The sequence below is a fragment of the Malania oleifera genome, chromosome 3, assembly GCF_029873635.1.
Source record: "Malania oleifera isolate guangnan ecotype guangnan chromosome 3, ASM2987363v1, whole genome shotgun sequence".
NCBI classification, from domain to species: Eukaryota; Viridiplantae; Streptophyta; class Magnoliopsida; order Santalales; family Ximeniaceae; genus Malania; species Malania oleifera.
Genome location: NC_080419.1, coordinates 61445118 through 61517206, shown reverse-complemented (window position 1 = coordinate 61517206; position 72089 = coordinate 61445118). Strand labels below are relative to the sequence as shown.

At 36.5% G+C, this 72089-nt stretch overlaps 1 protein-coding gene across 1 annotated transcript; it reads right to left on the bottom strand.

Annotated features, from left to right (window-relative positions):
- Nucleotides 1-21608: 21608 nt before the first annotated feature.
- LOC131150819 (clathrin interactor EPSIN 2) lies at nt 21609-39576 on the bottom strand. The gene is made up of 14 exons (XM_058101818.1): nt 39249-39576; nt 37674-37762; nt 37373-37424; nt 35322-35401; nt 35165-35243; nt 31250-31333; nt 30979-31124; nt 29542-29913; nt 28964-29005; nt 28762-28857; nt 28521-28678; nt 25717-25907; nt 22587-23490; nt 21609-22487 (listed from the first exon to the last, which is right to left on the bottom strand). The coding sequence occupies exons 2-14, from the start codon at nt 37706-37708 to the stop codon at nt 22009-22011; spliced, it is 2718 nt and encodes a 905-aa protein (XP_057957801.1). The 5' UTR covers nt 37709-37762; nt 39249-39576; the 3' UTR covers nt 21609-22008.
- Between the last annotated feature and the right edge of the window lie 32513 nt (nt 39577-72089).

Genomic DNA, 72089 nt, shown 5'->3' with positions numbered 1-72089 from the left:
AGGACAGTTTCAAGGCAAGCATAAGGGTCAGACATATATTGAACAAGCAAAGAGCAAATGACCATCAACAAAAGTCCACACATGGCACATCCGGAGCTCGACCACCCAAACAAAGCATAGAACTCCACATTAATTGTATATTTGTTGGGTTGTGTGTGTGAGAGGTAGGATGTATGTTACAACTCTTGTGAATATGGTGTGGTCAAGAGTCTCTTGCAAGAGACAAGTAAATTACATATGCATATAGTTCACAATAGGCTAAGATATGAAAACCGAGTTCACACATGCATATCGAGTCACTTAACTAGATAAGATGTCAAAATGGCTTTCAAACGTATTTAATCAAATCAAGACATCTTATAATTGGTAAAAATAATTTTGGACAAGATTGGTCTTTAACTTGAACAAAAGATCATTTTTGAACTTGTCCAAATTTGTTTAGGTCTCATTTTTTAAGTAAAGATAGAGTGATTCGTTGATGAGAGCATTGGACTCCTCGACGAAGAGATCCCGACACCACCTAAAAATCTCAAAAATGTCTCATCGACGATCACAAGGGATTCATTGATGAATGTATATGGGTGGCTTGTCAACGTATACAGGGAAATCATTGACAAAGAGAAACCGAGACCTATCTAAATTTAGCAGAGAATACTCATCGACAAACACAAGGGAATTAATAACGAAGAGAAATTGAGACCTATATGAATTCAGCAAAGAAGACTCATCGATGAACATAGGAGTTCATAGATGGATGCATGTGTAAGACTCGTCGATGAGGTCATGGAATTGTCGATGAGTGTCGGGCAGCAAAACACATTTAATGCGCAATAACGTCTAGTTTTCAAATTGTCTGTTCTCCATTAATGCCCAACGGCTCTCCAACGAGATGCTCGTCCTTTTGCCCTTTAATATGAGTCTAGTGCATTCATTTTAAGTTAGTTGAGCACTTGGTTATTAAGAACATTGATTGAGCATTCATTTCTAGGTTTTCATATTTGCTCATACTCTCTTGCTTTTTACTTATGTCTTACACATTATTTACAAAGAGAGTAGTCAGAGGTTTGATTTGTATACAAGGCTACAGTAAACTAGTTTGGAAGTAGCTTAATAACTACACTTTAAGTCCCCGAGGATCAACACCCAACTTCCCACTTTACTGAACTTGGGATTGTTAGGTAGTATAAATTTTATCTTTGGTAGTTAAGGACCCAAGCCTTGGCGAGCCTACCACTAGTCAGCCTATTCCTAACCCTAAGGGGTAGTACATGACTAAGGCATCTCCTTCTTCCTTACAGGAGCAAGGTCATGTCAAATCCATTATTACCCTTAGGAGCGAGAAGCACGTTTACAACCATGTACAGCTCCCTGATGATACTCCTGAAGAGGATGCACCTCATAGTGATATTCCACCTTCTACACAACCCCCTCAGGTTGAGACTCCACCTGTTAGAGATTTCACTCCAAGAGCTCCTTTTCCTTAGAGATTGAACTCAGCTAAAAAGAACAACTATGATGAGATAAGAGAAGTCTTTAAATATATGCGAATCAATCTTCCTTTTCTCGATGCCATACAACAGATACCTTCTTATACTAAGTTCCTGAAGGGCCTTTGTACAGTCAAGAGGCGTTTGAGTGTACAAAATAATTCCTTCCTAGCAAAACAAGCTAGTTCCATTGTGTAGCTCAAAACCCCTCCCAAGTACAAAAACCCCGGTTGTCCCACCATTTTTGTCATGATTGGGGACCATTTCATAAAGCAGACTTGGTAGACTTAGGCGAATGTGTAAACTTAATGCCCTATTCAATTACTTGCAATTGGGATTAGGTGAGTTGCGACCCATGCATATGACCCTTTAGTTTGCTGATTGTTCTTCAAAACCTCCTAGAGGGGTTGTGGAGGATGTTTTGGTCAAGGTTGAATCATTCTATTATCCTGTGGACTTTGTAGTCCTAGACACTCATCCTGACCATTCTCCTAGTGGGTCTATTCCTATTATCTTAGGGTGCCCTTTCTTGGCAACAGCTAATGCCTTAGTAAACTGCTAAAATGGGATTTTGAAAACTTCATTTGGTACCATGACTGTGGATTTAAATATTTTCAATATTTATAGTGGTGTCAAAGATTTGGATGATATGGGAGAGGTCCAACTCATTGATACATTGGTTCAGGACTACTTTTCTGAAACCTATGAGCATGACCCACTTGAGGTATGCCTAGCCCACATTAGGGCTGATCTTGACATTGATCATTCTTTTGAGAAAGTGAACTATATCCTAGAGTCCACACCCTTAATGAATGTTGAAAAATGGCAACCTAAAGCTCTCCCATTGACACTTTCACTGTCCCCACCTCATCCTTCTATCATGGAACCTCCTAAGTTAGAACTCAAGGAACTTCCTAAAAGTCTTTGATATGCTTATTTAGGTCCTAATGGCATGCTTCCAGTGATTATAGCTTCATACTTGACTGATTCACACACCACGCTTGTGATCAAAGTGCTTCAAGAACATATAAAAGCTATAGGGTGGTCCATCGCGGACATTTGAGGCCTTAGTCCTTTTGTTGTGATGCATAGGATTTACTTGGAGCTTGATGCTCACCTATCTCGTGAGCCACAATGAAGACTTAACCCTACCATTGAAGAGTTAGTGTGAGCAGAGATACTCAAACTATTATATGCTGGTGTCATTTATCCCATCTCTGATATTCGATGGGTTAACCCAGTGCAGGTTGTACCAAAAAGTAGTGGCATCATTGTAGTCCAGAATGATCATGATGAGCTTGTACTAACATGTACCCACATAGGTTGGCGAGTTCATATTGACTACAGAAAACTCAATGCAATGACAAGGAAGGAGCACTTCCTCTTGCCATTCATTGATCAAATGCTAAAGAGGTTGGCCGGACATGCTTACTATAGCTTTCTTGATGGGTATTCTAGTTACAATCAAATTTCCATAGCACCATAGGATCAGGAGAAGACCACCTTCACCTGTCCTTTTGGGACCTTCGCCTATCGCTACATGCCCTTTGGATTATGCAACGCCCCTACTACTTTCCAAAGGGCCATGGAGAACATATTTTCTAACATAGTTGAAAGGTTCTTAAAGGAGTTTATGGATGACTTCTTTGTCTATGGTTCCACATTTAATGAATGTCTTCACCACCTCACTCGGGTATTGGTAAGATGTAAGGAGAAAAACCTAGTACTGAACTTGGAGAAATGTCATTTCATGGCAAAAAGTGGCATTGTGTTAGGAAATGTGGTATCCCAAAAGGGGATTGAGGTTGACAAAGCCAAGATAGACATTATTTCAGATATTCTGCCACCACGGATTGTGAAGAAGATTAGATCTTTTCTTGGCCATTCCAGTTTCTATAGGAGATTCATCAAAAACTTTAGTAGAAGTTCTCGTCGCTTGTATAACTTGCTTGCCAAGGACACTCCAATTGTGTTTAATGATGAATGTCTCCATGCTTTTAATACATTGAAAACCGAGTTGACCTCTGCCCCTGTCATCCAACCAAATAATTGGACGCTACATTTCGAGACCGTGTGTGATGTGTCTAATTATGCAATTGGAGCTGTTTTAGACAGCATATAGAAAATTTATCTCATGTGATCTATTATACGAGCAAAACTTTGAAAGAAGCCCAACTCAACTATTTGACCACAAAGAAAGAGTTGTTGGCTATTATATTCACACTAGACGAGTTTAGATCCTATCTCCTAAGATCTAAAATCATTATATATTCTGATCATGCTGTTGAAGTACCTTCTATCTAAGAAAGAAACTAAACCATGATTGATTCGATGGATTCTCTTGTTGCAAGAGTTTGATATAGAGATTCGGGATAAGAAAGGTGATGAAAATGTAGTAGTTGACCACTTGTCTAGAATGATCATGGAGTATACGAGTTCAACATTGCCTATCTCTGAGTCATTTCCCGATGAGCAGCTCATGCTCATTAACTCCCAGTTTCCATGGATGCTGATATTGTTAACTTCCTTGTGACAAACCAAATGCCCCAGCACTGGTTGAAACAAAAGAGGTCCAAATTCCTTTCATAAGTAAATTATTTATATTGGGATGACCCTTATTTGTTCAAATATTGTCCTGATCAGTTGATTAGGAGGTGCATCCTAGAGGAAGAGCATAAAAGTGTTCTCTCATTTTTCCATGATCATGTTTGTGGAGGGGCACTTTAGTTCCAAAAAGATTGCTCGCAAGGTTCTTCAAGCCAATTTGTATTGGTCGTCACTCTTTAGAGATTCTCATACATATTGTCTTGATTGCTCTAGGTGCAAGAGGTTAGAGATTCTTTCTAGATTAGCTATAATGCCCTAACATCCCATCCTTATTGTTGAAATATTTTATGTTTGGGGCATCAACTTTATGGGTCCACCCTACTTCCTATGGTTACACCTATATCCTTGTTGTGATTGATTATGTTTCCAAGTGGGTGGAAGCCATTCCATGTAGATCAAATGATCACAAAGTTGTTATCAAATTTGTGAAAGAACGTATTTTCTCACATTTTGGCATCCCTCGCGCCATCATTAGTGATGGTGGGAAACATTTTTGTAATAAGGTTTTTTAGAAACTAATGAAAAAACATAGGGTTACACATAAAGTAGCTACACCTTACCATCCTTAAACAAGTGGTTAAGTAGAGATATCTAATAGGGAGATTAAAATAATCTTAGAAAAAATAGTGCATCCAAATAGAAAGGATTGGCCTTTAAGGCTAAATGATGCATTGTGGGCTTATAGGACCGCTTTTAAGACCCATATTGGTATGTCACCGTATGGACTTGTTTATGGAAAATACTGCCACCTACCGGTAGAGCTTGAGTATAGAGCATATTGGGTAATCAAGAACTTTAACTTTGAGCTCACACCTATAGGTGACATTAGGAAGCTCCAACTCAATGAGTTAAAGGAGATTAGAAATGATGCCTATGATTGTGCTAAAATTTACAAAGCAAGAATAAAACGAGTGCATAGAAAAACTTTTACCATAGGTCAGCGTGTTCTTCTCTATAATACTAGGCTTCATCTCTTTCCAAGCAAGCTTAGGTCTAAATGGTCAGGCCCTTATGTAGTGAAACATATTTTCCCCCATGGTGCAGTAGAGACTGAGAATTCTAAAGATGATTTAGTATTTAAAGAAAATGGTCACATATTGAAACCATTCTTGGAGCTAGAGACGAAGGAGGTTGGCCTCCTACTTCTCACTGATCTGATTTACTCGGATTGAGTGTCAAGTAGTGGGGATTTTGTGTATCAATTAGGTTCTCCTAGTTTTTCTTTTTTTTTCTTTTTTTAACCTTCACAAAAGTTGTAGACTATGTATGTAGTACTAGAGTCCATGAATGTTGAGGTGACGGATAAATCCATCAAATTCCGGTTAGTGTGTTCCGATATAAAGACGCAAGCAATTTGTGAAGAAAAACTTCACACTTTGTGGGACACTCTTGTGTATGACAGCTCCATAACTAAGGACAGCAATTGAAAAACTGTTGTACCCTTAGTCTAGATAGGTGGTATCCCCATCTGAAACTGTTCATAGCCCGAACGACACCAGTTGTACAACTTAGGTGAGGGTTGATTTTCTTAGTTTGTCTTCTTTTTTTTTATTTGTTTTATTTTATTATGTTTCATTTTTTTTATTATTCTTTTCTTCAATATTACACTTGTGTTTGGTAGTGTGTTTTTTATGTACAAGTTTCAAAGCAAGTTGGCAAGAGTTTGCTATTGGAATTTTTTTTTTTTTTTTTCAGAAATGTGTTCATTCATGGATATCAGGTGTGTTCATTCCCTTCTTTATTATAATTGTTTTGATATGCTTTAGCATTATTGAAGACAATAATATTGTTTTAAGTTAGGGGGTGAGGTTTGCACCTAAATTTTCGATTTTGGCCTATCTATTGCATACACACTAACAAATCAACACATAATTTTTCTTTTAATAAAAGCCTTTTTGGTTTGGTTTCCTAATGAAGAGTAATGAATTTCAAGACAAACCATAAGTTCTTTTATCATTGGAAGCTTTCTCTTCATAAGTGTAAAAATTGAAACCATATTATTAGTAGTTGATGATATGATGGATATTTTATTGTACTCATTGTTCTTTCATAGTCTAGTTGCCTTTTTCACATATGTTGTTTAGAGGATTTGATCACTTTATTACATGCTAGCATCCTTTTAAGTTGCAATGATAGGAATCTTGGTGTTAGTTTTGCATGTATTACTTGGATAGCCTTACCATTAATATTTTGAGCCTTTGATGTTTTTTTTAATATGAGTTCTATGAGTTTTAATATTGTTGTATGAACACTAGCATTAATCCTTATTGCAAGGCAATGTACATTTATTCAAATGACCAATTATAGATTATATATTTTCTTTAGTCACTAAGAACCATTGTGGAGATGATGATGAACCTCTTGTGAGATGCTTTTGAGCCTTTCTTGTTTTTTGGAGAGTTATATATATAAACTTCGAGTTGATGAAACTCAATCTTCATTTAAGCGTACCTGATGAGTCCCTAAAATGTATGATTTTAGACCCTCATTTACTTTTGTTTATCCTTGTTTTATTATGAAATTACTCAAGAGTTATCATTGTTCAATGTTATGCAAGGTTTGTTTGTGTTTTCAAGAAAAACAGGTTAAGACCGACGAATTAGGCATATGAGAAGCTAAAGAAGAATTTGGAGACACACAAAGCTCAAATTAGATACTCAACTAAACTCCTGAAGCTCCAAGTCATCAAGGGACAATAAGGTTTTGCTCGACGAAGTGGTGTGACCAACAGCATAAGGGGGCGACTAAGTCTTTACTCGCAGGATCCCAGGTTCAAACTAAGGAAGAATTGCTACAAATAGGCTTGGATCCTTTTTTAGACTAATCCACTCCATACAATTAGCACTTGTTCCTTACAATATGTGGGATGTTTGATCATGACACTCCTCCTCATATATGATTAGTGAACCGATCTTTTGAGTGTTTTTTAGAGTTTACCAATGAGGCTGGGTCAAGACGATTGTCCTATAGGTGTCCTTGGATATCCTAAGTGTAACAAGTCCTACACCTTACACATGCCTTGTAATCTCACATATTTATACTTGAATTTATATGGCTACATTAACCTTGAATTGTAATTTCTGGTTGGCTTTATGTGAGGATATTGTTCTTAATGACTATATAATGATGAGACTTGCATGAGTAAATTGCTTCGAAGTTAAGTGCATGACAGAGTTGTGAAGAAATGAGCTCGCATGTAATTAGGTGATATTCTTGTATGTGAAATGGTATACCTGTGTTGCATGTGCATTTTCATTCTATGTTCATTGAAACTAGTGTTTGTGGGTGTCACTCTGGAAACCCCCACAAGACTAAAACTCATCCACTAGGATCAAAATAGGGGTTTAAAGCCTTGTTGCATATGGTAAATGCAACCGTCTTTCCTATGAAAGAGGAGGTAGATAGGATTTGGTAATTTTCCTAGTTTTTGCTTTACTCGAGGACTAGCAAAGTGAAAGTTGGAGGTTGTGATGAGTCCCTAAAATGCATGATTTTAGACCCTCATTTACATTTGTTTATCCTTGTTTTATTATGAAATTACTCAAAATTATCATTGTTCAGAGTTATGCAATGTTTGTTAATCTTTTCAAGAAAAACAGGTTAAAACCGAGGAATTAAGCATACGAGAAGTTAAATGAGAATTTGGAGACACATAAAGCTCAAATTAGATACTCAGTCAAACTCCTAAAGCTCCAAGTCATCAAAGGACAATAAGGCTTTGCTTGACGAAGTGGTGTGACCAGTAGTATAAGGGGGTGACTAAGTCTTTACTCGCAGGTTCCCAAGTTTAGACTAAGGAAGAATTGCTGTAAAGATCAACCAAGTCCTTGACCAAGTGACTCTCCAGGGCGACCACGTTGAGATACTGAGCCAAAATTGAGATCAGAATTATCGAGAGCCTCGAAGAAGTGTTCGACCAGAGAGACCACGACTATGTCAAGTACTTGAGATTCCCTAAAGTTCGAGATCCTGCAAGCCTTAACCATCAACTCGACTATCAAGAACCCATGGCGCGACTGAGTTGACAATGCTGAAGATTCAAATCCTTGCTTTTCTAGGAGAATCGACCAAGGCACGCACAAGAGAAGCATGGGAGCGACTTGGTCAAGAGCGATGATCTTCTACACGAAATATGCTGCAAACTTTCCTAAACTGAAAATCAAATCTTGTAAACCCTAGACTATAAATAAACACTTCGAAGATGAGCTCTGAGTTCCTCTTTGGCCTCTCTTAGGTTAGTGACAGACTTAAGATGTCATTGAGAGCCATTGTAGATTAGTTAGATTATATTTCAATTATTGTTTCAGTTTGTGTGTGAAGGGTTCGACGGCCTGTGACAACCGGTGCCATTCATGTGCTCTCTGTGTATATTACATGATCACTCTCTTGTACCTTTTGGAGTTAGTTACAGATGTTCCGAATACTAAAGGGATTATCTTTTACATGCTTTCTCTTTACGGCTTTCATTTAGATGTTTTTTTTTACCACTTGGTTGTGATGAATGTCTGGTTGACAAGATAAGCACTTCTATAACTTCATTTAGGTACACGTATTGGGCTAAGTCTCCCACAGAGGTTCTCGTGATCATTGTGATAGAGTATACTCTGGTTCTTGACCGTGCTTTGGACAGTTGGTGCTTGCTACTCTAAGCCATTGAACAGCTCCTTGGATTGTTTATCCGGGTTCCAATTAGTTTAATGCGGTAAACTCATTGAACTTAGATTACACAAACAACATCCCAGGTGTTATTCATGATTAAGCATTGCTTTATAGGAGTAGAGTTAAGTTAGATTTACATGCTTTCATTTACATGCTTTCCAATGGGCGAAAGAAAATACCCTAAAAAGTTATCATCTTTTACTTTTCTTTAACATAAGGCTATAATAGATTAATTTGGAAGTGGTTTGATAACTGCGCTTTAAGTCCCTAAGGATCGACACTCGAATTCCCCACTGTAGACTAAAATTGAGATTAAGTTAGGTTTTATAAATATTATTTTTGGTAGTTAAGGACCCAAGCCTTGGCGAGCCTACTAGTACCATATAGTCTAGTCTCATGTATGCCTTTTTTCTAACCTAAAGGTGACAGCTAGTGGGGAAATATAAACCTCGGTCTTGCAGCCTATTCAAAATACAATCACTAGGGTGCGTCTAGAGATGACAATAAGTCAAAGTGATGCTAGAAAGAATGCTAAGGATGACTATGTAATTTATTTTTTTTATGGCTAAGAGTTGGTGCTATTTTATCTTTCATGGCCATGGGAAAATTATAATTAAAAAAATATATTGAAAAAAAAAGGAGATCAGCATTGTTTGAAAAAAGAAAATATGAAAATAAAAAAGAAAAATCTTGCTCATTGAATGGCCAAATTCGTCATGTAAAGCACCACCCTAGTTATGTCATTATGTGCATTGAAGACCCTTAGCATTTCTTTTCGTTAGAAGCATTTCATTTTTGTACCTTTGACTTACTTGATTTAGATGAGCCTTAATAGGATATGGAGAGTAGGTGAGAAGGCGCTAGGGTGAAATACCCGACACCTTAAATATGGTTGGATTCTTTCTCTTGAGACTAGCTTCACTCCATGCTTAATTTCATCTTTTGTTTTTTTATATGCGAGATGTTTGTTCGCATTCTTTCTCACATATGGAGGTAAATTGAACCAAATCTCATAAGTTATTTTGAGTGGATTGTTTGTAAGGTTGAGTCAAAATGATGGTTGTAGGTGATTTAAGAGGTATCTTAGCTATAAGCGGTCAATCATACACTTTGCCTTCCTACTTTATTCTTATGCTAGCTTTCATATGATGATGCTAATTCATATTATGGACTTATATTTGAATGACTAAAGGTTATTTATATTCTGCACAATTGTAAGGTTATTGTGGTATACATGTTTGGGCTACACTTGGTTAACTTTCATTGTATCTTATTTATTATTTTGAGCATGTTCTTTTGATGTTTTCTAGCCACTATTATGTGTGTGATTAGATATGTGTTAGGAACTTGAGTTGCACTTTATTGGTTGTCCATCATGGCAAGTGTTTGTAGGTATCACCCTAGAAGCCCTCACGAGACTATAACTCATCCACTAGGGCCACCTAGGGGTTTAAAGCCTTATTGCATATGGTAAGTGCAATCGTGTTTCCCACGGAAGTAGAAGTAGTTGAGATTTTTTTTTTCTTTTTTTCGTTTTGTTTTGCTCAGGGACTAGCAAAATGTAAGTTGGGGGGTGTGATGTGCGTCTAAATATGTATATTTAGGCCCGCTAATTTAGTTTGCTAGGATGAGCTTTTTGTCCTATTAATGCATATTAATTATATTTTTGAGTTACCTTTGTTTTATCTTATATTTCAAGTATTTTGGAGCTTAAACTAAAAAATTGGGTGTGAAAAAGTTGCTACGAAAATATTCAATATTGGGCTCGTTGGATAGTGCTTGTCAAGCTGGTTGCAATGGAATAAATAAATTAAAGAAATCATGGGATAAGGAGGAAACTTTACTTTTCAAATTCAAATTCCTTTCATCAGTAGTCCTTCTCAAACTCAAATTTCTCTCCCGAATTTCCTAAAACATCTTTCAGTATTTGGAGCATAACTTTTGCTACAAAACTCCAAAAAGGGCGATCTTGAAATCTATGGAAAGTTAAGAAAAAATACCATGACTTTTGTGTTGAATACTTTCAAATCCAAATAGAGAAAATCACACATTAAGGCAGCGGTAGAAAAGGAGGGGATTTAGATGATCTTGTTTTGGGGAGATGAGAAAGAGAGGAACAGTAGGGGGGCGCACCAAGCATTGCAAGGAATAGAGAGAGCTGCACATCGGCATTTTTTTCCCTTTTCTCAATGTTTTCCTTTCCCAAATATGTGATGTTTAATCTCATGATGAGTGGCTAATTTCATTGTACCCAGATCCGGATGAAGCCTAAACTGGTTCAATCCTAAATTGTGTCTCCATTCAATAAAAATTGATGTAGTTATTGTTTAAATTGAATGTCTTGGCATGACTTTAAGTTCTTGACTAATTGGGTTATTTTATTCTTTGTGTTTTCTAGAAGTTTAACAAAGAATCATTATGAACTAATTAGGTTGTTCTATTCTTTATATTTATCGAGAGGTCTAATAAAGAATTATTGCAATTCATAACATGATGCCTAGACATTCATGCTTTTAGTATCTTGAATGAACTTTGATGTCATATATTCCATAATACTGTATTAGCCTCTAGGTGTTATGTGTTAGATTATTAAATCGGTAAACTGTTGGGATTGACTAGTTAGGTGGATTCTAGGATTTGGGTGCACATTTATATATTGTTTGTTATTAATTCTACTTGCCTTCATAATTTACTGCTTACTTTAAATTCATCAAAATTCAAAATTCTTAGACTAGCATTAGGCAATTGGCCCATAAAAATTGTCCTCTTGAATTTTCTGTCAAGTCTCTATGGGATCGACCTCATAACCACTAGTCTATTCTAGACTTGCAAGTTAAAACACATTCAAAATTCAACAAGAGATTGGATCGGGTTTGGGGTTAGTCAACTCACCCCAAACTCAGTGAGTGACTTAGTGAGTCAACTCACTGAGTCTTGGTGGTCCGAATGGGCTTTATGGCTTTTGGGCTTCAAACATGTCAACTTTTTGTGGACTTAGTGGTTCCTAGGCCTCTGAGTTTTAAGCTTTAGGGACAAGGCCCACTATTTGAAAAATGGGTTTGGGTTAAAAATGAGAACTCATAGGGTTTTTCTATAGAAAAGGGCCGGGGTTTTAAATTTTGTGCCTAGGCCCATGGGTTTTAAAAAGTAGGCCAGTGTTTGTTTGTTTTGAAAAGGGGACTAAGGCCCTTTGGTTTAATGGGGGATTGGGTCCAAAGACCCAAGTCCAAATGAACCTAGGTCTTGAAGGTCTGGGTCAGGTCACAAGTCGAGTAACGGGTGATTACACGTCTAAATTGAGTAATTAGGTGTTTAAAATCATGCATTAAAGAATATATTTTTAATTAAATTCTTAATTATGTTCAATAATTTAACATTGAGCTCGAATTACAATATTTGGATCATTACTCGATAATTTATGAATTTTTGGTAACTTATGATTGCAGGATAATTTTTGGACATTAAAGTCGAGATTAAAAATGTACGTGCGTGTATGTGAGCTAGAATTCAAATCAAGTTCATGTGCATGAAACCAAATATTGAAGACCGGACCGTGAGTCACATGCTTGCAAATGACGAGCCATGCACACAGTTGTTTGAAGTCGTGTGCGTATGTAAAAATTGAAGAATTCATGCTATGCAATGTGATAATTTTTAAATTAAAGGAGACATAAAAGAGAACCGGGTTCCACTTCATGCACATGACTCCATGTGATGCAATGAAAAGTGGGCAACAATTGAAGTCTGAAATTCGCTAGGAGACAACCTGAACATATTTTAGTACTTTAATTATAACTCTTTCATCTGACATCGGATTGGTGTGATTAAAGTGGCATTGGAAATCTTACTAACATATCTACAATTAATTGTGAAATAGCCTTTTTCTAATGCGAACATTTACTGGGTCAAAATTGGGCTTAAAAGTGAAGTTTTTACGTTGGGCCGTGCGCAATGCTTAAGGAAAAAAGGAGTCTTTGACCACCAAAAAAATGGCCCATGCGCCTATCTCAGGAGGAGACACGGCTAGGGTAAAATATTAGAGGGGAAATAGAATATTTTATAAAAAAGGAGGGTTTATTGGGGAAAGGGAGCAGTGGGAGGCGGCGGTGCATAGGACAGCAGAAGACTTTTGGCCTCTCAGATTTTTGGCTATCTCTCTCTCTCTTCTCACTTCCCTCTTTTCTCTTATCCCTTACTCTCTCATCTCTCTCTTTCTTTGAACTCAATTTTGTTAAAATTAATTTTATTTTTAAGTTTTTAATTTATTCTAAGTTTGGATTAATTTTTGTTTAAAAATAGTTTGTTTAATTTAAGAACTTTTTTTTACTAGATAAATTTATGTTTAAATCTCTCTCTCTCTCTCTCTCTCTCTCTCTCTCTTGCATTTAAATTCTTGTTTGAGCATTATTATTGTTAATTTTAACTTTACTTCTCATTTAAAATTTTTATAGGGATTTAAATATTTTCTTTGGGTATTTTTATTATTAAAGTTGGTGTTTTTATTTAGAGTGTATTCTTGCATGGGTTTACGTTTAAAGTTAATATTTTTATTTAGTTAAATGATTGCAGGGTTTAGTTCTTTCATTATTTTGGCATTGAATCTGGTATTTATTTAAGTTATTTCATGCATATTTAATTTTTAGTTAGAATTTAAATTCTATTACAAAAACCTCAAAAATCTTGGGAAACTGAATCTAAACTATGTTTAGTAAATTTTTCTTTTCTTAATTTCTTTTGGAATTACACGAGTTTGGAATTAAAATGCATTTCCTGGGGAAACGATATGGCCTTTGGGCTAAGTATTACACGAGTGAACTCCTATACTTGGGATAGCTTCCGAACTGTTCATTTTTAGAGTGAATCAAGTTTTTGGCGTCGTTGCCGGAGAATGTCAATTTTAATTTCAAACTAGTGTTTTTCTTGTTATTTAATTTTTCTCATGAAAAAAAAAAAGAAAAAAAATTGAGTTTTGAAAAAAAAAAATATGGCTGCACTTGCACCACACACGCTTATGGACTTTTTGCAGCTTCAATACACCATCGCACCATCTTGCACTACTTTACCTAATGACAAGCTTAATTTCATGATGCAGCACGGGAGGAAATCGTTGTTACCTCAGCTCTACGGGACGGAATCTGAGTGCCCTTATCGGCACCTGATGGAGTTCGAGTTGACTTACAATATTTTTTTCTCTCGTGCTAGAATTAATGAATCTACTAAACCGTGTTTATTTCTTGCCTCTTTGAAGGATAGGGTGCAGATGTGGTTTAATTCTTTGAGATCTCACTCTATCTCTAATTGGGCTGATATGGAGCGTGAATTTCTGCATAAGTTTGGCCCTCACAGAGAACTCATTTTTTGCAAGAACAGATCATTCAGTTTATGTAGAAGGGTGACGAAACTTTTTGGGCTTGCTGGGAGAGATTCAAGGATCTGCTTAAGTACTTGTCTACATCACGGATTTGAATCATGGAGGTTAGTTAATTGTTTCTATACAGCTTTTACCCCTGATTGCAAGCACTTTTTCCAGAGCATGTGTAATGGAGAACTCTTCAGCATGGAACTGGATCAGGCACTATCATTCTTTGATTACCTAGTTGGAAATGTCCCACAATGGAATACATGATACAATCAGGCACCCATGATAGTATAGCCTATCAGCACAATCAGTGGTGGAGATAAATATGACCCAACATATTATCCAGGCACTCTTCCACCTCAATATCAGCCACAACAGATCTCTTAGAGCTGTGCACCATTAGGATTTCAATCTAATGCAGCACCTACTCCACTGGGGATGTCTCTTAAGGATGCCTTCCAACAGTTCATGCAAATTCAAATCAATCAGTACACTCAAGCCATAAATGATTTGTGGGACACCGCTAATGCGATGAGCACGCAGTTAGATATCTTAGAAAAAGGGAAATTTTTGGTGGAACCTTAGCCTAATCCTCAAGAATACTAGCAGGAACAAAAACAAATACATAACGTTTCTTTTGAGACAGTGGAGGCCGTCATTACTTCGAGAAGTGGGAAAGAAGTTTCCCAACCTGAGATGCTTATCGACAGACAACCAGCTATCCCAACACCTAAAGTTACAGCTAAGAAAGATGAAGTCAAAGAAAAATCAGAGGAAGCGGGCCTAGAATTGAAACAGTCAGTTAATGAGGAGGCTGATATTAATAAGGAGTACCAACCTATGGCACCTTGTCCTTAGAGCTTAGCAACCATGAAACCGTCACTCCCGACTGGAATAAATGTCAAGGAGTCCAATGCTGAAGCAAATCCCTGCAGTGGTAAGATGATTGGTACACCCGATAAAGAGGGTGAGCAGAATGGTGAATGTTTAACTTTCAAGGAACCAGATAAAACTTTTAATGCTAATGCTTATGAAGAACTAAAGGTAACTGTTCCAACAACTCTTCCTCAAAAATAAGTTCGTAAAGAAGTAAATTTCCTAGAAAATATGATGAATAAAGATCCTTTCTTGTTAAAATAATTAAGTCAATCTGCACATGCATTGTCTGGTATTTTGAAGAGTATTAATTCATTTGAGGCTAACTTTCGTATAGGTATGAAGACTGATTCATTGTGGAGACTCAAATTTGGAGACCCGCTAGTTCAATTTATAGACCTGCACCCACCAAACGAAATTCCCCCAGAGCCTCCGCCAAACAAACTGTGATGTTTTTATTTCCTTTATTTTTATTTTGTTTTACCTTATTTTATTTTTAGTTAATTTTCAGGTACATTTTCCTGTAGTTCAGTTTTCCTTTTCCATTACTTCTCTACCCAAGTATGCCCTACTTCTCCCGTGCACATTTTTCTATCTCCCCTATGCTTTCACATTGAGGACAATGTTCCACTTTAGTTGGGGGGTGATAATTTGCATGTGACACTATGCACTTCCACTTGCTGAGTTTTGTATTAATTAAAATAAAAAAAATAAAAAAATAAAAAAGAGTATTGAGGATAGATGATTATGTCATGATTAACACTGATGTATACCCTTCACATACTTGCATGTAACCTAAGAATTACACACTCGAGTCATTAATGTGTAGTTTCTCTTTATATGACTTTGTAACTCCATGAAGAATTAATTGATAGTTCATTCGTGTTAATTTGGCTATATAAACTCTTGTATTTATACGACATCTCATGAGCCTGAATAGACACATTCATGTGACTTGTAGAACTTAGGGTTCCTTGTGAGCATTGAGAGAGCACTCGTGACAACTATGACACCTTTGTGAGGTATTGTTGAGCCATTTATCATTCTTTTGAGTTTTTGGCGTTAGCTGGTTCATGAAACTCAACCTTTTTTTTTTTTTTTTTTTTTCTGAATACTCTTTGTACACTAGTCTCTATTTTTGACTTGCTAGCCTAGAGGTGACATCCAGTGGAGAGATAAAAACCTAGGTCTTGTAGCCTACTCAAGATGTGAAGGCCAAACCACCCCTAGAAATAAACTTTGTTCATGGAATACTGTTCGAGCTTAATTCACATGAGTAGTATGAAGACAACAAAAGAAGTGTAATGATTGTCCTAATTGACCAAGAAAAGACAAAAATTGAAGAATGAGAAGAAGAGAGAATAAGAAAAATAGAATTGCACATGAATGAAGTGGAAGGTTAATACATGCTCCACATAAATACCACAAAGAGTCAGGGACATGACACATGTTCTCCACATATGAAGACTCTTCAACCGCTTAATGCCTCAGATGTATTCACACCTGGTTGTGAATAAGTTAATCTAGGGTGGTCTTGGTTGGATATGGCGAGTAGGTGAGAAGATGCTAGGATGAAGGACCTGACACCTCACAAATAGGTTGGATCTTTTTCAAACTAGTCAACTCCATACATTTAGCATTTTTTCCTCACAATATGTGGTATGTTTGATCGCGACACTCCTCACATATGACGAATGAACCCATTTTTTAGAATATTTTTTAGGGTATACCAGTTAGACCGAGTCAAAACGACCGTATTGTTGGTGTCCACTGGTATCCTGGGTATAACGAGTCATACACTTTACACATACCTCAAGATTTCACTTGTTTATACTCGGATTTATATGACTACATTAACTCTGAATTGTATTGCTGGTTAACTTCATTTGAGTATATTGTTCTTAACGGCTATATAATGATGAGACTTGCATGAATGACTTACTTCAGAGTTGCGTGCATTATATATGATGAGCTAGTGTGAAATTTGATTATACTCCTTTATGTGAAGCGGTATGATTGTTTCGTATGTGCAGTCGTTTCATGCTTGTTAGAATTAGTATTTGTGGATACTGCCCTGAATTTCATTCACGTTATTTGCTAGAGACTAGCAAAACGTTAGTTGGGGGGTGTGATTACATGTCTAAATTGAGTAATTAGGTGTTTAAAATTGTGCATTAAAGATTATATTTTTAATTAAATGCTTAATTATGTTCAATAATTTAAAATTAAGCTCGAATTACAATATTTGGATCATTACTCGATAATTTACGAATTTTTGGTAACTTATTATTGCAGGATAATTTTTGGACATTAAAGCCGAGATTAAAAATGTACGTGTGTGTACATGAGTTAGAGTTCAAATCAAGGTCATGTGCATGAAGCCAAATATCGAAGACCGGACCGTAAGCCACATGCCTGCAAATGATGAGTCATGCACGCAGATGTTTGAAGTCGTGTGCGTGTGTAAAAATTGAAGAATTCGTGTTATGCAATGTGATAATTTTCAAAATTAAAGGATACATAAAAGAGAACCGATTGTTGTGTGAGAATACTACGTGGGCTTCATGTACATGAATCCGTATAATGCAATGAAAAGTGGGCAACAATCTAAGTCCGAAATTTGCTAAGAGACAGCCTGAATGTATTTTGGTATTTTAATCATAACTCTTTCATCTGACATTGGATTGGTGTGATTCAAGTGGAATTGGAAATATTACTAACATATCTACAATTCATTGTGAAATAGCCTTTTTCAAATTCGAATGTTTACTAGGTCAACATTGGGCTTGAAAGTGAAGTTACTATGCTGGGTCGTGTGCAGTGCTTAAGGAAAAAAGGAGTCTTAGGCCACCAAAAAAATGACCCATGCACCTATCTCAGGAGGAGACACGGCTAGGGTAAAATATTAGAGGGCAAATAGGATATTTTATGGAGGAGAAAGGTTTATTGAGGAAAGGGAGCAGCGGGAGGCGGCGGTGCACAGGACAACAGAAGACTCTCGGCCTCTCTCAGATTTTCGGCTATCTCTCTCTCTCTTCTCTCTTCTCTCTTCTCTCTTATCCCTTACTCTTTCATCTCTCTCTTTCTTTGAACTCAATTTTGTTAAAATTAATTTTATTGTTAAGTTTTTAATTTATTCAAAGTTTGGATTAATTTTTGTTTAAAAATAGTTTGTTTAATTTAAGAACATTCTTTTTACTAGATAAGTTTCTATTTAAATCTCTCTCTCTCTCTCTCTCTCTCTCTCTCTCTCTCTCTCTCTCTCTCTCTCTCTCTCTCTCTCTCTCTCTCTCTTTTACATTTAAATTCTTGTTTGAGCATTATTATTGTTAATTTCAATTTGTCTTCTTATTTAAAATTTTTATAGGGATTTAAATATTTTATTTGGGTATTTTTATTATTAAAGTTGGTGTTTTTATTTAGAGTGTATTCTTGCTTGAGTTTACGTTTAAAGTTAATATTTTTATTTAGTTGAATGATTGCAGGGTTTAGTTCTTTCATTATTTTGGCATTGAATCTGGTATTTATTTAAATTATTTCATACATATTTAATTTTTAGTTAGAATTTAAATTCTATTGCAAAAACCTCAAAAATCTCAGGAAACTGAATCTGAACTATGTTCAGTAAATTTTTCTTTTCTTAATTTCTTTTGGAATTACCCGAGTTTGGAATTAAAATGCATTTCCTTAGGAGACGATTTGGCCTTTGGGCTAAGTATTACATGACTAAATTCCTATACTTGGGATAGCTTCCGAACTGCTCAAATTTAGAGTGAGTCAATGGGTTTAGTTCAAGTTATGGGTTAGTCAACGGGTCATGAGTCAAATCCATGAATCGGATCTGATTTGGATTAGGTCGCTGAATCGGGTCACTAGATCAACTCCTATATGAAAAACATCATATACAAAGCTAAATACATAACACCCCAATAAACAACTAAACTCCGGGCTTCAAACTCCTTTACCTTTGAGTCCTCTTTTCTTTCAGCTGCTGTTCTTCTATCCTTCTATGAGAATGTTGTGGTGTGATTGAATGTTTTTGCCTAACTATCTCTATGGATTCCTCCTTTTGAATGCCTATCACACTATGTGAATGTATGTAATTCACACACTGTTTGTATGTGGATCTCTCTGTAATTCTCACTGTAATTCTCACACTTTCATGAATCTAGCCTTTGTCACTCTCACACTATGAATTTTTCACACACTGTATTTGTATCCTCCGTTGTGTGAATATTCCTCCTTTACGAATGCTCCCCCTATTCATAGGGTTGGGGCCTCAGTCATCGTAGGAAACAATTAATTTGTCAATCTTGCAGATTTTTCAATTAATTCATCAATTTTACAAATTTTTTTTTTCAATTAATTCATCAATCTCACAGATTATAAAATCATTCTAATTTTCTTCCTTTTATTGTCTTATTTCCTTCTAATTTTGGATGTAGGTATCCACGGAGATGCTTGGGATATTCTCTGTAGCTACTGCAATACTTTTTCCCATCTATTGTGTATTTTAGTATTTCCATGTATACTCTACTCTAATGTATTTCCATGTATTGATGTATTTCCCATGTATATTAATAAAATTTTGTTATATTTAAGGTCCGGTTAAAATTAGGTGTCTACATCCTTCATAGTGAAAGCTTTCTCCAAAGATTCTCCAAAGATTGTGGTTGAATGACAACATGTGAGGTTGTAACCTGTACGACAATATCACAAAACAAGCTCCTACACCCTTCTACTACTCTTTTGTTCTCTAGCGTCCCCACCCCCCCCCCCCCCCCCCCCCGCCCCCGCCCCCACTTCGTCCTCCTCCTTTTTCTCCAAGTGTAGAGAACATCACTTGAAAATCAAACTTCCCCATCCTTGCACGCCAACTGATTGAAGCCAAAAATCGTACCATGATTTTTGAGTCCACTATCACGATAGTCATATCAATCAAGAGAAAAATAAAGAACTTAGGAGACCCCAAATGGACTATAAGGGCCTTCTCTAGCACTCTAGTATTAGGATATATATGTAGTCATAGAATTTTTTGAATGTTCTTACCTCAACCAAGATACATCCTTCTAGGCTTGATGCCTCGTGCCTTTAATTTGGAGGAGGTTATAAGGCTTTGATTTTAGGGATTACAACACTTCATTTTCCCCCCTAATTTCCCATAATTTAAGGATTTCACTCCATTTTTCTCAACAATTATCTTTCAGTGAGAACAAAGCTTCACTTTGATAGATCTTTGGGCAAACATTATTTTTATCCCATCAAATGGCAATAATATAAAATTTGACATATATTATAGTTTCCAAATCCTTTGGTGGTATTCACAGAATTGGATATGGAATATTTTGAAGGTCAATAAGGAACCAAAGAAGCATTATATCCATATCAATAATAGGCATTAGGTGCATTCTTCTCAAATTCATACATAGACTTAGCAAAATAATGATGATGATGATGACGATGATGATAAACTACCCAAAAATTTATGTTTCATCGTGCTCATTTTTTTGATAGATAACTATCCGCTAAAAAAATAAAAAAACAAACAAACAAACAAAATAAATAAATAAATAAATAAAGAATTTGGGGATTGCATTGCTCTATGCATAATTTAGAAGAATAAAATACAATAAAAGAAATTTAAGGGGGGAAAAACTATCTAGGGGTATGACCCGAGAACCCTTACTATGTTGCTATTCAGTTATAGTGGAGATTATAGTAAAGAGAGTTTTAAAATTTTTCAAAAAATATTATCAGTTTAAGATATATCTTTTCCACAAAATAGCATTTGCATTCTAATACATTGGTTTCCTCCAAAAAATTAACCGGTATTAATTTTCAAAACTATGGGGAAAGTCAAGTGTCATAATAAACCATTATGATGATGATGATGATGATAATAATAATAATATATTAATAATACTTTATTATTTTAATGAATAATGATCTATAACAAGTCAAAATAATGAAGTCAATTTTGTCATGAGTCTAAGATTAGCACATAAATGAAATTATTTACTTGCAATAGGAAAGGATCTCATATTTTATGAAAGCCTTTCATTCTCACAAATATTAAAATGTCCATCGCATTAAATTTCAATATTCAAATTAATAAATAGAAAAACAGCGGGTATTATAGATGTTTAAAATGCCGTGGTCCCATCTTCTTTTACAACACCATGCTCAACCTCTGGCCCAACCGCACCATGAAACAAAGACCTATCCTAAAACCCAAAACCTTCTTGGATAGCTTTTAAATTAGTTCTCTTACCATTAGGCAAAAATTTTGGGAATGTTTTTAATTATCAAAGCTTCCATGCAGATAATTATGCTATCAACCAGCCAAAAGAGGTTAGTATAAAAAAATTTATTTTCCCTACACAAATGAGCCCTGGACCATCCTTCAGCGCCAGTTCAGAGGAAACAAATGCGCACAAATTTCTTAGCAGGCATAAAGCACTCAACCTCATATATGGCACCGTCCACAAATGTGCAGGAACTACAAAACAACTGAACATTGAGCATTCCTTCCAGCTTTAAAATGACTGCAAAGGGGACGAGTATAGAAAATATATCATCTGATTTATTGTTCAAGTATGGATATATCATATAAAATTGACTAGTCCCAAAAAATATATATATATATATATGAAACAGGATATCAAAAAAAAAAAAAAAAATACAGCTGGCAAACAGTTGTTCCCATTGATACACAAACGTCACAACAGCCGAAACAGAGAAGTGCACCCAAACCCATGACCCAAAAATAGGCAAGCAAAGGCGAGAACAAAACAAAAGTGAGAAAACCTCAAGGAGATGAATAAACATACATCACTACATGCTCTTCACAGGAAACTACAGCTAATGACGACAATACAGCAGGCTCTGAATGGATGCTGGCGGTGGGAGTGTAAATTTGAAATTGTCAAAAAACGAAGTCATTGCAAGTGCGCCATGCCAAAAAAATTATCTCCCGCCTGACAGGTATTTTCATTAAATTTACGATCAGGGAGGTCAATTTCATCGATAGCTGCCACCATATGGTTGTTGACCCCCAAAACCACTCCCCATTGACGGATTATAACCACCAGGCATGGTAGATCCAGGAGGTGCTCCGGTTGGTGGTTGCATTTGGACTCCTTGCCCCATCCCCATCCCCATCCCCATCCCCATTCCCATTCCCATACCCGTGCCCATATGTTGTTGATTCATGCCGCCTCCATAACCTCCCATGCCCATGTTCATGCCCATGCCCGCACCAGGAGGAGCACCACTCATACCCATTCCCATACCCATGCCCATCCCAGAACCCATCATAGGGGTTGGTGGAGGCCTAAGGGCACCGGCACCAGCACGGCCAATCCCAGAGCCAGATCCCATAGCTTTACCCATGGTAATAGTAGATGTAACAGGGGCTGCAGCAGGTTTTTCCATCCTCTTCTCCTTTCGATTAATCGCATCAAAATCAATTCCAATATCAGCCAATGGATTGATTTTAGCTGCATGAAAAGGATGATTTGATATCCCCAAGACAAAGTAAGCATTCAATAATTATGCAATCCATGAAAGAATTGAGAAACTTAAAAATAATCACTCACGTCCAGATATATTCAAATTGACTAGTCCACGGCTCAGAGTGTCCGCCCAAACTGTTGACTTGAGCTCAAATTTATCCTTAGATGTCTGCGAAACCATATCAAGAGATCTCGATGGATTGAGAGGTGGCTGTGAAGCCATGGGTGCAGTTTGTCCTGCTTGGGGAATTAAACTACCCAAGGGATCACTGTTCTGTCGCGGTAATGGTCCAGTTGGAGGTTGGAGAGCAGCTTGTGAAGCCATGGGGGCCACAGAACCAACCTGCTGAAGACTGCTCTGCTGTAGCATTGATCCACTTGGAGCTTGAAGAGCAGTTTGAAAAGCCATGGATTCTGAAGGAGGAGGCTGTGGAAGTAAGTTGCCACTGTTATACAGTGCAGCAGGTCCAGGTTGAGTTTGGGGAACCATGTGTGAAGCTACTGGAGTTGTATAACCTGCCTCGGAAAGCAAGCCTCCAGGAACATTAGTGCTTGGCTGCACGGGTTGGCCAGCTGGAGCAGGAAAAGCCGCCTGAGGAGCCAGAACAGGTGAATAGCTAGATGGTGGGAGAATATCTGCTAGAATGTCAGTCTCCTGATGTGAAGGTGGCAACTCCTGTGGCAGAAACTGTGGGTTTGTTGAAGGAAGTTGACTGTTGGCTGGCTCCTGTGGCAAAAACTGAGAGTTTGTTGAAAATTGGGTGGTGGGGACACTCGATGTGGTATAAGTTATGCCAGGAAAAGTGTCCCCAAAGTCCATGTTCGGGACTGCATCCACCTTTGGAGCAACTGTTTGGGGCAATTCAGAAATTGGGTTCATAGAAACCTGAAAGGAAGCTGTAGAAGCAAAATTCTGGGGTTGAGTGGGTGCATTTTCTGAAGATGGGATAGCTTTAAAAGGAGAGTCACCAAATGGATCTTCAAAACCCTGCATCAAAAAATTATATCATTAGGATTAAAGAGAGGGATATTTGAAAGAGTGAAGGTAGCTTCACTTTTCTTTTTTGGGCAAAATGCATCTTTCGCTCCTTGAACTTTCCTATTTGTTTCAATGTTCCTAATCACTATTAATCTCTATTAATAGAACGCGTAATATGAACAATTCTTCCTCAATTTGTGGGGCAGACTTTTTCGTCTTATGTTTCCAATTTGGGAACAAACTAACCTTTTGGTAAAGACTAGAAGACCACTTTTTCACGAACTTGTATTGCAAAATTTTCAAATAAAATGTCGAAGAGAAAATATCAACCAATAATCATACAACAATTATATAATAGTATTTTATTACTTAATACTATTCTATTATTTTTTTATATGTCAAAATATTATTATATATATTCATAAATATTAATTATACATAAACAATAAATATTAATAATATTGGTTATAATATTTTATATTAAAATATCTATATATCTATATGTAATGATATCATAATATTGATATTATTTTTAAATTTATGAAATGTAATATTATATAATATTATATATATGTATGTATATGTATCAATCATAGTGTTTTCAGGAATCAAAATTTGATTTTAAGAATCAAAAAGGGAAAATCTCATTCCTGTATGGGAACAGAATGAGATTACCACATACCAAATGGTAGGAATTGGAATCAATCATTCCAATTATGATTCCTACAATACTGTTTCCATATTTTTTTTTTATAAAAAGAAAAACAAAAAAATAAATAAATCAACTAAGGAAAAGAGAAGAATTTACAACCTAAGAGAGGACAAGAAATCCTAAAAAAGAAGACTTAAACAGCCACAGAACACAAAAGATGTAAAAATTATAGCGAAAGAAGTTCACTTAAAGCGAGAGAAAGAACTACAACCAAAAAGAAGCCATGCAGTCTTCAAAAGAAACCCAAAAACAAAAATTAAAAATTTTAAAAAAAAATTAAAAAAAAAAAAACAAAAAAAAAAAGGAAAACATATCCCATATTTATTTGAATGACCCCTCCTCAACGCCTTTCTGTGATTTTATATTAGCTAACACTCATTGTATATTAAAAAAGTAGAAAATAAAGTATTGGTTTATACTTGTGCAAAATAGTTTTCATTTTTCATTTCAAATAATTACAAAAGGGCACCGTGGTTTCCAATTTTCCAAAAATTATTTAAGAGACCTAGAGAGTAATAAAATTTTGTTTTCCAACATTCCTATACAAATTTGAAAATTGGAAAATGTGGTATTTTTTTAATTTGAAAATGGAAAATAAACTATTTTCCACAAGTGAATAGTGCCAAAATTTGTTTTTTTTTTTTTCCATTTTTGTACAAATGTTGCAAAACTGAAATATAAATTTTTTTTTTTTTGTAATTCTTCAATTTTTTTCCACAACTAAATGGGCCTAAGTTTTTTACTCCAAGATTTTAGTTTTCTCAGCAACTTGAAGAACCTTTGGTTTTTTTAAGCACACCTTTCACCCAACCCAGCCCAATCCCCTTCTCTCTTCATCGACCAGATAACCTCTCTCTCTCTCCCTAAAACACACATAATTCAACAATAAAGTTCAGCTTTGGTTTAAAACTTCACTGAACCAATTTGGTTAGAAATTTTACTCAAACCGTGAACACCTCTGTTATTTCTAGTAAGACTACAAATTTTGGCCATTTTCAATGGCACTATAATAGTTAACAATAACTTTTCCATTTCTATTTTTTTCCCTTTTATACTTGCTGAAATGTCTAACTTTATCATGTTACAAACATAAAAGGCAGGAAATATTTTACTGGCTTTCTCAAGCTGACCACCCAAAGAAAGAGTGACTTTCTCAACATAATTTAGTATTTAAATATATTAATATTTGCTTTTTCTAGTGATTATTGTGCTACACACGGGATTCAGGTTGTGTTATTTCTAACTTTCTATTTACAGAAACAGAACAAGAATACATCGCTGCACGTACAAGATTATTTTCAGGGTTCCTCGAGAACACATTGTCAGAATATATCACTGTTAACACACCTATTCCTTTTTATATTCCCCTTTAATAGTGAGTGCCTTAAAAAGATCTATGAAATCTGTAGGATATACACCCACAAATGCATGCAACCTTATGAACTAAAAACAAGGCTCGATCAGGCCAGATGATTTGACAATTTAACTAAAACATATTAGATATCTAAAATGTCCTACATTACCTGGTTTATAACAGATGGCGCTGATGATGCTACTGCAAATGTAGGTCCATGACCGGAGTTTACATGGGCATCAACTTCAACATTTGCAGTTCCAGATGTAGCTGGCACGATAGCCAATGAGTTCGAAGAAAATGAATCAGACAGAGAACCAAGCAAGTCCATTTCAGCACCATTTGATGCAGGCAGGGCAGCTAACCAAGGAGTAGATAAAAGCACATGAGTACCTAATTAGGTTCTTTAACGCAAAAGGAGCTGCAACAATAGTACCTCCTTCACAGTGTAAGCTCGTTCTAAAACTATAAATTCCTCTATTTACAAATATCAAACTGCTAACAGTCTTAAGACTATGACAGCTTGCAGGCATGGGGATGCCAATCAGCCACCAGCAATAAACAGGCTATTGCAAAGTGGGCTGCATTCATCATTAGCTTTTCAATAAAATGATCACAGTGCACTTTGTACCATAATGGGGTCTACAATAATTTGCAAAATAGGTAGTATTTATAAAGGAGACTGCAACAGCTTACAATATGGATAGCAGCATAGGCAAGCAACTTAATTCTTAATCAGAAGAATCAAAAATGATGAGCTAATCAATTAGTCAGAGACTAAAAGTAAACAGGAAAAATGTCATACCTATACAGGTAAAGAAATTAATCAGAAGACTAAACAACCTAGGTTTGAAGGAAATTTGATTTTTTCAATACAAGGGCACATGAATCAAACACTAGCACAGATCAACTTTCAAATAGAATCAAAACAAAAAAGGAAAATCAAGTTAAATTTCATTGCTATCAACAAAAGCATGGCAACTTTGTAATCTTGACTGTAACATGCATACCACTGCTTGGTGCAAAAAAGATCAACCCTTCGCAGCATATCTAACTCACATTTTATTGAGGTCTTTAAAGTTATAATAAAAACATATCCACTAATCTAAATGCACAATCTCCCTATCCTCACTCCCACCCACTTTTCTTTCAGAAAAAAAATGCAGAGTTGTCGACAGGAATGACAAGTTCTTGTATGCTTGCCTAAACCTGCAAACTTCATATTGTTTAGAAACACACTCTCAGGGTCAAGCAGCAACTTGTGCAGTTCAGCAAGACTTTAATTCCAACCAACAACAGTAACGGCAAAGCCTTTATCCCCTATTTGGGGTTGGCTACACGGATCCTCATTACCCCTTCTATAAAATTAAATTCAATTAAATGTTTTTTATTACTGCCTCAACCATGTTCTCTTTGGTCTTCACTGGTCCCAAGACTAACCTCCATCTAAATCAAATCACTTGTCCTAGAGCATCTATGGTATCTTTAATTGAGGCTACCCTAACCTATGCAATACTTCTACTCATCCATGTCCATTTTTTGTTCTTTCTTGTATTGCAGTGCATCCCTGTCAACATCCTCATGTTTACTCAATCTCCAAACAAAATGCTTATTCTACGTTGCTCGACATTCTAACAGGTGCTACAGCCATGCTGACAGATTGAAGGTTGTCTGTCCAACCCAACTAAATTTAGAACTAGAACTAAACAAGTTCAGCTGAGGTGTAAGTCATACACATGGACAAAATAAGGTGATCACAAAATAAGGTGATCAATCAGATATATTGCTTGGTCATACTACCCCAGGGAAAATGAGGGTGTATGTGGAAAATAGTTAGTTTACATTCCCAAATTTTCTAAGTGTCGCAAAAATGCCATCTTGTTTTCCAGTTTTTCAACATTTATAAGGAAAATTTGGAAAACAATAAAAACATTTTTTTTACATTTCATAATAAATATAGGAAAACTGAAAAACACGGTAGCACTCTGTAATTCTTTGTAAAATCAAAAATGGAAAAAATGAAACCATTTTCCACAGCTAAAGAGGCTGTTGCCTTCTCCTTGGAGAAAATTACAAAATACCCTCATTCGTTTTTCTCAAATTGCCAAGACCTCCTGTAACGTTTGGAAAAATTAAAAAAAAAATAAATAAATAAAGAATAACTTCTCTGACGTTAGCAAATTCTACTATTGGCACCTTTTTGTTTGTAAGCTTTCAAATATGGGAACTAAAATGAAGATTTTAGTGCTACTACAATTTTGAAAATATAAAATACACCAAAATTGCAATAAAAAGATAATTTCCCCAAAATAAAATAAAACTATGTTACATACAACTTACTTTGTTAATGTTCAAACATGGAAACTAAAAATCAGAAAGATGGAAACTCAAAACTATAATTTTACAAATTTAAAAAATTAAAAATAAAAGAGACCAGAACAGCATTTCTCAGATAAATCTAATGAAATTATAACCCTTAGGAAAACATTAGTAAAGGAAGACATACATCTACTAACTTTTCATATATGACCAAGGTTAGTGATAAAATATCAACTTTTTGTCACTGTATTTGGCTATTAATAAACAGAAGGGCAGGTACCAGATGGAATTATCAAGCTCAGATGGCAATGTTGTTTTAGAATCTGTAAGGAAGGTCCCCTCGATCATCAAGAAAAAGTTAGCAGAGGTAAAGGAAACATAACTTCCCTCTTTACTTTGATAATAAGGTTAATTAAACATTCCAGATACTAAGTCTGACAATATGCATTAATTCATCAACCAAACACCACTTGGAAATATTTTACAAACTAAAAGGCATCTAGAAGAGTACTTAAAATTTTTTGCAAATATCATTTATGAAATAAATTATTTAGAAAGAGAAATAAGAAGTTATGTACATCAACTCAATGTAATGATGGAGATAAAGCTAGAGTTAGCACACAAACATGAACCACCATATAGCACTTTCAATACCTGTAACTGAACTACGTGGATCAAATTCATCAAAAGCATCAACTCCCTGGTTCACCGGAGATACTGAATTGCCAGGAGCAATGGTTGGTTGGCTTGGACCACTGCTTATAGGTGGAGAAGATGGCTTAGGAGCAGATGCTGCCTTATTTTCTCCATCCCTTTTGCCAAGGAAAAATTAGAACTGGACTAAAGATCATTGAAAACAAAATCCAAGTGCATGCCTATGTTAAAATATTAGTACCTGTCATTATGAACAGGGCTTCGAGCGTCACTTACTGCTTCCTCATAACTGGGGGGCGCACCAAGATTTTGTTCAGAAAATTTCCGGTCCAGTCTCCTGCGAACAAAAAAGTGATAAAGAAGAAGCAGCATTGTGTTAAGCGTGGTCCTGAAAAATATTCATTGCCACCAACTAGTTAAAAATAAATTTAGTACGATTTTACCTTCCATCCTGAGATTGATCATCAGCCCTGGCACCACTTCCTCTGCAGGATGAAAACGATAAAGTTAGCCATATGATAATACATGGACAGGATGTCAAGCTTCCCATAAGATTTTAGGGTTGTTGGGGTTTTTCTTGGGGTGGAGGGGGTTGGGGGGAGCCTACGCCATATGCCTGTATTTGCTCATCTTTTCAAGGCCTCCTCCGTACACAACACACTGTTTTTTATTTCTGGGTCTGAACAATCTTATTTTCTGCTAAACTTGCTTTTCTTCCAAACAAACTAGACTAAGAATAAAAGGTAGTATATTTTGCGCTGGGGAGGGGTTGGGGGCGGGGGAGAAGAGCCTAGGATATGTGCCTGTATTTGCTCATTTTTTAAGGCCTCCATATGCACACTCCTTTTTTTCTGGGTCTGAACAATCTTATTTTCTGCAGAACTTGCTTCTCTTCCAAACAAACTAGAATAAGAATAAAAGAAAGTATATTCAAGATTACAAGGTAAATGGAACTTAATGGGAACCCCTGATGCATTTATGTTTGGTTTATTAATAAATGTTTTACACGTAAAACACATACCGAGATGAATATTGACCATCATCATCATAAGCACGACCTCTATCAGAGCTCCTACTCCTTGATCCATACTGATACTCATCAACACTTCGACTTCTTCCCCGGAAATCATCATCTCTGTAACTATCTCTTCCATCACGTTCATCAGAATCTCTACTATAGCGGTCAACATCACGACCATATGGGTCCCCATTTTTACCATACCTATCATCATCCCTATAGCCCCATTCTCTTTCTCTCCCATAGCCATTTCGATCATCTTCTCTGCTCCAACGGCCTTCATAACGATCATCATCATATCGGTCACCATATCCTCCAGTACTGGAATATGAACTGGGCCTGTACATTCCCCCTGTTGAGGATGCACCACGAAACCTGAATAATTTAAACTAGTCACAAGTCTCATCCATAATAATCTCAATCAGAAGGAAAACATTTTTAAATTCAATATATATATATATATATATATATATATATATATATTTGTATACAATTGTTTTCCCTCCCATGCCAGTCCATCTTAAATGAAGTTTAAGGTGCAGAACTTTCATGCAAGAAAGATACAGGATACTGCCAGCAGAACTCAAGTTTAAGATAAAAATCGTATACCGCCACTGGAATCACATACAAGAAGGTCCCAGATGCGCACAATGAAATTTTCATAACAAAGCACAAAGACAACCTATCTAGACTTGAACAGAGAGGGATATCAAAAAAGACTCCAGAAAAAAACAAGAAAGATGAACCTATTGTAGGAAATTAAATATGACAATAACTTGTGAAAGTCCCTTTTTGAGGAGAGTATTAAAAAGGGGCCAGAATTAGTAATGATTTCATGCTTGTTGAAGCTATGAAATGGCAAGTGAAGACATTAAAAAGAGTGGGATACTTTTCTAGGTCAAGTAACTTTTGAGTGAGCAAGGGTGATATAGTGATACTATTTTGAATATGTCAGAAGGGTGGGATACTTTCTTGGATAAGTAACCTTGCTCTCTTTTCAAAGGATGCTGTCCAAGAAAAACATACCATCATTTCCTCTTATAGTACATCCACAAACCAACTCATTTGATTTAATGATTTGCATTTTGATGAGGCCAAAATTTTATTTTTGATATTTTATTTATATTTCTTTGCAGTTTCTGCTTTGTTGTAAATGCGTTACACCTCCTTGGTGCCCTTTCAACTTCTTGCCTATTAAGAAAATGGAATGCATTAAAAGAATATGGAATATGTATTAAGAGATTACATATGATAGCAGATATGTTTCTCAATAAACTGAGATCTAAGAAAACAAAAACAAGTAAAACTCATTAAACACAGATGCAATAAAGTGTGCCAGCAACAATAATTGAAAAATGTTCTATATATATCAAGTACAAGTTCAAACAGGCAGGCAAACGTGAAGGTATTTCAGCCAAATATTGTCAGAAGCAGACTTACTTGTCCCTGTTAGCAACAGCCTTCTGCCTAACTTCTTGTATCTTTTCTTTATCATTCACTAGGCCCACAAGGCTCTGAGATTTTCTTCTGACGTTGCTTCCCTGGTCCCTACCACTGGAATCAATATATTGAAAATCGGACAGCGTCTGTTAAGAAAACACAACTCATTACTAACACATTGATCCCCATACATTACGAAGTTGTTGAAGAGTCAACAAAGAATTGTTTTAATTATATGGCAATTAAATTGTAGCAGGGAACTGAGAATTACAGATATTTGGTATGAATGCTCCCTGATCTCATCAATGACACGCTCTGACCCATGGGCGACCAGGTATTCTAAAACAATCAAAGCCTGAAGCTCAACAAAAATCTTGTCATCAGTGCATTGTTAAGGCATCATACAGAAGCAAAACAACAAACTAAAAATATAGTAGCCAAAAAAATATTTAAAAAAAAAATGCAAGGTTCAAATGAAACATGGTTTTAAATACCAGTTGCAGCTGTAATAGTCATGAATTTTTTTTCAAGCACACACAATCATATGTATATCAGTTAAAAGGTATTAATCCTTCTCAAAAAGAGTTTGGCGGATTCTGGATCCTTTAGCTTAACTAACTAATATTGTCAAGTAACAGCAATAAATTCTAAATTTGTTTTAAGTTGCTGACGTGAAAAAAAATTTTACTTTCACATTAATCATATGTGAGATAAATCAATTAATAAAAAAAAAATTATATATTTGGCTAATCAATTAAACAAACAAGTAATGCAATAAATTAAATAGGTTGCTATTATTTTGTTTGCTAAAGTAATAAAAATCTAATAAATTTAGGCTCTTAGACTAACAAATTAACCTAAGTGTCACGGGCCACCAATTTGGACTCAATTAACGGGCCGCGCGGCACTCCTCGAGGCTCTCCCTCGACAGGGTCGGCCAATAACTACACATTCAATCCGGCTATCATGAACATTCAAGAGGTTTTCGGAAGTCATTCATAGTCACGAAATATCAACTCCAACAATAATGAATTCATGAAGACAAGCGACCTTTATACTCAATGATACGTGGAACTAGTTGTTATATTCAATCAACAAGACAACCACACAGGCCATCATCCAAGTAATTCAACATCCAGTATAAAAATCCCTGGCGAGGACAAGTGAAGACATCTCTCCTCCCCATTTAACCGAGGTCACACTATCAAGCCCTAACATTCTCCCCAACCCACTCTATCGACGACCTCATCGATGTATTTGTAAAAAGCCTTCCCACTCTTGTTGTTGTTGACAACCTTCATCATTGACTACATGTCTACCAAGTTATACTCTACATATTTAGTCTCTACTCTATATGACTCATCCACGGTATGAGAGAAATACAACCACTGACTTGTAAAGAACTAAAAAGGGATATGACTCATCCACTGCGCGAAGCAACTATGACAACTAGCTGGTAAAGGACTAAAAAGGATACGACTCGTCGATTGTGTGAGATAACTATGACAACTGACAATTAAGGATGTGAAAGGATACGACTCATCGACTATGTGAGGTAATTACGACAACTGACAAATAAAGAACCGAAAAGGTATACGACTCATCTACTCCAGTTGGTTGTCTTTTGGGTATCGAAACTTACCGAATCTCGCATCATATCATCGTTCAAGTCATCAGAGGCTTCCAAGTCTCTATATTAACTTGGTCAGAGCGTGTAGCGTTCACCATGCCTACCCTTTTCGCGCTTTGGCGTGTTACCCTGCCTACTTTCCTAGGTATTTGGCGTGAACTATTATCCTTTCCCTGCCATAATATCTGAAGCATGCATCGTTCACCTTGCCAACCCTTTAGCGCATGGTGCGACACCCTACCTACTTTCCTGGGCGCTTGGCGTCAACCATTACCCTTTCTCTACCATGTTGACTTACCAGAGTGTGCAGTGTTCACCCCGCCAACCCCTTTAGCACTTGGCATGACACCTTGCCTACTTTCTTGGATGCTTGGCGAGAACCATTGCCATCTCTCTATAGTCCTACTAGATGTCCTCTGCTCACTTACCCATAAAATTGTCATGAATTCTTTTCCATTGCACAAAGATAACCCACGATCTCAATTAACTCCCATAGGGTGGCCTCAAGCTATAGTGGCACAACCCCGTGGGATTCTGGATTGCATCCGACATTGATGTCTTTCAGCCTATTCAAGGCTTCCGATAGCTCAATATTCTCTCTGACAGACCTCAAACTCTATTGGTATGTTTCCTGTAGGGAGGCCTCAAGCTCTATTGGCTCTACCCTATGGGATCATGGATGGCATCACACCGGAGATGTGATTCAGCCTATTCAAGGCAACAACTCAATACTCTTTGACAAACCTCAAGCTCTATTGGTCTGCTTCCCATAGGGAGGCCTCAAGCTCTATTGGCTCTACCACTTTGGACAATGACTGGCAACACGCCCTCGATATGTTTCAACCTACTCAAGGCTTCCAATAACTAAATATTCTTTGGCAGACCTCAAGCTCTATTGGTTTGCTTCCCGTAGGGAGGCCTCCAGCTCTATTGGTTCTACCACTTTGGACAATGACTGGCATCACGCCCTAGATATGTTTCAGCCTACTCAAGGCTTCCAATAACTCAATATTCTCTGGCAGACCTCAAGCTCTATTGGTATGCTTCCCGTAGGGAGGCCTCAAACTCTATTGGCACTACCCCTTGGGATGATGGATGGCATCACGCCCTCGATACGTTTCCGATTGCTCAATCCTCCTTTCGAATACCACAAGCTCTATTTGTCTTTCTCCTCCATGAGATGGGAGATGGCATCAAGCCCTCAATGTATTTCAACCTATTCTCGAGGCTTTCAACTGCTCCATACTAGGTGTTCTTATACATGGAGTGCCTTATTCAAGTTCCACAATTCTGTTTTCAAAATCATTTTCTCTTTGGCGGCCTCAAACTCTATTGGCATGCCTTTCTTTTGAGGCATCCCTTGCCATACATGCCTCCGCATTGTTCTGTTTTACAAAATTTTAAATTCTCAATTTACAACTCATAGAATTCACGCACACCAGGCTCATGCACACCGTGCTTTGATACCAACTGTCACGGACCTCCAATTTGAACTCAATTAACGGGCCGCACGGTACTCGTCGAGGCTCTCCCACAACAAAGTCAGCCAATAACAACACGTTCAATTCGGTTGTCATGAATATTTGAGAGGTCTTCGGAAGCCATTCATAGTCACGAAATATCAATTCCAACAATAATGATATCATGAAGACAAGCGACCTTCATACTCAATGATACGTGGAACTAGTTGTTATATTCAATCAACAAGACAACCACACAAGCCATCATCCAAGTAATACAACATCCAGTATAAAAATCCCTAGCAAGGACAAGTGAAGACATCTCTCCTCCCCATTTAACCGAGGTTACACTGTCAAGCCCTAACACTAAGCTTTAATTATAGTATATAATCAAATTTTTTGTCATTATATAAAATACTAACAACTTGAACATGATAAAAACTAGAAAGAAAAGAAGGTTGAAACTGAAAAATATAGAAAATAAATATCAATTTATTGATATTATCAAAATAAATATTTTTTTAACAAAGTAGTGTTCATATAAATTTGTTAGTGAATTCATCTTCTATGAATATTAATAAAAAAAATTAAAATAAATAGTTTTTGTATCATTGTCATCCTCATTATAATCTTCTTCCCCCTCTTCACTGTCAAGAATGACTTATGAAAAGAGGGGGAGGGAGGGAGGAAAAATGCGAAGAACTTTAAAAAATATATTTTTTTTATTTTTGGTGGAACAGTTCTGTAGCAGTTACAAAACAGTAGTCGTCCATAACAGTCACTATGGCTGTGAATTTTCTTCCCACCAACTTGGCAATGTGTAACAATATCAGTAACCTAGATGCCTGCTACATACCAGCATTACATAATGATCGCAGCTGCTATTTAAAACCATGATAAAAAAAGCAAGAACATACACCATAACTTAAAGAATTTCAGAAAGGGTTTAAACTGTAATGCGTCAAATCATTCCATGCAAAAGAGCAAAACATAGAAACTATATATACTCCAAATAACCCATGGGAATTTGCAGATAAAACCAAACGAGTAAGAAGCTGCCAGTTATAGAAACTGGTGCATTTAAACTACTGTAAACCTTATAGACATGTCGCCAATTCTTGCCAGTATCATTGATCCGCTTCCAGATCACTCCCATGATCATTTGGTACTCATGACTGCATGCATAATAAAATATGAATTTCATCAAAACAAAACAACAAACACAAAGAACCGTCACCCAGTTTGAAGCTTACTAGTTTCTGGTAGCTTGTGCAATATCAGCTAGAAGTGATCCATGAGGGCCCCATGACTCATTACTAGTAGAATCAAGAACCTGCCACAAAAAAAAAATTGAAGAAATTATTCTAGCAAAAAGCTTGTATGATCACTAGTTGAGACTATGAATTTTCCATTTGATTGAGGGATTTATAACTCAACACACGAGTCTGATATTAGCCATTACAAAAGAAAAGGAAAAAGTTCAAAATTATACAACTGAATCAATTAGGATAGTCAATGTAAAGTGAACTCAAAGTGTTGTATAATACCATTCAAATATAATTTTAGCTGGCCACTATCCACTACAAAACAATTTCACAATTTGCTTAAATGTTGACGACAACTATCTCAAACTATAGAGTACAATATGGTAAAAATGTATATGGCCAACTCCATCTTTTTTGTTTCAGCTACATTGAAATCACTCAAAATTATAGCCAATCAGCACATAAGGATTTGGCACAGAATCCACAATTGCTGCAACATAAGACTATTATGGCACCGCTTCCTTGGTTAGGTTCCACATTCAAAAGCCATATAACTCCACTTGGGCATCAAAATCTCTGGCTCAGTGATATAAAGCAAATGGCTTCAATAAGTATTGATTTTGGTGATTCCCTTTGGAATCTAAGCCCTTTAGCATTAGTTGATCCAATAACCATCGTGAAGCTATAACTGGTGTCAATGTCACCCATCCAAGCTCTTGGAAATTCATTTTTCAGGTTTATACTCCTTTCATTTCTTAGGTAAACTAGTATTGGTGATGACAAGTTCATTCAGTTTTTGGAAATCACCAAATAAACTCCATTCTTCACTATTTTCTTCGTCATTTTTGCCACTCCAATTGACAAAATGCTCCTGTATCATCTCTCATGGAAGCAATAGTTCTTGGAATTTCTTTAGGAGCAATCTGAACAAGAGAGAGACGAATTATCGTGTTTAGTTGTTGAAGGTTCCTGATTCTGTTTCTCTTCCTGAAAGGCGAGATATAAGGATTTGGACCATAGATGCCTCTTGAGATTATTCTTGTAAATCATTATGTGATCATTTAACCATTGCTCTAACATTGCTCTTCTTCACTCTTCTATTTGGAAAGCAAAGATTCCTGCTAAAATTAGGACCTTTTCCTGGTGCAAGGGTCATTAACAAGATTAACACTAATGACGTGTCACACAGAAGACCACACAATGCGTTCTCTCTAGGTGTTTGTGTTCTTTGTTTTTAGGGCAGCAAGACACATGCTTTTTTTTTTTCCTTTTTTTTGCTTTGGCTTCTCTTGTCCCATGTGGGGTAGATTGTTTGGAGTTCTTGAAGAATTTTTCCAAAACTGTGTGGCTATTGAAAGCCATGAGGAGGGAAACTTCTTTGGAAGTGTGCTATTTTTGCAGTTATTTGATGTATTTGGCTTCCAGGATCTTTAAAGATCAGAAAACTTCTAATAGGTTGGAGTGGAGTTGACTCGTCTTCTCATAACACTTAGGTGTTCTTTTGGTGAGTTTCAAGAATTGACATGCAAGGAGATTGGAAAATGTTGCTACACTGTTGTTCCTCTCTCTCTCTCTTAAAGTAATCTTCTTGTCCTTCTTGTACTCTTTTTTCCTTCAACATAAATCTTTTTTTATCTGAAAACCCCCCACTGTAATATCGCATTCTTGTTATTCTAATAATATGCTTCATAAATAGCAGCAGATAAGTAAATAACAAGCCTCCTACGATGCTCGTGTAATATATAGACACATGTTGTGAAAAAAAGAGAAGGAAAAAATGTGTCTTCAATGAGAAAATATGCTAAGCTCAAGATTTATAACAAAGCCACAATAATCCCTCATAGAAAATCAATATGTCATATCTGCATCAAGGTCCTCAAAAAAATTTTGCACGTGGATGCATTTGCACACACCACATCAAATTAATAAAGAAGAAATATGTGTCAGTCATTCCAACTGCTAACCCAAATTTCCCAGAAAAGAGAGTGCAATTAAATTGGGGGAGGAAACGGGACTGTGGTAGGTGGAAAGAACTTTACCTTCTGTTCTATACTAGGAACTTTAAGGACTTTCTTATTCACCTCTCTCTTACTGCAAAAGCAAAGGGGAAAAAAAGGATTATTCAAGCTGCAGCAGTAACTAAATATTTAGGAAAATAGAAACCATTTAAAATTATACAAATTAAGTGAATACTGCAATCTTACATTTAAAATTAATTAAATCCATTCAAAAAACATTTTGATCCTCTTTCAGAAAAAACATTGGCTACAAGCATTTAAAATAAAACTCACTGAGGCTATGCCAACAGACACCAAATATTGAAAAACCACACAAACTTACAGGTCCCTAACAGTTTGATCAAAGGCTTTCTTCATACTAGCAACAGCTCAAAATGCAGTGTCTTATTCAGCTGAAGATGGCCTCAACACCTGTGCAACAAGAATGGGGTTAAACTCAAGAATTTGACAAGAAAAGCTGGTACCAATAATACTCAAAATAAAGCTTGAGATCATAAATATTCCAAAGAACTGTATGTTGATTAGGTTCAATAATCTTAATACTTCTGATTAAAATTTTGAAGTACATGACCAAAGCACATGTTTGAACAAAAATAAGCAACTGATAACCATCAAAACCAGAAACAAAGTAATCAATAAAATTAATATATACAACAATGAATTAGTAACAAAAAAACAAACCAAGAAGTTAAAGAAGAAGAAATGTACATAAAACACAATATCCTACTTTTCCAAACGAATAGGAATGCTAGGAGAGGTCTCTTCTCGTTATGGTTGGGCCACTGGCTTTATTCTCAAAACCAAATAATGGACTACCTCTTTAACGGTTATTCATTATTTATAATAAAATAAAATAAAAAACTATAGCATTAAGAATCAGAAACCATTTGAAGTGGACACCTCATATTATGTTTCAAGAAAATGGCTAAGTAGCTCAATCACAGGGAGAGTTTATGAAGAGAGAACATAAAAGTAAAATAAAATGACTAGAAACAAAATTCATAATATACATCTCAAGAAATAGGACAATATCAAGAAACTGTCAACACTTTGAAACCCACTAATGAAAAATTAAATAATCAAACTTTAAACTATAAGAAATTATAAATATCGCACTTTCACAGGGAATAACATTTTGTGAATGACCTGGAATCATGGGTCAAAATTATAATTTGCAGCTAACAACTCTAGTCATGTAGCTGCTAGAATGAAACTCATCCAAAATCCAACCCTCCAATTTGATGAAATTCAAATTCAGACAGTGCATGCACGGTGAAAAAAATTTATATGGGGGAAAGGAATTCAGATCCCCCGGAACTTCAGCAGATCCATCCAAATACTAACACATACAGATAGTCACTCACCACACAAACTTTGTGCAGTTTTCATTAAAATTACCAAGCTTACCTGAATTTAAGCCAAAAAATAAAAGCTATAATGCATCAAAATCAAAACAAAATATCCACCCGCGTTCGAGGAAGATAAGAATAGAAAGGAAAGAACCAAAAAGAATAGACTGCATTAAGAAATCATATCAACCTGGATCAGATTGCTGTAAAGAAACATCAAATACAAACACAAACACAATAAAAGATGGTATCAATTCAATTATGAACAAACGAATTAAATAGTTGAATGAAAATAAACAAAAAAATTAATGATCTCAATTCAATACATATCACTTTTGTCAACCGAAATCAATAATTCCATTAAGAGCACGCATCATTAAACCCTAAACAAGCAAAAAAACCAGGTGGGTATTGAGCTAAATCTACGACAAAACGATAAAGTTCACGATCAATCAAAGATAAGAAAGAGATCTGAACAGCACGCACAACAAGAAAATTCAAAGGACAGATATGAACCCAGATCTGATCACGAAAAGAAAAGATCGAACCTGATGGAATTGTAGCAATATAGTTCGGAGATTAAAGGCCGGATCCGAGGGTGAGGATAGTGCAGGTTCTGGTACACGAAGAAAGAGAGCTATGGCGGAGAGAGAGGGAGAAGCAGGGACGGACGAGGAGCGGAAATTGCGAAGAGCTCCTCAAGTCCTATGCCGTATTTGATGAAGATACGGGGCTTTTGTTTCTCTCTCCTAGAATACGGACTTAAAGAGAGAGGGAGAAGAGAAGCGGGCAGAGAGAGGGAGAAGAGAACGAGACAGCGCAGCTTCCACGCAGCGAGTTAAGGCTTCATTATATTTTAATTCATTAAAACTTCAATCTTTTGAGAGTGTTTTTCTCGGTTGTAATAAAGTTCATTTCTTTTCTTCTTTTTTTCTTGTTGTAATAAAGCTAATTTCTAGTTTTTTTTTCCCCTCAGTCGCCATTCTTTGTTTTTTTTTTTTTTTTTTTATTTAGTGTCTTACAGTAAAATGGACAAGCAATATCTATATTTAAAATAATATAGACTTCTTGTGAAGTTGCATTATGAATTAACTTATATTACTCTTACATACTATGTGGTATGGACAAGCAATATCTATATTTTATGTCCTTTTGGCCATGGAAACCTTTCAATTTCCATTCTTAATTTTTAACATTTCTAAATTTTCAATTATAGTATTCGTTTTTTTTATTACATAAGAACTCCAACCATCAACAAGCCCTTTGAACCCCCTGGTGCAGTATTAAACCTACGGATCAGCATCATCCGCCCCTAGGTCTCACTGATCATGGTAAAGTCTAGAATGCGGATACAGCTTCTATGCATCAGTTAGACGTTCGGTCAACCCGACCCTTGGGACACATTTTCATTACCATCCACGGTCCCCGCTGACTCACAGAGTAAACTCTCAACATCCACAACTACCGTTAGCTCCGTGAGTGTATTTACTTGGAATTAAACATCTGATACTCCTTCTTACTTACTGATATCTTTCCACTGTGTCATACTCGTGGGGGCTATAGTATTAATTTTTGATTGTCTAATTTAGTTGCTTGTATAATGTTGTTAGCTCATTTAATTATTTTTCATATGCTTGGAAGAGGTTTTGGATTTGAATTTGAGAGGATTTAAATATATATATATATATATATATATATATAGTATAAAATTATATTAACTTTTATCCAAATTCATTCAAATTCAAATCTAAAACCCAAAAATTCATGCTTCCAAGTAACATTATTGTTGTCAGTATATCTCCCTAAATTACCCTTGTACCTTTTTATGCCTCCTTCTTCTGTAAAAGGGATGGTCTTGTACAGTTGTATTTGTACAAAAAGATTAATAAAGTTTGTATTAATCTTAACATGGTATCAAAGCCCAGTTAAACCTAATTTCTTTTTTTTCCTAAATTTCCTGCTCGCTGCCATTCCAGATGATGTCATCATCATCGTATTTCCTCTGCTCGGCTGCCATTCCAGACGACGTTGTCATCATCGTTGGTAGCCATTTCGGATGACATCGTCGTCATCTTGCCAAACCGCTGCCGGTCGAAATCCCTCTGGTCCCGTCTCCCTCTGGTCTCCATCTGGCGTCCATGGCCACCATCATCACCGGTATCTGCTTTAGACTCTCCATCGTCACTCAATCGTCTAGTGCTGCTCAGCCTACGTTTGAGATTTCGTTGCCTCTACCACGGGCTCCACCGTGGAGGACTCTTTGGTCGATGGAGAAGAGGAAGCCATTTTATTCCCCTCGAGAGCAAGAGAGAGTACAGAGCCCAGAGCAAAAGAAGGGTAGGGCCGCGAAGCCACAATCGTTGTGCACAGGAGCTCCTTTATTGTGACAATCATAATGCTGTCCAGATCACTCACAATGATTTCTTTCATGTACGCACCAAACATATCAAAATCGACTGTCATTTTGTGCATCATCATCTTCAGGACGGGACATTTCGCCTCTTGTCAGTTCCTTCGGCTGATCAGTTGACTGATATCTTCACGAAAACTCATCCACCTGGTCATCATTGTGCTTTAGTCTGCAAACTCTAGATGTCATCTTTGATACCACCTTGAGTTTGAGGGGGGATGTTAGTATATCTCCCTAAAATACTCTTGTACCCTTGTATGCCTCCTTCTCCTATAAAAGGGATGACCTTGTACAGTTGTATTTGTACAAAAAGATTAATAAAGTTTGTATTAATCTTAACAATTGTTTTTAAATATATATATATATATATATAAATTTACGATTAGTTAGCCACTTAATACTTTAATTTTATTGGTTGCATTAATTTGGTTGATTTTCCCTATTGGTTGTCTTTTCAAATTCTCTCTCTCTCTCTCTCTCTCTCTCTCTCTCTCTCTCCACACAAGAGTGCACAATTTACACCCTCCTAATGGGACTCTCCATAATCTAACCTCTTCCTAGTGATGTTACGCCATATATTTTCCATTACTCTCGATGTGTTTCCAAATTTTGATGCATATGTGCCCATATTAAGCGTTGATTTATGAAAACGAGGAAGATGAGCCAAAAATGAAGATTATATTGACCATAAAGTATAGTCGAGATTATAGTCAAACCTAACAAGGTTAGCTAATCTTGACATTATTTGATGCTTTTACTTCTTCACTCTTGACACTCAAATAAGCAACTCAATCTCAGATGGGCATCAAAACAAGCAACATGAAGATGTCGATGAATCTAGTTTGCAAGATTGCCTTTGAGGAGATTATTCACATTAAAGACACATGCACAGCCTCAAAGGTCATGCATGGTTGTTTCCATGTGCTCTACTTAGTGCAAAATTCTCAAGAGTGGGCTATCCACAGGCACTAATAGGACCATTCGCATTGATGATCTAGGCTTTTTGTTGGAAAGATTCTAAAAACTCTTGTTGATATAAGAAGTCAGGACTTCTTGTTTTTGGCAAATAGGTTTGTCAATTCAAGCTCAAAGATTGGCTTTTGCAAGTTGGCTTTAATGGAAAATCTACAAGTAATGTGAATGGTTGTTTGATCTTTCTACCAAAATTTCAAGAACGAAATTTTTATAAGAAGGAGAGAATGTAGTGACCCCAAAAATATTTATATATGATTAGTGAAGTAATCCTAAAAAAAATTTAATTAATTATTAATTAAATAATATAATATTTTATATATATATATATATATATATATATATATACAGTTCAACAGGAGACTTCCTTAGAAATCAAGAAGTCTTCCTTTTCTTTCCCCTTTCTCATCATCTCCTCTCTCTCTCTCTCTCTCTCTCTCTCTCTCTCTCTCTCACAATTTCTCTTCCATTTCTTGGCCGACTTGAAAAAAGAACATTATTCCTAAGTCCCAGCTTCGCTCTCAAATGATTTAACCAGAGAGATTTCATCATCTACACATCGTAGGCACCACTTCAGGGCTAGTGTAAGTGGGCTAGATTATGTTCAGATTATTATACGGTTTAATTGTATAAATTGTATTATATGTTTTAAGAACCCTAATGGTCGTAGTTACAAATAAATATTAGTGCAGCCACACTATTTTGGAAATGTTGGTGGTGGATAGTCAGTTTAGCCTAAGTATAAGAATGAGTATAAAGATGTGACAGGCAAATTGATCTTATAGGCATAAACTTTTGATTTAGTCTAGTTGGTTGGTAGCCAACTAGCTAAGTCCAGTTTTCGGATCGCACAACTCGGTCATGGGGGTTAAATATGATATGACCAAAAAAGAGTTCTTTATATATATATATATATATATATATATATATATATATATATATTGTTGACTTTTTGAGTTCGATCCCTTTTTTTATGCTGACAAAGTACATGTTTCTTATGTGTGTATTTAACATGTGAACAGGTCCATTAATTTAACACACACATAAGGAAACTGTGATGGAACTTGCAAGACTTAAAGACTATATGATCAACCACAATCCATGAAGTCGGAAGAGCAAAAAGACGAAGACATTTGTTTTTAATTTGTAATTGCATTTAATTTTATATCTCTAGTCTGTAATAATGCATGCATCTACATGATGAATTTGAATGCTCAGAATGACCGTAGATAGACCCTAGGGACTAGCACACCTCACCAAAAACCTTTTTCTAAAAAGACTAAAATCATACAGCTCGGTCGCCCGAACTAGGTAGTTCATTTTGGCCCCGGTCAACCGAACTCGGTCCAGGTCAACAATTTGACCATGGCCCAATCGACCGAACTTGACAGTTCATTTACACCTGGTCGACCGAACTCCCTTGGAGTCAACTTTTTGACCACCTGGTCGACTGAGCCCAAAATGACGCTCTAGTCGAACGAGGGTCCTCAAAAAATGCCCCAACTACCTAGTCGACCGAACTTCTTAGTTCAAAATGTCCTGGTCGACCAAACCTCACAAAATAGAAAATCGCCCTTCAGACATACATGTCCGGTCGACAGGACGAACAGTTCATTTTTGGCCTGATCAACTGAACCTCAAGAACTTCGATCGGCCGAACCTATCCTGGTCGACTGGTGCTCTCGGGTTGGAATTTTTTTAAAAGGTTTAAAACGTCATTAAAACTTAATTAATCTTTTTCAAAATACCGAGCATGTCCCTCAACGGTCAAATTTGTTGAAAATCTATAAATACCCCTTTCATGACTCAGATTAATTAGCCAAATTTCTTTCTTTAATCTTTTGGGCAAATTTTTGTCAAAGTTCCCCCAAATTAATTTTTTGTTGCAAAAATCTTTTCTTGGGGTAAAATGTTTTTAATCTCTTAGACTCTCTTTCACACTCTATGTTTGAAAAATAATTTTTGAAAGAGAGCACTTATCTTGTTTTAAACTCTCTTTCCATCCATTCATTTCAAAATCATTCTAGCAAGAGAGTATATTTATTTTGGGGCAAATTATTTTTGTATTCACATGCAATACTCTTACATACTATTTATATTGAAAATCATTTTTGAGAATATAGCTTTGGTTTCTCCTCACTATTTTCATGATAAATATTTTTGGGAGAATTTATTTATTGCACAATAGTCTATTGGGCTTAACTCCTAGATTATCCAAGCTTTTCACATTTGCATAAATCTTTGTTGGAGAACATAATACTCATATTTTCATACACATATTTGTGCATTGATTATTTAGAAACACACCCTTTACTCTATTGATCTCAAATCATATCATAAGAGAGTGCATACATCTTAAAGTTTTAATGTGTACATCTATGCTTGTATTTAGAAGCTTTTTCATATGTACAAAAATGTTTTATTATAACGGTTGGGTTTAGCCCATTAATTGAAACTGGGGAGTCTCACCCCCATAAATGAGACCGGTTCGGTTCAACCCGGAATTGAACTAGGGAGTCTCAGCCCCATAAGTGAGACTAGTTCGGCTCAATCTAGTAATTGAGTTGAGATTTTCCTTGCCTCGTAAGGAGAGGATATAAAAGGCTTTTGCTCCGCCCGGTTAAGTGAGCAAGTATAGTGAAATCCTTAGGGGTAAGCCCAAGGTGGGATGTAGGCTAGTTTGGCCGAACCTTGATAACAAATCTGGTGTTGCTTTCTCTATCTTATTTAAAATCCTGCACTTTAAGTTCAACATGTTTATGAATGATTGTTTAATGTCTTAATTATTCTCATGCACACATTTGATTTAAATAAGATACTGCACACGTGTATATTTACTTTTAGTGTGAAAATCATTTTACACACGTGTATATGTTGAAAGGGATATGATACGCGGTGAATTAGTGAAATGTTTAAATTAGCGAAAAATGTTTTAAAACCCAATTCACCCCCTCTTGGGATCACACCAATTCTAACATATATATATATATATATATATATATATATATATATATATTTGTGTATTTATGTGATTATGATCATATGATAAGCTTAAATTATGATTTGAAGAAAAGTACATATATTTGTTTATATGTGGTCCATTGTTTTACAAATGCGGGTTTATGAGTTAAATTATTAAATTAAATATTTACAAATGCGATTTTTATTAGAATATAATTATTGAATGTATTTTTATACTACATCTCATTTTAGCCACACATTGATGATAATTTAGTCCATATTTACTGAGGGATGTCTCATCAAATTATTTTCATACATTTTAGATACCCTGAGGAACTTAGACAAAATCAAAGTAGTGTAGTGGAAGCGTGGGTGGGATAGTAAGAGTTATTTAGAATAGATCCTAGATTATTTGTATTTTTTAATGTTTTAGAATTTTACGGATAATAATATTTGATATTTTAGATATTGTTGTAATAAAAGGTTTTTAGTACTCTGGTAAATAAATTTGAGGTCTTCCACTATATAAAATTCAGTTCGGGTTACTACAAGAGCATTGTTGTAATGGCTTCTAGAACTTCTTTTGCGAAGTTCAATGTTGTTAAGTTCGATGGAATGAGAAACTTAAGTTTATGATAAATAAGGATTAAGGATCTGTTAGTGCAGTAAGGTATGGTGAAGGCTTTATATGGAGTTCAACTAGAAAGCATGGATAAAACAAGTTGGAATGAATTGGAAGCAAAGGTTGTATCAACTGTCCGACTTTGTTTGGCTAATTATGTGTTGTATCATGTCATGGATAAGGATTCTCTGTCAAGAGTTTGGAAGAAACTAGAAAGCCTATATATGTCTAAGTCTTTATCGAACAAGTTATTTCTTAAGAAAAGATTGTATTGGCTTAATGGTAGGTTCGCCAAGGCTTAGGTCCTTAACTACCAAAGATAAAATTTATAAACCTAACTATCCCAAGTTCAATAAAACAATGAGTAAGTCAGGTGTCGATCCACAAGGACTGGTGTGTAGTTGTCAACCACTTCTAGCCTAATTTACTACACTTTGTGTAGAAGGTAGAAAAAAAAAAAAGATTTTGAAAGGTTTTTCTAGCTATTAGGGATTTATACCGAAAGACATGCTTTATGTAATTGGTTTTAGTATTTATTAATAACTTTAGTGATTCCATTTTAATGAGAATCTTTGTGAGGAATATTTGCCTGACATTATTTATTTAATGATTATGCATGTGTGTCTTTAGTTCTCTATAGAAGGTGATCTAGTATATAGAGTATAGCTTATACACAGAAGATTAGATCATCAGTTCTTATAAAATATAAGTTTATTGTTCATAGTTTTAAATGAAATTGGACACACCATTGGTAGGACTATAGCACAAGGCTTTAATAGGTCTGTCTTGACTATTGGGAATGGTACAGTTCCAACTCCTTGTGCTAGTACACTTTGTGTGTATTGAATAAGACCGTCTTGAGGTAATTGTTTTTATACTGACTATATAAAAATAGTTAATACCTCATGATTATTATGAGTGCTTATGCTCTTAATCCTAATATGATTATTGGACACGTGCATATATTGTTTATTACTTTGATTCATAGAAGAGTGAGATTCTTTATGGGTCAAAATACTTAGTGAGTTGGGTGATGACATTATGTGCATGGTGAACATTAATTATTGATGGAATCCATGTCCCGATATTGAGATTGATGATACCTCCTTGAGGAAGCTTATAAGCTTTGATTGTGTCAAACCCTGTAGGTGGATTTTGAATCTGGAACGTCAAATAAGTTTAATGGAAGGTCTTAGGGAATTAATATGTCAATTAATTAAATTGTGAGTAATTTAATTTAATAGATAGGTATCTGTAATCTTTACATGGGGAGATAAATAAGCATTTAATAATAGGAGTTTGAAATTTAATTTCGAATATGACAGGGAGTGCAATTATAATTCTTTAGTGGTATGAATTATAATTAACGTAATTAAAGATAAATTCGGGTTGAATTAGGAATTCTTAATTACGTGGGAAGCCTTAGTGATATTTTCCCAGAGGTCCCTGCTGTAGCCTATATACACGCGCTCCATTTAGCAGATGTTTTTGTGAGAGAAGAAAACCCTAGCAGCCGCTTATGAGCCCACGCTCTTAGGACCAAGGCGTGTTCAAGGAATACAGTAGAAGAACCTTGGTCATCTTCAAGAGCTCATTTTTGTACTTGCAGATTTGGATCAAACCAGACAGATCTCGCAGGTATACTCCTAATCATGTAATTAGGGATTGCATGATTTAATAATTTTTTTGTTATCTGTATGTACTACAATCGGATCTTAGGGCTATTCCGCAAGTCCCTTTAATTGGTATCAGAGCCTCGGTTGATACTATATATAGATAATAATACCATGTTCTTCGAAAATCAAATCAATGCATGCTTGGGGTAGAACATGTGTATGCACTAACATCTGTTCTGCAACGTTCTATCTGGCAATTATGGTCACATGAATGTATGTTTTGTGATTGCATTTGTTTATTACAAGATTCGTAGCATGTGAACTCCAGTTATGGAGGCATAAGATTTTGTAATCTGATGCAACTTCATCACACGAATGTGTGTTTTGTGATTGCGATTGTTTATTACAAGATTCATAGCATGTGAACTCTGGTGATAGAGGCATAGGATTTTGTAATCTGATGCAGCTTCATCTGAGAAGGAGGCATAGTTGCGGCGTGTGCATAATAATGGCGAAAAATAGGAAAAACCCTAGAACAGTGATGCAGTTTTTCGTTCCTTTTTTGAATTTGAATTTGAATTTAAATTTGCCTTTGAATTTGAATTTGACTTTAAATTTGAATTTAAATTTACCTAGACCCCTGCGACTTGACCAAGTAGGTCAAACCCCGCTAGGGGCGCTGCCTCGGGGTCCCGCTGAACCCTGACACTACGTAATGGCAAACAAGGATTCATGGTGTTAGGATGCAAGCTACTTGACCATAATAGCCAAATATTTATTATATCATATTTCTTGTTTATATATGTTTGCTTGACGTGGTTGTTGTTATTGTGTTATGTCCTTAACATGTAAAATTTAAAATTTCAATGTTGGTTTATGCATGTGCAACTAGAGAATAAAATTAATTTCCAAGTTATAATAAAATTTCTTTCATAAAAAAAAATATTAAGGGAATTTGGAATTTTATTTGTTGCGTGTAATTTAGTTACCAATATTGGAATATTAAATTTATTTGAATATTAAACACGTGTTTGTATCCCTCATAAATTAAATAACTATGTGGGTGAGGGTATTTATTACATATAAATCTCATGGTCTCCATCACTAGTTTATAGGTGAAGTAATTAATTTTATGTAATGATATTAGTATCTTCCTCCCCATCGAATGGAATTAATTATAGACTCATCAAATATAAACTCTATTAATTGTTAGTATTGGGTCACCTCTCCATTTGGGGATTCACTATGGGACAATAGGTCTAATATTATGTGATGGTATACACTTAGCTATGAATAATAGTATCCTCACCATCTAAGTCACGGCTATTATTTATAGGACCAAAGTTAAGTCAGCGGTTTTATTTTGCTTCACAGAGTTACTTGCCTAGATAGTAAAATTAATAGGTCCTCACCTGTCTACACAAATTTAAAATAGTAGACGACCTCCTATTGAGGTATACTACTCACGATATGCTAGGTTGCTGACAGATTCTTTAAAAGAAAATATTGGTAGAGAGAACCATATTCTTTTAATTGAATTAAAAGTTTATTATTGCTCATCGTATTTTATTATAATATGTGATTCTCAGGATTAAAATGGCTTTCAATCCCCTGGTTGTTATTCTCAAAGAAAACAAACTAGTTGGACCTAATTATATTGACTAGAAAAGGAACTTGGATATTGTATTGATTGTAGAGGAGTACAAGTATATGCTCATAGAGGTATGTCCATAGAAACCTGGTGAAGGGGCAACCGATAAGGAAACCTAGGCTTACCAAAAGTGGATTAAGGCTAATGAGATGGCGCGGTGTTACATTTTGGCATCTATGTCAAATGTTCTACAACATCAGCACTAGTTTATCCTTTCGCCTATGATATAATGCGAAACCTTAAAGAAATGTTTGGGGATCAAAATCGTGTTGCTAGGCAAACTGCTATGAAGGAACTTATGAATACTACTATGGCAGAAGGGACCCCAATAAGGGATTATGTTCTAAAGATGATTGGTTTTCTCAATGAGCTAGAGATCTTTGGAGCTAAAATAGATAGGGAAACCCAGGTCGATATCGTTCTCTAGTCGCATCCTGACTCTTTCAAGTAGTTTTGCATGAACTACAGCATGAATAAACTATCTTACTTATTGGTAGAACTACTTAAAGAGCTTCAAGTAGTCAAGGGTCTCATCAGGAAGCCAACTATTGCCTTTGTGACTAAGAAAGGTTTTTCTTCTAAGTCGAAAGGCTGAAAGAAGCAGAAAAGGGTTCAAAAACCAAGAGAGCTCCTCTAGTAGTGCATAGGCTGCAGGATGGAGTGAAAAAGCCTAAGGGCAAGTGTTTTCACTGCAAACAACCAAGGCATTGGAAATCACAATGTCCAATTTATCTTACCAAACAGAACAACAAAGGTATATCTCATTCACTAGTAGTTAAGATGAGTTTAGCGGTGATATCTACCAGTAACTAGTGTGTAGATACAGGAGCCACTAATCATATTTGCAATTCTTTGCAGGAGTTCTAGCAAACCCACTAGTTAAGTGATGGGGAGATTTACGTATTTCTGGGAGATGGCACGAGAGTGTCAGTAGTTGTAGTAGGATATATTCACATTTCTTTTGGTAGTGATAGGATTTTAATATTGAAAAACTCTCTTTATGTACCTTCCATTATGAGGAATTTGATCTCAGTTTCCAAGTTGGTTGATCATGAATATTCCATTTATTTTAATAAATTAGTTGTTATTAAGTTAAGTAAACATTTTATCTGTTCTGTTACATTGGTGGATGGTCTTTATATTATTAATCATGTTTCTCCTACAATGTAACTAAATGAATTGAATAACACTAATAAACTACCATGTAAGAGAAAGAACCTTCTGAATTGAACCAAACTTATCTTTGACACTTACGCCTAGGTCATATTAATCTCAGATGGATTTCAAGGTTGGTTCAGAATGGACCATTAGGTTCATTAGAAGTGGAGGCACTACCAGTCTGTGAATCCTACTTAGAAGGTAAGATGACCAAGCAGCCCTTTTTTTGCCAAGGGCTATAGAGCAAAAAAGGCATTAGAACTGTTCACTCTGATTTGTGCGATCCCATGACTATCCAGGCTAGAGGTGGCTTTGAGCATTTCGTTACTTTCATCGATGATTACTCAAGGTATGGGTATATTTATTTGATGCGTCGTAAGCTTGAATGCTTTGAGAAATTCAAGGTATTTAAGGCAAAAATGGAGAAGCGTCAAGGTAAATGTATCAAGACACTATAATATGATCGTGGTGGCGAGTACCTCTTAGGAGAATTTGTGGATTACTTATCAGAGGAGGGAATTGAATCCTAGTTGCCTACACCTGGTATGCCACAACAGAATGGTGTAACAGAAAGAAGGAATATGACTCTTATGGACATGGTCAAATCTATGATGAGTTATTTAGATTTTCCTAATTCATTTTGGGGGCACGCACTAGATACAACAACCTATATTCTGAACTTGGTCCCATTTAAGTCAGTACCTACTACACCCACAGAATTATGGTTTGTGGCATGTTCAGATATGGAGTAGTCCAGCATATATGCTAAAAGGGAAAAAAGATAAGTTGGAATCAAGGATAGATGTCTGTTTATTTGTTAGCTACCCTAGAGGAACAAAAGGTGGTTTATTTTATTGTCCTAATGATTAGAAGGTCATTGTTAGCACCAATGCTCGATTCTTGGAAGAGGACTATGTAATGAACCACAAACCTAGAAGTAGGATTGTTCTAGAAGAGTTGAGAGGAGATATACCAGCTATACCAATAGTGCAAGAAGAACCACCACAAGACAGAGTTATTGACATCCCATTACCTCATCATAGTGGGAGGAATGTTGTAACTCAAGCTGAGTCTAACCCATCATATGCAACTACCATCAATACGCCGATTGTACAACTAGGGCAGAATGATGGTGCACAAGGATCAGGATCAACATAGAAAAACGTGCCTCATTGTAGTGGGAGCGTTGTACACCAGTTTGATCGGTATATGTTCTTTGGAGAGTCTTATGACAGGATCCCTCATGAACTGGATATCAAACCTGGAAACTGTTATGAAGCACTTCAAGATAAAGATACAAAACTCTGGCAGAAAGTTATAAAATCAGAGATGGAGTCTATGTACTCTAATCAAGTCTAAGATCTTGTAAAGCCACCCTAAGGGATGAAATACATTGGATGCAAGTGGATCTATAAGAAGAAGGGAGGAGCATAAGCGAGGGTGGAAACCTTCAAGGCAAGGCTTGTTGCGAAATGGTTTACTCAGAAAGAGGGAATCAACTATGAGTAAACTTTCTCGCTGGTAGCCATGCTAAAGTCTATCTGGATTCTCTTATCCATTACAGCTTATTTCAATTATGAAATTTGGAAAATGGGTGTGAAGACAGCTTTCCTCAATGGAAGTCTTGATGGGTGCATCTATATGGTACAACCATATGGTTTTGCAACAATAGGCCAACATCACATGTTGTGCAAGCTTAAGAAGTCCATTTACGAACTTAAGCAAGCATTTAGGTATTGAAACATCTATTTTGATCAAGCCATTAAATCTTATGGTTTTGATTAATGCCCTGATGAGTCATGTGTATACAAAAAGCATGACAAAAACATTGTGGTATTCTTGGTGCTATATGTGGATGATATCTTACTCATTGGAAACGATATGGGGGTATTATCATCGGTTAAGGTATGGTTATCTGGACAGTTCGACATGAATGACTTGGGAGAAGCCGGTGACATCTGTGGGATCAAGCTTTTGCGAGATCACAAGCAAAGGATATTAGGCTTGTCATAAGCTACTTATGTCAATATGATTCTTGCTCGTTTCAGCATGCAAGATTCTAAGAAAGGGTTACTCCCTTTTAGACATGGAATCTCTCTATCCAAGGATCAGTGTCCTAAAACATCGATTAAGGTAGAGAACATAAAAAGGCAGTTCCTTATGCATCAGTAGTAGGAATCCTCATGTATGCTATGCTTTGCACTAGACCCAACATCTATTTTGTCGTAGGCATAGTCAGCAGATATTAGTCTAATCCAGGGCGGGAACACTGGACTGCGGTAAAACATATAATCAAGTATCTGAAAAGGACTAGGGATTATATGTTGGTTTATCAAGTAGACAGTCTAGTACCCATTGGGTACACAGATTCAGATTTTTAGTTAGATAAGGATTCCAAAAAATCAACCTTAGGAAATGTGTTTACCTTAGGAGGTGGAGCCATAGTTGGAGGAGTATCAAGCAATCATGTGTTGTTGATTCCACTATGGATGCCGAATATGTGGCAACCTCTGAGGCTGCCAAGGAGGTCATTTGGCTCAGGAACTTTCTATTGGATCTAGGAGTGGTGCCTTTGGTACAATCACCTATTACACTTTACTGTGATAATAGTGGTGCAGTTGCTAACTCAAAGGAACCCAGGAGCCGTAAGAGGACAAAACACATCGAGCACAAGTATCACCTAATACGAGATATTAGGAAGACAGATGATGTAATGGTGATAAAGATTGCATCCGCAAGCAACCTCGTAGACCTGTTTACAAAGAGCTTACCAGCTAGGACTTTTGATAGTCATGTAGAGGGAAGAGGAGTGAGATGTATGGTAGCATGACTTTGAGTCTAAGTGGGAGATTGTTAAGGATTTATACTGAAACACATGCTTTATGTAATTGGTTTTAGTATTTATTAATAACTTTAGTTATTCCATTTTAATGAGAATCTTTGTGAGCAATGTTTGACTGACATTATTTATTTAATGATTATGCATGTATGTCTTTTATTCTATATAATAAGTGAACTAGTGTGTAAAGCATGACTTATACACAGAAGATTAGATCATCAATTCTTATAGAATATAAGTTTATTGTTCACAGTCTTAAATGAAATTGGACACACCATTAGTAGGACTATAGCACAAGGTTTTAATAAATCTATCTTAACTATTGGGAAAGATACAGTTCCATCTCCTTGTGCTGGTACATTTTGTGTGTATTGAACATGACCATCTTGAGGTAATTGCTTTTATACTGACTATATAAAACAATTTATACCTCATACCTATTATGAGTGCTTATGCTCATAATCCTGATATAATTATTAGACACGTGCATATTGTGTTTATTACTTTGATTCATAGAAGAGTGAGATTCTTTATGAGTCAAAATACTCAGTGAGTTAGGTGATGACATTATGTGTATGGTGAACATTAATTATTGATGGAATCCATGTCCCGGTATTGGGATTGATGATATCCCCTTGAGGAATCTTATAAGTTTTGATTGTGTCAAACCCTGTAGGTGGATTTTGAATCCGGCACATCACATAAGTTAAGTGGAAGGTCTTAGGGAATTAATATGTCAATTAATTAAATTGTTAGTAATTTAATTTAATAGATGGGTATCTATAATCTTTACGTGGGGAGATAAAAAAGCATGTAATAATTGGAGCTCAAAATTTAATTTCGAATATGACATGGGGTGCAATTATAATTCTTTAGTGGTATAAATTATAATTAACGTAATTAAGGATAAATTCGGATTGAATTAGGAATTCTTAATTACGTGGGAAGTCGTAGTCATATTTGCCCATAGGTCCTTGCTGTAACCTATATACACGCGCTCCATTCAGCTAGGAGAGACCAAAAAACTCTCACAGAGGCTGATGTTTTCGTGAGAGAAGAAATCCCTAACAATCGCTTACGAGCCCACTCTCTTAAGAGCAAGGCGTGTTCAAGGAATATAGTAGAAGAACCCTGGTCATCTTCAAGAGCTCATTTTCGTACTTGCATATTTGGGATCAAACCAGACAGATCTAGCAGGTATAATCCTAATCACGTAATTAGGGATTGCATGATCTGATAATTTTTTTTTTGTTAGCCGTATGCACTACAACTAGATAATAGGGCTATTCTGCAAGTCCCTTCACTAACAACTACTGAAAGCATGTAAATTTACATTAACACTACTCCTACAAAGCAGATCTCATATTATGAATCAAGCCTAGACTATCATGCGTGCTAACTATATCCAATCAGCTATCCATCCTAGGCTAACGGCTAAGTGAACTATTCAATGGCATAGAGTAGCAAAGGTGCACAAATCGTTCGGAGCACAATCGAGAACCAAGGTATACTCTTTCACAATGATCACGAGATCACCCCGTACATGAACCATAGCCTAGTCCATATAAGTGAGTGAATCCCTTGCTAGGCTATCCTTTATCCTAGGGTTTCAACACAATCAAAGATGTAAACTTGCAAGGAAATTAAAGTGCACGTATTGAAAGTGCACGTATTTAAATAAAAGTAGTAAAGAAAGCATATAAAATTGGCTTAAATTGCAACTCGAAAGTCTGTCAGTAACGATCAGGATTACAACCAAGAACCATCTACTCTAAGCAATAGCACAAGGAACATGAAGGTTGTCACAGGCCTTCAACGATTCCATGCACGAACCAGTACAAGAATTTAAAGGAAAAGCAGTAAATCCTACTCTAAGTGGCTGTTAATGGCTTTCTAGGTCTATCACTAACCAAAAAGTGGCCAAAGAGGAACCTTAAGAACATAGACGAAACTATCTTTTATACCAAAAGGGTTTACAAGGTTTAGAATTCAAAATAGGAAACTTTAGCAGAAAATATCGTAAAGACAATCGTCACTGTTGATCAGGTCACACCGTGTCTTCCCCTAGTCAAGCTCTTGTCGAGGCTCTCGAGAATTTTGAGATTCAAACTTTGGCATCTTTGACTTGGTCGCACTCTAGGGTCTTGCTGGTCAAGCTACTAGTCGAGACTTGTAGGATCTTAGTCTTTAGTTCAGCTCAGGATCTCGACTTGGTCACCCTTTATGGTCTCCTTGGTCAAACACTTGGTTGAGACTCTTAGTATCTCTAGCTTAGTAAGCTTCAGTATTTCGACTTGGTCGCCCTTCAGGGTCACTTGGTCAAGCACTTAGTCGAACCTTGCAACATTTTTCTTTCAGTTTGAACCTTGGAGTCTGTAGCTTGTGACCTACTCGCCCTTGTGTTGCTGGTTACACCATATGGTCAAACCATGTCTTCCTTCCTTTGATGAAGTGAGGCTTTAGGGTCTTGGTTGAGCATCTGATTTGAGCTTTATGTTTCCCAAATACTCCCTTGGCTTCTCGTATTGGTTAACTCCTCAGTTTTAACCTATTTTTCTTGAAGCATGAACAAACCTTGCATAATTCTGTACTATGACAACAAAGGGTATTTACAAGATAAATGGGGACAAAACAAAGGTAAATGGGGGCCTCAAATAGTATATTTTAGGAACATATCACAACCCCCAACTTACACTTTGCTAGTCCTTGAGCAAAGCAAAAACTAAGCAAATGATAAAAGATAACAAAAAAATCCTATCTATCTCCTCTTTCGTGGGAATCACGGTTTCATTTGCCATATACAACAAGACTTTAAACCCCTAGGTGACCCTAGTGGATGAGTTGTAGTCTCGTGAGGGTTTCCAGGGCGGTACCTATAAACACTACTATTAGTGGACATTCAAATAAGATCAACATGCAACACAATCATGTCATTTCACATATAGGTATATAACCTAATTACAAGTAGGCTCCTTTATGCATAACTTCATTATACAAGCAACTCCGAAGAAAATTACTCATACAAATCTCAATAGTGTATAGCCATAAAGAAAAGCATAATGATTACATGCTTAAATTGCGTAATTAGGTGGTTTAATTCATGCATTGAGGCTTACATTTTTAATTAACTACCTAATTATTCTCAATATTTTAACATTGTGTCTTATTTATAATATTTGGATTTCATTGAGTAAATTATGAAATTTTAGTATTTTTTATCGCAGGGCGATTATTGGAAGCTAAAATCAATGCTACTTCGTAATCTGTGCGTAATTTTCACGTTCACGCTTTGATCGAGACAATTCAAAATTTTTTGGAAAGCTGACAAAATTATCTACAACTTTCGTGTTTGAAGCTTTGAGAGATACAAGCTCTAGGAGGGTCAAAACTGGCATCATTTTCTAAGAAAAAGAAAAAAGAAAAAAAGAGAAGCAAAAACAAAAAGAAAAAAAAAATATATATTTATCATTACCTGATTTAGCTGGGTCCTCCCCTTTTGGTGCTGTGTAGGGTTGGCTTCCCCTTCTCCCTATATATTTTTTTGTTCTTCCATTCTCTGCACCGCGCCCTCTTTCCTTTTCTGCCTTCATCCTCTTCCGAGCCCCCTCTCAAACTCTTCCTTGCTTCCTTTCTCTCCTTTGTCTCTCTGTACTCTCTCCCCCTCTTCCTTTCCCTACTGCTGAACCCGAGTCCTCAGTCTCCCTAACTCTTTTCTTTGCTCTCCCACTCTCACTCTCCCCCTTCTCTCCTTGCCTCCCTACTTCCTCCTCCTTTACCTGCTGCTGTTGCTGCTGCTGCAGGAGGCCCATAGTCGTGGCTGCTCTATTGCTAGAGACTTAAGGTTGAAGTCCCTACTAAAGGTGCTGGAGGGAACCCAAGAGCCACCACCTCCTCCTCCTGCATGAGACTGCTGTAACTAGCCACTCGAGCTGAAGCATTTGCTGCTGATGGGAGCATTCCCTACGACTGCTGCTGCTACTTCTCCTTCAACTTGCTCCAGCCAAAGCCCCTCAAGCTCCTGCCATTCCATCTGGCTTGCTGTTGCTCCACGACCACTCCTGCTGGACCTCCATCAGCTTGAGAACTCCCCTCACAGCTACAGCTCCTCTAACGACCTGCTATCTCTCTCTCTCTCTCCCTCCCTTTCTCTTTTCTTTCTTCTCTTTTCTTTTGGTTGTCTTTTCTTATTGATATTAAAAATTCGAACACTTGTTAATTTTTTTTGGGTGGAATTTTACTTAAAGTTTTAATTTTTAAATTTTGTTTGGGTGTTGTCATTAAAATATATTTCTTTCTTTTGTCTCTTAATTATCTTTCGCATTAGATTTAACTTTATGCTTGGGTAGTTTTTAGTTGATTAAAGTTTGGGTTGGTCTCTTGAAAGAAGAAAAAAAGAATAAAATATCAAAGAAAAAAATATTTTCTTTATGATTTAAATTTGTTGTATTTCTTTAGAAATTAAATTGTGTTGGGTTTCTTTAAGTCAAGTATAGGTTAAACAAAGTATGATTTTTTTTTTATCCTGTTTAGTTTATTGTTTAATCGTCAAAATTTTAAATTTGGTTAAGTTCTTGATTGTGTTAAAAATTTAGTTTTTGTTTGAGTTTGTGTCCGATTGAGTTTTTTATTGTGTGCTAGAGTTGTGCTTAAAACTATTGTTTTCAATCTCTTTCCGAAGTTCGATGCGTGTTTCAATTCTTATTTGGTTATTAAATGTAGGATTTCTGTTTCTCGTTGTTAAATTCAATGCATGTTAGGAATTAGAATTTAAATTGCATGTTCATTTAATTTATCAAAAGAAATCTCAAACATTATGAAAAACTCGAATCTGAACTGTGTTCAGTGCTTTCTTGTTTCTTATTTTCTAATTGAAATTACATGAAATTTGGAGTTAAATCACATTCCCTGAGGAGACGATCTGACCTTTGGGCTACATATCATACGACATAACACCTATACTTGGGATAGCTTTCGAGCTACTCATTTTTTGAGTGAGTCAAGTTGTTGGCGCCGTTGTCGGGGAGTGCCAGTTTTAATTTCAAATTTTGTTTTTTTTTCAATTATTTTTTATTTTCATTAAAAATAAAAAAAATACAAAATAAATAAATAAATAAAAATTAATAAAAATAAAATAAAAAATAAAAAATAAAAAATTGAAAAAATTTTGATCATGCTTGTTTGCTGCTGTGTGGGTGAATTTCTTTTGTTTGCATTGATGTTTGATGCCCTGGGTCCGAGATAATTCAAATAAACTGTCCAAAATTTTACTTAACACCAGTAGTGATACATAGTGCACAAAATCTGACTATTCTCTTGTTACTTTTACGAGTGATTTTGAAATTGATTTAAGCAATTTGTTTGAACAATTCTTTGAGGAAGTTATGGCTGCACATGTACCACATATACTTTAGGATTTTCTATAGCCTACATGCATATCTACACCTTCCTGCATTGTGTTACCACAAGATGCACTGAACTTCACAATTAAGCATGACATGTTATTTGTGATACCCCAATTTCACGGGATGGATTCTAAGAGTTCATACTAGTATTTGACAAATTTTGAGATGGTCTACACCACTTTCATTAATAGGGCTGGAACTGATGAGTATATCAAATTTTGCCTGTTTCCTTTTTCTTTGAAAAATAAGGCAAAACTTTGGTTTAATTCTCTGCGACCTAACTCTATTACTAGCTGGGCTGAAATGCAGCGTGAGTTCTAACATAAGTTCTTTCCTTCTTAGAGAACTCAATACATGTAGGAGCAAATCAGCCATTTCATGTAGAGAGGTGACGAGATGTTCCAAGATTTCTAGGAGAGATTTAAGGACTTGATGAATATATGCCCATACCATAGATTCGAATCTTGGAGGTTAGTGAATTATTTTTATACTGCTTTAACCCCTGAATGTAAACAATTTGTCCAGACTATATGCAACGGGGAGTTCTTCAATAAGGAACTGGATGAGACTCTATCATTCTTCGATTATTTATCTGAGAGTGCCCAACAATGAAACACACGTCATGAACAGGCATCAATGGCAACACAACCTCTTAGAGCGATCAGTGGTGGAGGCAGATACGAGGTTAAAGAGGAAACTAGTCTACAGGCTCTTATTGCTGCGTTGTCTAGGAAACTAGAGGTTATGAGATCAGAAAAAGTGAAAGCTGAAGATTGCTCTATCTATAAGACCTTAGACTACAGAATTTAGGATTGTCATTTACTACCAGTTTGGCAGGAAAGTAGATCAGATCGGGTACAATCAGCAAATTGGGTCAACAAATCCCAAAATCAGCCATTCTCGAACACTTATAATCCTGGATGGAGGAATCACCCGAACCTCTCTTGGAGGAACGATCAATCTGGTCCATCTTCCTCATGATATCAGTAAGTTCCTCAATCTTATGCACCACCTCCGCAGTCACTATATCATCCAATTACAGCTCCTTAACAGTAGTATCAGCTACAACAGATTTCTTAGAGCTACGCACCTTTGGGATTTCAACCAAATTTAGCTCCTATTCCAATAAAGAAATCTCCTAATGATAGCATGACACAGATGGCGAACATGTTTTAGCAATTCATGCAGATTCACATCATGACCAACAATCAGAATAATCAAGACTTCAGTGAATTAAGAGACACCATGAATAAGATGAGTACACAACTGAATACCTTGAAAAAAAGGAAATTTCCAGAACAGCCTCAACCTAATCCCCACGAATATCGACAGTATAAGCAACTGGAGCACAATGTTTCAGGGGATGCTTTGGAGTCGGCGAAGGCGGTTATTACCTTGAGAAGCGGAAAAGATGTTTCTTGTCCAAAAATGCCCACTTATCAACAAGCAGTTACTCCAACACCTGAAGTGCCAACTAAGGCAGATGAGGGAAATCAAAAATCAGATGAAGCAAGCTTAAGTTCAAAGAAGTCAGATAATAAGGAGGATGATACGGTTAAGGAGTATTAACCTGTGGTACCCTATCCTCAGCAGTTGACATCTGGTCAAAAGAATAAGTATCACACTAAGATTCAAGAAATCTTCAAACAAGTAAAGATAAACATTCTACTTCTGGATGTCATATAGCAAGTCCCTACATATGCAAAATTTCTGAAAGATCTGTGCACAGTAAAAAGGAATCTGAGCGTAAAGAAAAAGGCTTTCTTGACTGAGCAAGTTAGTGCATTAATATTGAGTCAGACTCTGCAGAAACTTAGAGATCCTAGTTCTCCCACTATTGCTATCATGATTGGTGAATCTCGTATCGGGAGAGCTTTACTTGATTTGGGGAGCAATGCGAACTTGCTCCTATATTTGATATATAAGCAGCTGGGTTTAGGTGAGCTAAAGAAAACTATTATGATGCTACAGTTGGTAAATAGATCCGTAAAAGCTCCACGAGGCATTGTTGAAGATATATTGATTCAAGTTGACAAATTTTACTACCTCATGGACTTCATTGTTTTGGACATGCAGCAGCCTATCTCCACCATATATCAGGCCCCTGTTATTCTTAGGCGACCATTCCTTGCTACTTCTAATGCCTTGATTAATTGTCGAAGCGGAGTGCTTAAGCTCATGTTTGGAAACATGACATTGGAAATGAATGTGTTCAATGCTCACAAGATGTCAAGTGGGTGTGATGACGCAAAAACACATGCAGTTGATGTAATAGATAATTTGGATATTTCAGAGCTACTGTCAGTACTTGATTTTAATGGCGCGTTTGAAAATGACTCTTCTGAATAGCTTGAGGTATTTGATGAAAAATTGGCAGGATCAAAGGGGCAATTTCCAGAGATAGATGGTTCCCCTCACCTATTGGATGCAAGTTACATGAGTAGTTGGTGTAAGCCAACGTTTGAGGTTATTGACCTGCCCGAAATTATGAAGTCACTAGAATAAGAAATTTTGACACTTGAGCTGAAATTATTACCTGAAGAGCTGAAATATGTTTTCTTGGGTCCAGCAGAAAGCATATTCCCTGTGGTAATTTCTTCTCACCTTACTCTTAAACAAGAAATTGAGTTATTGCAGGTACTAAGGAAACATGGAGGATCGATAGGATGGACCATTGCAGATATCAAGGGTATCGACCCTTCGATTTGTACTCACAACATCTTCCTGGAAGGAGATGCTAAACCAGTTTGTGACATGCAACAGAGGCTGAATCCAACCATGAAAAAGGTGGTAAAGAATGAAGTTTTGAAATTATTAGTTGCTAACATCATCTATTCAATCTCCGATAGCAAATGGGTAAGCCTGACATAGGTAGTTCCAAAAAAATCTGGTTTGACTGTCATTGAAAATGCCAATGGAGAGTTAATCCCATCTAAGAAAGTAATGGGTGTGAGAACGTGCATTGATTATCGTAAATTGAATTTGGTTAGCCAAAAAGATCACTTTTCGTTACCTTTCCTAGATCAGATACTCGAAAAAGTAGCTGGTAATTCATTTTACTGTTTCTTGGATGGATTTTCTGGTTATTATCAAATTGCTGTAGCACCTGAGGATCAAGAGAAGACTACCTTCACTTGTCCCTTCAATACCTTTTCCTTTCACAAAATGTCATTTGGTCTATGCAATGCACCTGCTACTTTCTAGCGCTGTATGATGAGTATTTTCTCTGATATGTTAGATGATATGTGTGAACTTTTTATGGATGACTTTTCTGTGTTTGGTAAGTCCTTTGATATTTTTTGAAAAGTTTGAATGCTATTTTGAAAAGATGTGAGGAAAAGAATTTGCTTTTGAATTGGGAAAAATGTCAATTTATGGTAAGTAATGATTTAGTACTTGGTCATTTGGTTTCTGTCCGTGGTATAGAGGTTGATAGGGCCAAGGTAGAGCTGATTTCTCAGTTACTTGTCCCTAAGACAGTTAGGGATATCCATTATTTCCTTCATCATGCATTTCATTCAGGGCTTTAGTAGTATTGTTAAACCATTATGTACTTTATTGTAGAATGAGGCTGAATTCTTGTGGATTGATGAATGTCAACAAGCTTTTGAAAAGCTAAAGAAACATTTGACTATTGCGCCTATCATGCAACCTCCTCGGTGGGACTTGTCATTTGAAATCATGACTGATGCTAGTAACACTCCATTCGATCCACATGAAGAGGTCTTGCTTTTGTAAGATCCTATGGGAGTCTTTTGACCTTTCTATTTTACTGATTTTATTTTTCATTTTTTTTTCATTTTATTTGTTCTTATTTGCATCTTTCTTTTCTTTTTCTGTTGCATTAGTTGGTAGTGATTTTCTATATTTTTTCTTATTTTAGTTTGTTCACCTATGCATAGTTTTTTCTATTTCTCATATGCTTTCACATTGAGGATAATGTTCCACTTTAGTTGGAGGGGGGGAGGGGGTGGGAATTTGCATGTGACACTGTGCACGTTTACTTGCTGGGTTTTGTATTAAAAAAAAATAAAAAAATAAAGGAAAAAAAATTGAGGATAGATGATTATACCATGATTAGCACTGACATATACCTTTCACATATTTACATATAACCTAAGAATTACACACTCAAGTCATTTATAGGTTTCTCTTTATATGACTTTGTAACTCCATAAAGAATTGATTGGTAGTGCACTCGTGTTGATTTGGTTATATAAACTCTAGTATTTATATGGAATCTCATGAGGCTCATTCACATGTTTCATTGCACTTAGGGTTCCTTATGAGCACTAAGAGAACACCTATGGTGACTATGACACCTTGTGAGGTATCCTTGAGCTATTTATCGTCCTTTTGAGTGTTAACAGCAAATCAGAGTTCATGGAACTCAGTTCTCTTTTCTTCCAACGATTCTTTGTACACTAGTCTATGGTTTTGATTTGTTAGCCTAGAGGTGGCATCTAATGGGGAGATAGAAACCTAGGTCTTGTAGCCGACTCAAGATGTGAAAGCTGAACCACCCCTAGAGATAGACTTAGTTCATAGACTACTGTTCGAGCTTAATTCCCATTGGTGGTATGAAGATAATAAAAGAAGTGTAATGATTGTTCTAATTGACTAAGGAAAGATAGAAATTGAAGAATGAGCAAAAGAAAGAATAAGAAAATTAGAAATGCACATGAAATGGAAGATTAATACCTGCTTCATAGAAATGCATAAAAAGTCATGGACACGACACATGTTCTCCACATATGAAGACTCTTTAATCGCTTAATGCTTCATATGTATCCACGTCATGTTTGTGAATAAGTTGATCTAGGGTGGCCTTGGTTAGATATGGCGAGTAGGTGAGAAGATGCTAGGGGTGAAGGACCTAACATCTCACAAATAGGGTAGATCCTTTTCAAACTAGTCCACTTCATATATTTAGCATTTGTTCCTTGCAATATGTGGGATGTTTGATTGCGACACTCCTCCTCACATATGACGAGCGGACCCATTCATTTTGAGTGTTTTTGAGGGTATACCAGTTAGGTCGAGTCAAAACGACTATTTTGTAGGTGTCCATTGGTATCCTAGGTGTAATGAGCCACACACATCACATATACCTCGAGATTTCACCTTTTTATACTTGGATTTTTATGACCATATTAACTCTGAATTGTACTGCTAGTTAATTTCATGTGAGTATATTGTTCTTAATTGCTATATAACAACAAAACTTGCATGAATGACTTACTTCGGAGCTGTGTGCAGTGTATATAATGAGCTTGTGTGAAATACAGTTATATCCCTATATATGAAATGGTATGGTTGGGTCACATGTGCAGTCATTTCATGTTTGTTGGAGTTAGTATTTGTGAGCACCGCCCTGGAAGTCATTTACTTTATTTGCTAGAGACTAGCAAAACATTAGTTGGTGGGTGTGATTACGTGTTTAAATTGCGTAATTAGGTGGTTTAATTCATGCATTGAGGCTTACATTTTTAATTTACTACCTAATTATTCTCAATATTTCTACATTGTGTCTTATTAATAATATTTGGATTTTATTGAGTAAGTTATGAATTTTTGGTATTTTTTATCGTAGGACTATTATTGGAAGATAAAACCGACGCTACTTCGTAATCTGTGCGTAATTTTCTCGTTCAAGCTTCGATCGAGATGATTTAAAATTCTATGGAAATCCAAGAAAATTATCTATAAATTTTGTGTTTTAAGTTTCGAGAGACATGGGCTCTAAGAGGGTCAAAACTGGCCTCGTTCGCTGAGGGAAAAAAAAAAGAAAAAAAAAGAAGAAAAAACAAAAAGAATATATATATAAATATATATCATTACTTGATTTGACCGGGCCATGCAGACGGGTCCTCCCCTTTTGGCATTGGGTAGGGTTGGCTTCCCCCTCTCCATATATATTTTTTTGTTCTTCCCTTCTCTGTCCTCATCCTCTTTCGAGCCCCCTCTCCAACTCTCCCTTGCTTCCATTCTCTCCTCTGTCTCTCTGTACTTTCTCCCTCTCTTCCTTCCCTTACTGCTAAAACTGAGTCCTCAGTCTCTCTAACTCTCTTCTCTACTCTCCCACTCTCACTCTCCCCTTTCTCTCCCTGCCTCCCTGCTTCCTCCTCCCTTACCTACTACTACTACTGGAGGCCCATAGCCGTGGCTGCTCTACTACTGGAGACTCAAGGCTGAAGTCCCTGCTAAAGTTGCTGGAGGGAACCCAAGAGCCACCTCCTGCTGTTGCTGCATGAGCTGCTACAACCAACCACCCGAGTCAAAGCATCTGCTGCTACTGGGAGCATCCCCTATGGTTGCTGCTACTTCTTCTCCTTCAACTTGCTCCAGCCGAAGCCCCTCAAGCTCTTGCCATTCCAGCTGGCCTGTTGCTACTCCACGACCACTCTTGTTGGAACTCCATCAACCCAAGAACTCCCTTTACAGTTGCAGCTCCTCTAATGGCCTACTATCTCTTTCTCTCTCTCTCTCTCTCTCTCTCTCTCTCTCTCTCTCTCTCTCTCCCCCTTTCTCTTTTCTTTCTTCTTTTTCTTTTGGTTGTCTTTTCTTATTGATATTAAAATTTTGAACACTTGTTAATTTTTTTTTGGGTGGAAATTTACTTAAAGTTTTAATTTTTAAATTTTGTTTGGGTGTTATCATTAAAATATATTTCTTTCCTTTGTCTTTTAATTATCATTCACATTAGATTTAAATTTATGCTTGAGTAGTTTTTAGTTGATTAAAGTTTGGGTTGGTCTCTTGAAAGAAAAAAAAAAGAATAAAATATCAAAGAAAAAATATTTTCTTTATGATTTAAATTTGTTGTCTTTCTTTAGAAATTAAATTGTGTTGGGTTTCTTTAAGTCAAGTATAGGTGAAACAAAGTATGATTTTTTTTGTCGTGTTTAGTTTATTGTTTAATCGTCAAAGTTTTAAATTTGGTTAAGTTCTTGATTGCATTAAAAATTTAGTTTTTGTTTGAGTTAGTGTCCGATTGAGTTTTTTATTGTGTGCTAGAGTTGTGCTTAAAACTATTGTTTTCAATCTCTTTCCGAAGTTCAATGCATGTTTCAATTTCTTGTTTGGTTATTAAATGTAGGATTTCTGTTTCTCATTGTTAAATTCAGTGCGTGTTAGGAATTAGAATTTAAATTGCATGTTCATTTAATTTATCAAAAGAAATCTCAAACATCCTGAAAAACCCAAATTTGAATTGTGTTCAGTGCCTTCTTGTTTCTTATTTTTTGATTTTAATTACGTGAAATTTGGAGTTAAACTGCATTCCCTGGGGATACAATCTGACCTTTGTGTTGACCCCATAGGTCATACCCTACTTTGATTATGACAAATACTCAGGTATTTAATGTCTTCCAAGTTGTTGTGTAGGTTTTCATTGACAATATCATATGATGGCACTCAAAGACTTGAAGAAGAGGAAGACCCCAACACATTTATTATTTGTTATAATGTTATTGGGTTTGTAATAATTTCATTTCAAAAAGGTCTGTAATAATTTGCATATCATGCATGTAGGATCTATAAGCTCAAGACCTTAGAGAGACCTTAGGGATCGGTTGACCGACGTCGGATTTTTGGGACTATCTCAAAACGGCCTTAGAAAAAACCTTAGGTCCCTACACATATGCACAAACAGTCTTCATAATAACTTGCTCAATCAAGGGATCAACTTGAAATGAAATTGAACATAATTGACATATTTGTGAGAGGTCAGGCGACCGAACCCTAGGTGTTCATATGACCTCAGGAGCTCAAACCGTTGAGATGTCAACAGTTTAACCAGGCTTCAAGCTTCCGAACCTTAAATGACCCTATCTCCCTTGTGCGACCAAACCCTTAGAAAGTGACTTTTCCCCAATTCGGGTTGCCGAACTTTTCAGTTCAAAGCAGGCCTCGAGCGACCAAATCTCTCGGTTCGGTAAACTGAATGTATTCTCAGGCAATTGAACTGTGCACCAAAACTTTTTTGACTTTTGTTTAGCCAACCAAATTTGAACTCGGGCACTTGAACCATTTGAAAGGGCTTTTTGAGATGGGTCTATTCGGGCAACTGAACTAAAGTTCAGCCACCCAAATCTTCTCGGGTTACTTAATTATTTACCGAGGTTAAAAGGGTTAAACTGGGTTAAAAATTCTAATGTGTTTTAAAACTTTTCTAATAATACCCTACATGTCCTAAACAGTCATAATTTGACCTTTGTCTATATATAGGGCCTCATTTGTGCAAATTAAGCAGAGATTAGCAAATTAATTAGTCAAAAATCCTCTCAATTTCTAAAAGCTTGTCTTGCCTATTTTACTTCAAATACTCTCATTCATCCATTTACTTGATTAATCTTAACCTTGTGAGAGTTTCTTATTGTGCTATTGCGTGTTATAAATTGCTTATACTCCCACTGTTTTCCTTGATTGATCGTTATTGTTTTTGGGGAGTCAAGCAAGAGTTTTTCCACAGATTTTTATTTGATAAATCTAGTGTTGGGAAAAACTCATTAGCTTAAGGATCTTTGCATTGTTATTGCAAAGATTCCTATAGCAATAATCTTTTGTGTGCAAAATATTTTTTACAAGCTATATACTTCAAACTACTCTTATGCTTATTTCATTGAAGGAAAATATTTTGAGTTAGTTTGAATATTTGTTCAACATCTTTGAAACCCTAATCAAGTATTGAGATTTGTTATATCTAGTTTCAAATAATAGCTTGTTAAAACACTCTTGTGCTTGATTGTTTATAGACATAACTTTGAGTGTTGATTGCACATGTAGAGCACCGAGCTTATAGTTCATACATACTTGAGGTGCATTGATTATATTGTGTGTAGTGGTACATATCATCTTGTGTAAGAAGCATTTGTTTGTACATCGTGGGCCTGAAAAGGGAGACTAGCCCTGTGGAATAGTTTCGGATTGGTTTAGACTCGATTAGGAAAGCTAGGAACACCAACCTGGTAAGTGTAGGTTGAGGTCAGCCCTGCTAATTGACTTGGTTGTAACTGGTGCTGCTCCACCCATTAAGTGAGCTGTAGTGGAATCCTTGTGCTGGTGTAGCCAAGGCAGGGACGTAGGCACATTTGGCCGAACCTCGATAACATTTCTTGTGCGTGCTTTTAATTTTTGCATTTTAAATTCCAGCACATGAATGTTTGTATTTTACTATTGTGAATGATTGGGTTTATAATTGCATAGATAGACCCTAGGTTGAGTAATACTGTTACTAGATTAGTTGAACCTAGGAGGAAATTTTTAAATACCCAATTCACCCTCCTCTTGGGAATACACCAAAGTCAACACTTTGGACTATATATTACATGACAGAACTCCTATACTTGGGATAGCTTCTAAGCTGCTCATTTTTTTAGTGAGTCACATAACTCGTAGAGAATCAATCTAACAATTGCAATTCAGTGTTAATATCATCATTTAAATTCAAGTATAGATAGACAAAGTCATAAGGCATGTGTAAAGTGAATGATTCATCACGCTCGAGTTGCCCTTAGACACCTATAGAGCAGTCATTGATGTGTTCCTAAAATGTACTATTTTAGGCCCCCATTTACCTTTCTTTATCCTTATTTATGTTGTAGGTAACCCTTTGTTATCATCGTTTGGAGTTACGCAAGGTTTATTTGTGTTTTTCAGGAATAACAGGTTAAAACCAAGGAGTTAAGGGACATGAGAAGTCAAGGGAGAATTTGGGACAATTCAAGCTTAGACCAAATGTTCAACCAACTCCTGAGAACCTCAAAGTATCAAAAGAGAAGAAGACTTTGCTCAATCATGTGGTGCGACTGGAAACACAAGGGGCGACTAAGTCATCCACTGTAGAGTCCAAGGTTCTAACTGAGATCGAATTGTTGCAAGGGTCGACCAAGTGTTCAACCATGTGACCTTCAAGAGCGACTAGGGTGAGCTGTTGAAGCTTACTGAGCCAAGGAATATCGAGAGCATTAACCAATTGGTTAACCAAGAGACCTTGATGGGTGGCTATGTCGAGTTCCTGAGATTTCCCGAAGATCGAGATCCTACAAGCCTTGACCATCAACTTAACTAGCAAGACCCAATTGTGCAACTGAGTCAAAGAATATTGAATTGAAGTTCAAATTCTTGTTTTCTTGAGAGCTTCGACCAAGGCACGATCAGGGGAAACATAGGAGTGACTTGGTTGACAGCGATGATCTGCCGCGTGAGATTTCTTACAAACTTTCCTAATTTGAATTTCAAACTTTGTAAACCCTAATAGGTATAAATAATAGCTTTGAAGATGAACTTTGGGTTCCTTTTTGGCTGATTTTTGGTTAGTGACAGACCTAGAACACCAAGCGAGCCACGTTGTAGATTAGCTATCATTCACTTGTAGGGACAGTCATTTGTGAGAGAAAAATCGAATACGAAGGGCTTGATGTATACATGCTTTGTTAGATTAGGTGATCATCCATTTTAGGGACAAGCGTTAGTGACAGATGACTCGACTACAAGGGATTAATTTTTACATGCTTTCAATTCACTGCTTTATCTTTACTACTTTCATTTATCCGCTTTCATTTACCGCTTGTTTGTGATTGTGTCCTGAGAGATAGGATAACACTTCTACAACTTCAGTTAGGTACACATAGTAGGCTACGGTCTCCTATAGAGGTTATCGTGATCATTGTGATAGAGTATACTCTGGTTCCCGACTGTACTCCGAACGGTTGGTGCACCGTTGCTACCCTATGGCATCGAGTGGCTCCTTCGACCGTTTAGCCGATTATCAGTTAGCTTTATACGGTAAAATGACCAAACTTAGATTATGCACACAACATCCTAGGTTAAATTCATGATTGAACATTGCTTTGTAGGAGTAGGGCTAACTTAGATTTTACATGCTTTCATTAGGTGTTAGAAAAACCCCACCTTTACACCACAAAAGTCCCACCTTTACACTTCTTTTTATACAAAGCTTTAATAAACTAATTTAGAAGTGGTTATTAACTGCACTCTAATCCTCATGGATCGATATTCGACTTACCCACTTTCTACTGAACTTGGAAATAGTTAGGTTTTCTAAATATTATTTTTGGTAGTTAAGGACCCAAGCCTTGGCGAGCCTACCAAACTTTGGCGCCATTGCCGGGGATTAAGTTATGGTTATTAGCCAATTTCTATTTTGGCATGTTATAGCTTTGTTTTTATATTTGATCTCCTTTTCTTTTATCTTTGTTATTATTTTTTTTTTGTTTTGTTACTTTGAAGTTTTGAATCGATGTGCTTAAATTGTGTATGTTTGGTTTGTGTTCTTTGGACCCAGAGCTGATTCCCATAGACCCTGAGATTGGGAAATCCCGTAGGTCCCTTAGGAAGCCAACCTCTACTCTTGAGTTTGTTGAGTCGTTTGATCCAAAAGTTATGGCCACAAAAAACCCACCAGTTCTCACTGATCAAATCCTGAACCTCGTGCTCCCTACCTACCTATGGTGGGAGAGCAACCCCTTCGGCCTCTTAGGGACTACTTTGTGCCTAATGCATACACCTCCCCGTCTTGCATCCGGTTCTCAGATATTTAGGATACACAATTTGAGATCAAAACTTCCATCATCTTGATGCTATCCACTTTTTATGGGAACTTTACTAAAAATCCTTATCAGCATCTTGATAAATTTCTCAGGATATACTCCACCATTTGATTTGATAATTTTGATGATAATGCTCTTCGCCTAAGGCTATTCCCATTCTCTCTGTAGGATAATGCCAAATATTGGCTGACGTCCTTAGAATCGAACTCGGTGACGATCTGGGCCACCATGTAGCATGAGTTCTTGAAAAAGTACTTTCCATTTGGGAAGACTAATCAATTGCGGAGAGCCATCACTAGTTTCTCCTAGTTAGGTGGGGAACTATTCTTCGAGACCCAAGAGCGCTTTAGTAACTTATTATGTAAGTGCCCACATCATTAGGTCTCGAAGTGGCAATTGGTCCAAACTTTTTATGAAAGGTTGGACAAGAGAGATAGGTCGATGGTAGATACATCGTGTGGAGGTACTTTCCTAACTAAGCATGAGAATGAGGCTTGGGTTATCTTTGAGAACCTTGCTAAAAATTCTTAGTAGCATACTATTACTGCTCGTAGACCCTCCGAACCTTCTACTTCCAAGCCTAGGGGAGTTTATGAGTTTATCCTAGGCTATGACCTTGCCCCCACTCTGCACACCCTATTAAGAAAGCTAGATCAGTTCCTGTCCTTAAGACAGCAACCACAACCTGCTGCATGTGCAAAAGTGTGTGCTCTCTGTTCCAACCCTTCCCATTTATGTTATAATTGTCCCTATGCATTGCCCCAGCCTGAGCTTATGCAGGAAGAAGTAAAGGCCACCCAAAATTAGTATGATAGGCCGTCAAATGACCCCTATTCCAACACATACAATCTTGGTTGGAAACAACCCCCCAACTCCTCCTAGAGGCCACAAGCTCCAAGTTTTCAAGCCCAAAGACCTCAACAAGCCCTAATGCTCTACCTCCTCACCCATACCATAATTCACAAAATCATCCTACTACTGCCCCTAGATCTTCATCCATTTAGCAACTGTCCCCTCCTTAGCTCAAGTATGATACATTTCAGGGGACAGTGCTGAAAGCCCTTAAGGGCATTGAGGCTGATCGCTAAGTAGATTGAAACTCCTTCATTCCCACTCCCAATCCATAGTTAAGTTGGAAGCCACCATGGGGTGACTAGCTACTTCCTTGAGTCAGAGATATGAGGGAAAGTTGTCAAGTTAGCCTTTAGTGGACCCTAAGGGCTAATACGGGGTAGAATGTGAACCGGACGCTTATCCCATGTCATATCACAAGTAGGCTTAGGAAGTAGCCACTTTACAGAATAGTAGGATGGTAAATAAAAGGATAGCGGAGCAGTTGAATGTGGGAGAGAATGAGAAGGAAAAGGGAATAGAACCCAGGGTTGAAACTTGTGCCACTTCCTTCTCTAGTGCACGAAAGAATCCCGAGATCACCTCACCCACTATTGGAGGAACAAAGCCTCACTATGCCCCTTATAGAGCATTTCATGTTTCTTCAGCACTATACCCTGTAGCTCTTCCTATGCCCTCTTCATCTAAGAAGGGGACCACCACTGAGTCCATCTTGGATGCATTTAGAAGAATTTAGGTCAATAAGCCCCTCTTAGATAACATTAAGAAAAAAGCCTATGTATGCCAAAGGCCTCTAGGATTTATACCGGTTGCAACAAAAGTCAAGGGCATCTAGAGACGAACAAGTGAAACTAACTGAGCACATGCGCTCAATGGTAATAGGTCACCTCCCTCCTAAACTAAAAGACCTCGGCACACCAACCTATTAACTCTATGAGTTTGATCCCATTTTGATTATGACAAAACCAATGTTTCTCACCTGTGCACTGAGCTTCTTGAATAGGTTTATCCTTAGCATGCACTGTTGGTAGGAACTTGAGCAAGCTATACAGATTATGAAGATCAAGCTTCATTTATGGCATCTGAAGAATCAAAAGAATGAAGACCTATTTTCTATTGTATTTGCATTCATTTTTAATTGGTCTATAATAGTGAATATAGGAAAAGATTTGTATTAATCTCTGCATGTCATGCATGTAGGTAATTGTAAGCTCAAGACCTTAGAAAGACCTTAGGTATCACCCTTCGCTCGACCGACGACGAATTTTTGAGACCATTCAAAATGACCCTAGAAAGATCTTAGGTCCCTACAAAAGTGCACAAAATAGTCCCC

Bases quoted from the DNA above. Each gene is read 5' to 3' on its own strand.
- LOC131150819 (XM_058101818.1), bottom strand. From the start codon at position 37,708: ATGAAGAAAGCCTTTGATCAAACTGTTAGGGACCT. The intron at 37,425-37,673 runs GTAAGTTTGTGT...TTGCTTTTGCAG, and splicing joins GATCAAACTGTTAGGGACCT to TAAGAGAGAGGTGAATAAGA. The intron at 29,006-29,541 runs GTATGTGTTTTA...TTCATCCTGCAG, and splicing joins GATGGTCAATATTCATCTCG to AGGAAGTGGTGCCAGGGCTG.